Genomic DNA, 72089 nt, shown 5'->3' on the forward strand with positions numbered 1-72089 from the left:
AGATGAAGGTGATAGGTCAAGGAGGAGAGGGTGGAGTGGATAGGTGGAAAACGAGATAGGCAGGTCAGACAAGTCCGGACAAGTCAAGGAGACAGTGCTGAGCTGGAAGTTTGAAACTAGGATGAGGTGGGGGAAGGGGAAATGAGAAAGCTGTTGAAGTCCACATTGATGCCCTGGGGTTGAAGTGTTCCGAGGCGGAAGATGAGGCGTTCTTCCTCCAGGTGTCTGGTGGTGAGGGAGCGGCGGTGAAGGAGGCCCAGGACCTCCATGTCCTCGGCAGAGTGGGAGGGGGAGTTGAAATGTTGGGCCACGGGGCGGTTTGGTTGATTGGGGCGGGTGTCTCGGAGATGTTCCCTAAAGCGCTCTGCTAGGAGGCGCCCAGTCTCCCGAGACCACATCGGGAGCAACGGATACAATAAATGATATTAGTGGATGTGTAGGTAAAACTTTGATGGATGTGGAAGGCTCCTTTAGGGCCTTGGATAGAGGTGAGGGAGGAGGTGTGGGCACAGGTTTTACAGTTCCTGCGGTGGCAGGGGAAAGTGCCAGAATGGGAGGGTGGGTCGTAGGGGGGGTGTGGACCTGACCAGGTAGTCACGGAGGGAACGGTCTTTGTGGAAGGCGGAAAAGGGTGGGGAGGGAAATATATCCCTGGTGGTGGGGTCTGTTTGGAGGTGGCGGAAATGTCGGTGGATGAGTTGGTTGATGCGAAGGTTAGTAGAGTGGAAGGTGAGCACCAGGGGCGTTCTGTTCTTGTTACAGTTGGAGGGGTGGGGTCTGAGGGCGGAGGTGCAGGATGTGGACGAGATGCATTGGAGGGCATCTTTAACCACGTGGGAAGGGAAATTGCGGTCTCTAAAGAAGGAGGCCATCTGGTGTGTTCTATGGTGGAACTGGTCCTCCTGGGAGCAGATACGGTGGAGGCGGAGAAATTGGGAATACGGGATGGCATTTTTGCAAGAGATAGGGTGGGAAGCGGTGTAATCCAGGTAGCTGTGGGAGTCGGTGGGTTTGTAAAAAATGTCAGTGTCAAGTCAGTCGTCACTAATGGAGATGGAGAGGTCCAGGAAGGGGAGCGAGGTGTCAGAGATAGTCCAGGTAAATTTAAGGTCAGGGTGGAATGTGTTGTTGAAGTTGATGAATTGCTCAACCTCCTCGCGGGAGCACGAGGTGGCGCCAATGCAGTCATCGGTGTAGCGGAGGAAGAGGTGGGGAGTGGTGCCGGTGTAATTACGGAAGGTCAACTGTTCTACATAGCCAACAAAGAGACAGGCATAGCTGGGGCCCATACGTGTGCCCATGGCTATGCCTTTGGTCTGGAGGAAGTTAGAGGATTCAAAGGAGAAATTGGTAAGGGTGAGGACCAGTTCGGCCAAACGAATGAGAGTGTCGGTGGAAGGGTACTGTTGGGGATGTCTGGAGGGGAAAAAACGGAGGGCTTGGAGGCACTGGTCATGGCGGATGGAGGTGTAGAGGGATTGGATATCCATGGTGAAGATGAGGTGTTGGGAGCCGGGGAAACGGAAGTCTTGGAGGAGGTGGAGGGCATGGGTGGTGTCTCGAACGTATGTGGGGAGTTTCTGGACTAGGGGGGATAGGACAGTGTCGAGGTAGGTAGAGATGAGTTCAGTGGGGCAGGAGCATGCTGAGACAGTGGGTCGGCCAGGGTGGTGGATCTTGGGAAGGAGGTAGAACTGGGCAGTGCGGGGTTCCCGGACTATGAGATTGGAAGCTGTGGGTGGGAGATCTCCTGAGGTGATCACTGCTCGTTGGATGCTGCCTGAACTGCTGTGCTCTTCCAGCACCATTAATCCAGTATTTGCTTTCCAGCATCTGCAGTCATTGTTTTTACCTTATTGGAAATGGTCAACATTCTCTAAGGCCTCCCCGTAGACCTTAATGAACAGGGTTCACTTCACAATGCCAGGCCAGATTGGTGGAGGACCTTTGTCTTGTGGATGTTCAGGGTGAGACCCATGCTCTCACATGCCTCAGTAAAGGCACTGAGGATGGTCTGGAGTACATCCACAGAGATTGCACACAAACAAGCATCATCCATTTACTGCAGCTTGATGACTCTCTGTTGGCTGGAAGGACAGCGGAGGGTGAATAATTTCCCATGAGTCCTGTAAGGTAGCTCCACTCCAGTGTGAAGCTTGCTACTGGGGAGCCCCTGCTTAACACAGATCCGAACGGGCAATGGGGTTGATGGTGTCACCATTTATCATTACCACAACCTCCATATCGTCATGGAGCGGCAAAGGATGGTACAACCAAAGCGAAAAAGGGCACTCCATAATGCTTCCAGATTGATGGTGTCAAAGGTATTTGTTGGCCTGTTAAGGGGCGTGCAGACCACTACAGATGGTAGGAAGGATACAAGATCAAAACAGAGTAAGAAGGTACTTTTTAATCAAGACTGGGGGGGGGGGGTGGGGGGGCTTGAAACCACATCTAACTAGTCCAGAGGGAAGAACACTACCAATGACCCATAAAGACCTTCCACAACATTGAGACATGAACCTGAAATGTACAGCATCTGAGGGACTTTTGAGGCAACGTCATGACGCAGGGATGAGCCTGTTACGTCCTGACGTGTTGACATTCAGACGCTGGGCCGGTGACGTGATGACGCAACACGTTGAGGTAGGAGGGCGGGGGGGAAGGAGAGGACGCCGCTGCCGCCATATTGAGAGCGAGCTCGGGACACACCGGCTCCTGCCCCCCCCCACCCCAAAGCAACATGTCCGAGACTTACGGTGAGTCAGTCAGGGAGGGCGACAAGGTCTGTCCGGGCCCGCCGGTTACCGGCCTCTGGCTAAGAACGAGCGAGGGTCCCCTCGCTGTCGGGTCGGGTCGGGTCGGGTGGTCTCACAGCCGGGGCGGAGGGCCCGCGGTGTCAGGGTCTGAGTGAGCCCCGGGTCCCGGGCCCCAGGCCCCAGGCGGAGGGGGTGGCGCACTGGGCCCGCGATCAGGGCCGGGTATTGGAGCCTGCGGCCCGGGGAAGCTACTCATTGACAATCCACAGGAGCCTGGGGCCCTACCTCTTCACATCTCCACCCCCTCCCCCACTCTCCACCCCCCCCCCTCCCCCACTCTCCACCCCCCCCCCCTCCCCCACTCTCCACCCCCCCCCTCCCCCACTCTCCACCCCCCCCCCCCCACTCTCCACCCCCCCCTCCCCCACTCTCCACCCCCCCCTCCCCCACTCTCCACCCCCCCCCTCCCCCACTCTCCACCCCCCCCCTCCCCCACTCTCCACCCCCCCCCCCCACTCTCCACCCCCCCCCTCCCCCACTCTCCACCCCCCCCCTCCCCACTCTCCACCCCCCCCCTCCCCCACTCTCCACCCCCCCCCTCCCCCACTCTCCACCCCCCCCCCTCCCCCACTCTCCACCCCCCCCCTCCCCCACTCTCCACCCCCCCCCCTCCCCCACTCTCCACCCCCCCCCTCCCCCACTCTCCACCCCCCCCCTCCCCCACTCTCCACCCCCCCCCCCTCCCCCACTCTCCACCCCCCCCCTCCCCCACTCTCCACCCCCCCCCTCCCCCACTCTCCACCCCCCCCCTCCCCCACTCTCCACCCCCCCCCTCCCCCACTCTCCACCCTCCCCCCCTCCCCCACTCTCCACCCCCCCCTCCCCCACTCTCCCCCCCCCCCACTCTCCACCCCCCCCTCCCCCACTCTCCACCCCCCCCCTCCCCCACTCTCCACCCCCCCCCCACTCTCCACCCCCCCCTCCCCCACTCTCCACCACCCCCCCCTCCCCCACTCTCCACCACCCCCCCCTCCCCCACTCTCCACCACCCCCCCCTCCCCCACTCTCCACCACCCCCCCCTCCCCCACTCTCCACCACCCCCCCCTCCCCCACTCTCCACCACCCCCCCCTCCCCCACTCTCCACCACCCCCCCCTCCCCCACTCTCCACCACCCCCCCCTCCCCCACTCTCCACCACCCCCCCCTCCCCCACTCTCCACCACCCCCCCCTCCCCCACTCTCCACCACCCCCCCCTCCCCCACTCTCCTCCACCCCCCCCCTCCCCCACTCTCCACCCACCCCCCTCCCCCACTCTCCACCCCCCCTCCCCCACTCTCCATCTTCCCCCCCCCCACTCTCCCCCCCCCCCCCACTCTCCCCCCCCCCCCCACTCTCCCCCCCCCTCCCTCTCCCCCCCCCCCCCCCCACTCCCCCCCCCCCCCCCCACTCTCTCACCCCCACCCACTCTCCACCCCCACCCACACTCCACCCCTCCCACCCCCACCCACACTCCACCCCACCCCCCACCCCTGTGCACTGTTTGGTCCCTCTTGTCATTTATCATTTGCATTCCAACTCCCCCCTCCATTCCTCCACCTTCATTAGCCTTTAAATTTGGCTCTTTGGCCACATTTTTGCTTCTAAACTTGTCACATTTGGCACTATGGTACTCCTGGCGAATTTTATAAGCTGAAAGGTGCTGTAGAAATAGGTGTATATGATGTTAAATCAAAAATGTATCTCCAAGTAACTCCATAGTGGATGAGTTTGAATGTTTGTTTGTCTCTGTAGATCAGTGAAATATCAAGTCCACTTTAGATTTTGCCTCTGCTTTAGTTTATTTTTCTTGTGTAAATCTTTTCACTCAAGCTCCTGACACTACTTTCAGAGGATATATTGGAGTTGCTAACCTGATGCTGATGATCAAGGGTGAGATGGTGCTGTTTCACTGGTTTGATGCCAAGGAATTTATCAAAGAGCTGTGGAGATTTCTCCTGGCTGAAATCCATCCCACTGCCAATTCCAAGCTGGTGTTTAATTCATTTGTTACTTGGGCCCCAATCTAGAGCAAACTATCTGTTTTGTTTTCCAATGTAACAGTAACTCCACTCTGAAAGGATATGGTCATGAAGAGTATTCAGACATGCTGATGTAATATATTCAGCTGCCTTGCTTCATCAGACTTGGTGATGCCTTCTGACCTGTTCACTTGATGGATTGATGAACACTTCGGATGGACATATGAAAGGGGTGGAAAATATAAGGGCAGAAGTTGATGAGCATTTTAATTCCTGCAAAGGGACTCACGTTGCCAAACCTTCTCATCTTGTATTCATCAGAACACATGTAAGAATGCCAAAACACTGATAACAATTTTATAATACAGAGGAAAAGCAGTACTGACTGGTTGGCAATTCAACTCTGGTTAGCTGAGTGTTACCATGGAGAAAGTAACAGGGAACTACAAACTCCCAGGGAGTTCTCTGCAAACAAATTAATTATGTCCAAGCTGTATGTGTTTTTATCAATTGCCCAGGATCTTAGGGAACTTAGTTTTCCAATTGTTTTCTCCCTAGCAATGCCTGAACCAATCCAACACAACTTGCCAACCAATCAGCACCCAGGAATATTAGTTATTGTGATCTTTTGAAAATTGGTATTGTGTTTGTCCTGATGAGCAGAAGATTTAAAGATTCAACAATATGTCTCTCATCAAGATTTATGTACTCCAATACCAAGCGACATATTGACTTCCAATGCCTGTTACCTTGTTGCATGTCATATCCTACTCAAATATCTGCACCCTTTCTGCAAAGCCTGGTTTGAGGGAAAGTTCATGAGTTCTGGAAAAACAGTTCATGAAATGTCTGTTTTTGACTTACTGACGCAATAGTGAAGTTTGTAATCATTACTGTCAATGTCTAGTAAATGTCAGTTGTGAAATTAAACTGCTGTGCTAATCTTAGGACTGTGAGCTATGCTGGAGGCTGCGTTATATACTAATTCTGTGACTCTCATTTGTGGCAGCCTTCAGCCATTTGTACTATGGGCTTGATTGAGACATCAAGATCCAGCGAATGGCAAAAGTGAATGTTGGCAGCCTGTTTGTCCCTGCCATTTGTCACAGTTTGGCTTGACACCCCCATCCTAACCACTCCAAGTGGGAGCACAGTCAGGTTTCTGTGATATAAAACAATTGTTACTGCCCACGTGATCACCTCATCAAACCCGGAAAGCTCTCTACAGTTGCCTTAAATTGGGCAAAGCTAGCTTTTTAAAAACCCCAATTTGCTAGGAGGAAAGAAGTCAAAGCTATCCCTTCCACCAGAAACAGTTGAGGAAGGTTTCTTAGTGGAATTTCTGCACTTTTTCCAGGTCAAACCGAATACAATGTACAGGTGTTCGAAGTGGAAAGTTTCTGATTTTCCTGAAGTCCAAATCTTGCGATGAAGAGGATTTCCTGTGAGGAGAGATGTAGTTGCCAAAGCTTGTGTACCCTCAAATTCAGATGAATGAAAGAACCACCTATTGGGACAAACTAAATGATTTCAGGGGGCTTTGATTGAATAAGGACTGAAATGAGTATTTTTTTAAATGTCAGGGTGCATTGGCTGTTCAGTTGTGTATTCAAATTAGGTTTGGGAGGATTTTTAGATATCAAAGTATATATGAATTGAGCAGCAAACTGAGGGAGTGTTTGTTCTCGTTTTCTAAGTCAGCTGTCAGGTTGTAGTAGTGGTTGTCTTGAGTTCGTTAAAGGCTGGGCCATGTATATATATCTATTTCAACATTCCTCCTTTATCACCACTTCTGCTTTCTTACTGCACTTTACAGGATATCTTTTCATGTGATCTGGCAAGTATTCCCTTCCCCAGTGTGACTAGCTTTCAACCTGCTGAGCACAAGGAAGTAAATATAGGTGTGCTAGGTCGGTGGAATTCAAGGTTAGCAGTTCGACTGAAGGACAAGATGCAAAGTTAGCTTCCAACAGAGAACTTTATTCTCTGTTTTAAAAATTATAAATTTGCAGTTGTTTAATTAACTACAAAACATACTTTGATTCCTTGCAATGAATATAGAGCTCTTAATTCATTTAAATCTTAGAAGTATTTGCTGAAACTACTGTATTTTGTAGAGAAGGAGCAGAAAGCTTGTCTTTATGTATTAACTTTCCCAACCTTTGAGCTTTATAGTCAATGCAGTACTTGTGTTACAACAGCAACTATTAAACATATTCTTTAGTGTGTGCACTGTAGGCTGCCATGATCAGCAATCAGCAACCGAAATAAAATTAAAACATGTTGAAGAAGCTCAGCATGTCTAGAAGCATCTGGAGAGAGAAAAGCAGATAACATTTTCAGTCCAATATGGTACTACTTTGAAACAAATGTATTTCTGTGCTTCCTCAGTACTTCCCACTATGTGTCACTGTTCCAGCACTTTCTGTTCTCATTTCAGGTTTCCAATGTCTGCAGTAGTTTGCTTTCATGGTGTTTTTTTTTGTGCTGATGGTTGATGGGTAGGAATTAATATGGGGCTCTGTTGAGCACTACCCTGTTCTTCAAATAGTGCTGTGGGTTTTTAAGAATTTTGAGTGGAAAGGTGCCTCACTTTAACCTCTGTTCCAAAGGAAAGCACTGATAACACCACCATAATGCAGTCTGTGCCAGTCTGGTTCATGCACACTGGTCCTTACAACCAGAATCAAGCCCCCAAAACATTTTGATTCAGAAGTGGGAGTGCTCCCTAATGAGTAATGTTTTGTTCTACTGTTTTCCAGTATTCAGTAACAGTCATCCTGTTTGTGCTGGTGTTGGGAAGGTATTGTCCAATTGTTTACATTCTGATTTGTGCATCAGTTGCAAAATCGAGGCAGGTGCTTGTGATATTGGACTTTCATCACTCACTGTAAACCTGTTGGACTATGATCCATTGTCGTGTGATTTTTGACTTTCCCATCATTGACAGGGTGTTGACTAGGAAGTTCATTCCCTGTCCCAGTTTTTAGGGTTTGCTGATTTTGATTGGCCTGCTGTTGGGAATGTTACAATGGGAAAGTGTCAGTTGGGGCTCTTTTATCCAGTGAATTGGGTGGAGGTGTGGGTTTATAGCCGGGGTAGATGAACTTGAGGGGCTGATGGATGGTGAGTGAGACTGGATATAAAATGCCCTTGTGGACAAGTCAGCTGCCAACCCGTTTGTGCTTTTGTGACCCTGTGTTATATCCCCATGTCTGGATAGCTCGGCAGCCCTTGCTATAAGTTCACACTGTGAGGTTTCTGCTGTACTTGCTGGGTGTTGGACTACTCCATTGTGATTCATAACCTTCACGTGGAAAGTGAAATTGTCCTGTAATGGAAACTTCTCTTGATTTGAGCAGCACAAGTTTTGCTCAAAACCATTTGGTCTGCAGCCAACCACTGGCTAGGAACAAATGGCAATAAAATATCAATTGCCTTCTGGAGTACAGTGTGTCCCTGTGGACATTGCGTGCTTTGTACTGACTGTGGTCATTGAGGAGAGTGAGGCTGGTACACGGCAGCACTTGCTGGTTCAAACAGCTGAGTGTTAGGGATGGGTAGTAAGCACTGAGTCTCTGCTTTCAGGCTTGGTTTGCGTCATGATCCTGCAGTGCATGTGCCATCTGTGAGCTGCACTGTACCTGGGTGCATATTGGGTGATAGCAGCCTGCAGCTCTTATTTACTGAACGGATCTCAAGAAATAAAAGGCTAACTTTTACAATGTTGACTCTGTAATACTTTTCCTGATACATTTGTTTAATTTTCTTCCCTACCTAGACCTTCAAACTGCTCCCAGTAGAGCTATTTGATGAAGATTTTGACCCAGTAGTATCTTGTGAAGCTCAGTGTCAAATTTTTGAAAATGCTTCTATGAATGCATTGAGATGCTTTTTAAGGTGCTACAAGGATGCAAGTTGTTATGTAGGAGTTTTGGAACGTGTGGTGTACACTGTTCCTGATTTGCGAATCGAGTTACTGTTTCTCGACCATCTGGCTCTGAAAGAGAGGAGGTGGAATCATCACCACACTTCGTTCTCTACCTCCCACATGGATCCATTCTGGTCGGATTAATTCAACAGGGTCTAGACACAACTGGCTTCTCTTTCTCTAGAGCTGAGGCACTGAGTTCAGCAGTCTCGCCCAAATCTTCAACTTGAGATTCAAAACTTAATCATTAGTTTCCAGATGTGAATTATCCGCATAATGTGGTGAGAATTCCCAATGAGTGAGGTAACCCCAAAGTGTCTGGGATTTACAGGCACCTTGTTACATAACAGTAAAGTTCTACTCTCTCTGCAGGCTGTAGATAGGAATGTAAACATTGCAGAGGCAAAATAGAAATTGCTGGAAAGGCTCAGCAGGTCTCTTAACTCTGATTTCACTCCATAGATGCTAATATTTCAGGTCGAATGACCCTGCCTCCTACCTGAGGTAGGGTCATTTGATCCAAAAAGTTAACTCTGATTTCTCTCCACGGATGCTGCAAAACCTGCTGAGCTTTTGCAGCAATTTCTGTTTTTGTCTCTGATTTGCAGCATCCACGGTTCTTTTGTTTTTTATGTAAATGATGCAGGTTACGTTGTTCAGGAACTGATGCAGGTGATTTTCTTTTTCTTTGAGCGGCGGAGCAAGATGAGACCCAGTCAACTGGAGGGAAGGGTAGAGATAGCAGGTTGCCATTTACTCACCACCGGGTCTCTAAAGCTGTTATTGGCTGATCCTCAATTTGCAAATGATGTTTACTCTCTTTCTACCTTGGACTGTCCTGTCACTGCACGGGCCAGTTCTTAACCCACAGATTTTGGGTGCACTCGTTGGGTATTGGGATCCAGGGTGCAGGACCTCGCTTCCTTTTCTTGCCTTCTGAGCTGTCCCTCTGCCTTATGAAGGCTTTGGGCCTCAAAGTGTGATGGAGTGTAATGGGCAAGTTGACACTGTTTTGAGCAACCACACTTCAAGGAGAATATATTTGAAGCAGTTGCTCGAGAACCCTGATAGAAGCTTCTGTGTGATTTTATTTTGACACCACCATTGTTGACATGATTGTGACTGGTCAGCAGTTGATGAAATTCTGTGATGACTTGGACCACCTTTGCATTGTAGCTTTCTACTGTCATAGCCAGTGAGGTGCCTTACCTTTGTTTGCCTTTTTGACTGTTGATGAATTTTGGGCCTTATTTGGACTGTTAATTTGACTATTCTGTCTCTGTGTCTGTCCCACCACATCCCTTCACTCTGCCCAAGTGCAAGTGCACATACCCATCCCTAACCACCATTGATGGCCTTATCAGGCGCAAGGAGCTCCCAGAGGCATCTTGTAAGGGACCATCGGGAATATCAAAGGCTTCCCAACCACAGTGTGCCTTGTGCTAATGCTAACTGCTGGTGCTGTGACCTGATTTGAGCAAGATCTGTCGTTGGTTTAAGGATATTGCCTTCTGTCCGCAATGGGAAACGTATTGCTTATTTGAAAATGAGGTAGCATTGCCGGCAAGATTTAAATGCTTTGAGCTGCCGAATGAATGAATTTTCAATCTGTTTAACTTTTTAAACTGCTCCCATGGTGCCGTCAGAACATTTGCTGCCCATTCCCTGGCCAATCTGATGTGTGCAACTGAGTGGGTTGCTAGGTAAAAGCAATTTAATCAACCTTGTAGTGTTAAGTAGAGTCATAGACTGAGAATTGTCAGCTCATTTATCCCAACATTTCTGTGCCAGTGTTCAAGCTACATGCAAAGTTCTTTCCATTTTACATTGGCAGATTTGCTACTTTAGCAATCAACCCAACAGTTAATTGTTAAATTCCATTTCATAACATGCCAGGATGGGATCAGAGCTGAAAATGTTTTGCTGGAAAAGCGCAGCTGCGCTTTTCCAGCAAAACATTTTCAGCTCTGATCTCCAGCATCTGCAGTCCTCACTTTCTCCTTGAAGATGGGATCTGAGCTCACCACATTTCTGTGGTGGTCCAATACTATTAACCTGTCCCAACAAGAGTTAGGTAATTTGACATGCTGCTGTTTGGTCTTTGTAGCTCAGCCAAATGATGATGGGCACCAGGCTTCCAGCCTGTGTTTTCATTAATCTTAGCTGTAGCATTGTGTGCTAGTGACTTGCATTTTGGACTAGCTCAGAGACCATTGTGCAAGACCCTTGCAGGTTGCCAGTGGATGTGTTGGCATTGTTCCCCAGCAAGATTAGGATAAATGTCCTGGTAATAAACAGAAAACCAAGACGCGACAGTTGAAGGGAGTCCAAAGTTAGAGATCCTGTAAAAATCCCTTTTAAATCCATGAGTGAAATGAGATTTAAACTTTATTGCTAACTCTGTGACCAAAGTTCTGACTGCTGCTTGTTAAAATGTATGCATCTTCAGTTTGCATTTTTTGTTTATATTGAATCAGCAAGCCCTACTATGTCGATATCACTTAAGGAAGTTAACTTGAGATCGCGTTTGGCTCTGAAGTGCTGTCATCATTTCCCAGCAAACTGGCCCATTCATTAAAATTGGCCATGTGATCACCAGTTGTTCATTCATTTACGGGAGATATGTCCCTGGAGTCATTGCTGTACACGTTGCCATCTTTTAAGGATCATGTGGGACAGGATAGAAAGTTTTAAAGTTGGCAAAAAGTGAAAAATAAGTTATGTTCGACTATTTGCCCCTTGTGACTCTCATGATTGGCATGTTTTGGACAAAACAATATTGCAATTTCATTGGTGAGTTGATAGTACAAAAACTGTCCTTTCCCTCATAGATGAAATGAATTGCCACGCTGCAGACAAGAGCAGCATCTTAACTAAGCCATGAAGACCAATCTACCAGTTTTCTAAGCTTGCTTCTCATATTTGTTTTTAGATCTTTTTGTATTCACACTCAAGTGGGTGTCATTGGCACTTATTGACCATCCTTAGTTGCCCTGGAAATGGTGGTAGTCTGCCAACTTCTTGAACCGTTTCAGTCTGTGTGGTTAGCAACCTGTCCATATGACCGAGAAAGAGTACAGTTGAATGTTCTTCACTTGATAATTCAGAAATTCCTTTGATTCATCAACTGGCCCCTGAATGCAAAGCATCCAGCAATTTTTTGAATGATTTTCATTGCTGTTGTGAGACTAAGATAGGAAGAGTCTTGGATTGATGCAGATAGTTTCCCGGTGTCATTGCCTACATTAAAAATGCTGCTTTACAGGAAGAATCTGCAAGTTAATAGCATCAAAGGTTAATCGCTTTGAAAGGTAGATAGGGTTGTGAAAACTGTGTTCCATGCACTGCTGCAGGCCTTATGCCATTAAGTTAACTACACGTCTCCTCAATGACTCAGTCTGCCTCGAGCCATCCAGGGTTACTGGGCGAACACTGCTCGATTCCTGCTCCTGATGCCAGTCCACTAAAGGGTGTGAACAGATCTCCACAGGATGGTTTGAGCATGACAACAAAGTGCATTTCTACAGTGTATTAAGCTAATTGCGATGATTAAAGTCCGCAGGATCGTTGTTTATATAGTCGTATAGCACAGAGATAGACCTTTTGGTCCAACTCGTCAATGCCGACTAGGTTTTCCAATTTAAACTAGTCCCATTTACCTATGTTTGATCCATATCCCTCTGAACTTTTCCAATTTGTGTACCTATCCAAATGTCTTTTAAATGTTGTAACTGTACTTGCATCTGCCATGTCCTCTTGCAGTTCATACCAGAAATGAAGCAGCCTATATGAAAAAGTTGCCCCTAAGGTCCCTTCCAAATCTTTCACCTCTCACTTTGAACCTGTGCCCTCCAACTTTGGACTCCTCTATCCTGTAAAGAAACCTTTGCTGTTCATCTTGCCTATACACCTCATAATTTTGTAAACCTCTATAAGGCCACTCTGAAACTTCCTACACTCCAGAGAAAGATGTCCCATCCTATACACTCTTCATATAACTCAAGCCCTCCAGTCCCGGTAATATCTTGGTAAATCTTTTCTGTACCCTTCCAATTTAATTCCCTTCAACCAGCACTCTACATAAAATTGGCCTCACCAACATCCTGTGAAGCTGCAGTGTGACATCCCAACTCCTATACTTACTTGCTTTCATTGGTCAAAGCACTATGGAGTTTCTGACCTGGAGGTGCCACAAGGCCTCCAGGACTACACTCCCGATATTACAGGAAGACGGAGAAACTTCTGGGGGAAATCTTGATTAATTAGATTATTATATAGAGACAAATCCCCTGGTTACCACAGCAGTTGGACCTTTTGTTTTGATCATTCACATGATGTGGGTGTTTCTGGCTGGGCCAGCATTTGTTGCTGGACCTTGTTTATCTTTTGAGATGGTGATGGTAAGCTATCTCCTTGCACTGCTGAAATCCATTTGGTGTAGGGTATACCTGCAATGCCTATAAGGAAGGAGTTCTATGACTTTCACCCAGTGACAGTGAAGGAATAACAATGCATTTCCAAGTAAAGAATATGAGTGACTTCGAGGAGAACTTGCAGGTGAATTTGCTGCCTTGTCCATTCTAGAAGGTCGTGATCATGGTTGTGGGTTACTGTAGTACCTTTTGTAAATGGAACATGTAGTTACTATTGAGTGGCGGTGGTTGAATGAGTGAATGTCAACACATCCACAGATATTTGAATGATCTGTTTTGGATTTGTCCTGCATTTTCTGTAGAGATCACACCTGACCTAATCTCCACATTCAGGTAAACGTCAATGTTGTAACTGTGGTGGAGCAGTTTGGCAAGTTGTGTGGAACGTTCAGAAGTATAAGTGTTCAGTACAATTGCTAGAATGTTGTCAGGGCCCATAGCCTGTGCAGTATCTAGTGCTTTCATCCATTTCTTGATGTCACATAGAGCGAGTCAAATTGCCTGAAGATTTACATGTGTGATACTGGGTGTGTCTGGAGGAGGCTGATTTGATTATGCACCAGGTGCTTTTTGCTAAAGACTGTTGCAACTGCTTCAGCCTTACCTTTTGCATTAATGTGCTGAACTCATTGTTTATATGAATGTACTTGTGCAGCCATCTCCACCAGAGAGTGGTTTAATTGCGTGCTGCTATTCATGACTGGACGTGGCACGGCTGCAGAGTTTAGATCTGATCTGTTGTTTGTGGAGTCACTTAACTCTATCTGTCACTTGCTGCTTATGTTGTTAGACGGAAGTAATTCTGATTGTAGCTTCGCCGTGTTGGTATCTTATCTTTTGTTTGGTGCTGCTCCTGGAGTCCCCTTTTGCACTCTTCACTAACTAGGGTTGACACCTCCGTCTTGGTGAAAGTGGTAGATTTGGGTGATATACCAATCCAGGATGTTGCATTGGCTTGGAGTACAATTCTGTTGTCACTGGCCTACAGCTCTCATGGATGCCCAGTCTCGAGTTGTTCGATCTGTTTGATGCCTATTCCATTTAGCACAGTGATAGTGTCACAGAACATGGATGGTATTTTCAATGTGAAAGCACATCTTCGTCTCCACAAGGTCTGTGTAGCAGTCACTCTCATCAATATAGTCATGGACCACTCTGGGCATTGAAGTCTGCCAGCCAGATTCTTTTCTGCATGCTTGTCGTCCTCTGTGTTTTCTTCAAGTCATGTTCAACATGGAGGCTAATTCGTCAGTCAAGGCTGGGCGGAACAAAGCAACTAGCTGGAGGTTTCCTTTCCCATGTTTGACTTGATGCCATGAGACCTCCTGGGGCCTGGAACCCATGTTGATGACTCCCAGGGCAGCCTCTTTTTGACTGTCTCCCACTGTACCTCAACCTCTGCTTGATCTGTCCTGCCAGGGACAGGATGTACCCAGAGATGGTGATAGTGTGTCTGAGGAATTGTCAGTAAAGTATGATTCCATGAGTATGATTGCCAGGTTGTTGCTCAACTAGTCTGAAACAGCTGTTCTAATTTTGGCACTAGCTCCTAGACTTTAGTGAGCAGGACTTTGCAAGATAAACAGGGCTGTAATCTCCATAGTTGCTTCTGGTGACTCAGATGGTCCATCTAGTTTCATTCCTTTGTTTTGAGATTATCTTGTGGTTTATACAAATAAATGGCTTGTTAGGTCATGGCGGAGAGCAGTTAACAGTATACCACGTGTGGGCCAGACCAGATGAGGATGTCCGTTTTCTTCCATAAAGGGTTCTAGTGAACCAGATGGGTTTTTATGAAAATTGATGTGTTTCAGGCATCATAAGACTTGCAATTTTTATTTTCCAGATTTTTTATTAATTTCAAATTCTACCATGTGACATGGGTCTTTACCTTGGTCTCTAGATTACTAATCCAGTGACAATCTCACTAGGTCATCGTCCACCCCTTCGACTCCTTAGTTATATGTACACTTCCTGATTGAGAGCACTCTGGTTTCCCTCCTCACTGCAGCTGATGCCAGTGGATGAAGAAATTGGCATGGTTGTGGATTTTGCTTGGCTACCCAGTGACCTCCAGTTATGTTTGATGCAGAACTCTCTTATTGTAAAGACCTAAATGATTTGCTGGTACAAAGGTGTCACTGCCACAAAGAAACCTTTCCCATCACAGCCAGGCAGGCTGTTCGCCTGTAAATCCTTCCATTGCTTGACACTGTCCTCCAGGGAGGAGCATGAAGCAATGTAAATAACCACTGTGGGGCTTTTGGGGAGGAGGCAGCAGGTCACCGGTCTGGCACACCAGGCAGGTGTGATCAAAAGCGAGGGACAACCATTCAACAAATAAATGTGATAATATTGTAATCAAATAAGGGTGGGGGTAGACTGCAGGTGGTATCACTGACCTCAGGAGTGACTGTGTGACTTGGCTAAATAGGAGTGATTAGTGGTTATTTTGGGATGCATAAGGCAGGACGCATGACAACACGTTTTTCTTTCTCAGCTCCAAAGTACGTGCATAGATTTGTTTGTCTTTGCCTTGAACAAGTGTTTGCAAATGCCCAAAAAATGTGGCACTGACACTTATGGTAAGTGTTATGTGCTGCTGTTGGATTTGACAGGGTCTGTTATTTGGCAGTCTCAGTATTCAATAGCGTAACTTTATGTATGCTATATCACTTATAGGTACATACTTTAGTGTCCAGACCGCTTGCCAATTTTAATCTAACTTTTAACGTGTTGATTGTTTTCCCTCTTCAGATTTCCTATTCAAGTTTCTGGTAATCGGCAGTGCGGGAACAGGGAAGTCATGTCTCCTCCATCAGTTTATTGAAAACAAATGTAAGTTTGGGGACTTCCTTTTTTGCCGGTTTGATGACAATTGAAGAAGTATGAATGCAAATGCTGTGTGGGGCTTTCCCTGGTAGATTTAAATTAGGTCATAGGGCTAGTAATTTAGAGTGTATCTGGGAGGAAAGGGAATCCACTCCCCTCTCCATGCACTGTGCAATACAGCCATTTGATGTGATTGAGATTTCCTGGTCAACAGTTTTCTCTCCTCTCCTTGGAGTTGTACCCTCTTGCTTGATCACAGCGGTTCACAGTCCTATCTCACTACGTACTTACATGTCACATGCGCCTAGGGACTGACCGAGGTCGAATGGGCTGCATTGGCAGGAGTGGTGTCTTCATAACCACAGTCTACTTTTCTATGAATTGCTCATTTTCTTGAGGTTCCAGATTTGATAGAAACTCAATATGAGTGAATAACAGATGTAAACCTGCAGCTGCCAACCCAAACTCAATACATTTGGTTATGATTCAGCATTTCAAAGGCACAATCCTGCATTTTAAGACAACTGTAACTAGGTGATCTAGTGTTTGAGCAATGCAACACAGGGGAACAGTGCTGTCAGATTCCAAGATGCACTCACCTCGTGCAGTTAATAATTTTTGGCTCAGTTTCAGAATGAAATGTCATGCTTGTGTCAGCAGACCTGTTTGAGGGAAAGCAATCTTGCTACCTTGCCCAGGTCTGCTAATCAATGCAGGCTGATAGCCAGGTTAAATTTATTCTTTGACTAAAGTGTATTCATTGTTAACTTGTTAAAAGGTTAGCAAAATGTCATGTTTATGTTTCTTAGCCTTTGTGAGCCTTTGGTTACCATGTCAATACTCTGTCTCCAGTCAAACAGGATTCAAACCATACGATTGGTGTGGAGTTTGGGTCGAAGGTAGTTAATGTAGGGGGCAAGACAGTTAAACTACAGATCTGGGACACAGCGGGACAGGAACGTTTCAGGTGAGTTGATCAGTTCTCTTTGTTTTTGTCTGTGTTTGCCATGGTAAAGAATTATGTCACTTGTAAGTTAGGTAAAGCAGCTGAATGTAAAAACTCCGCCTACTTCTTTTGTTCTTGATTCTTGATAGAAGCACAAACTCTTTGATAGGTTCTTCACAGTCAAGGGGATCAAGGCTTATGGGGAAAAAGAGGGGGACTGTGATTGAGAAACTTATCAAGCATGATTGAGTCTACTCGGTCATTCAGTGGGCTGTGGTCTAATTTCTGCTCCTATGTCTGTTTCCATTCTTTCTGCCTGATGCTGATTTTGTTTGGAAGTGGTGTCCACAACAGGGTGAAGAAGAGTGTGGTGAGCGTGACTGCTCTTGACCTGAAGTCTTCATTTGGCTGAGTGTGTATCAAGGAGCCCTCTCTATACTAGAGTCAGTAGGAATCGGAGAAAACTCTCCATTGGCTGGATTCATAGAGGAAGACGGTTGTAGTTGTTGGTGGTCAATCACCTTGGCTTCAGGCTATCTGCACAGGAATTCTTCAGGATGTATATTTTCTAATCAGCCCATTCAGAGATGACATTGCATACCTCCAGAACCTGAGTAAGACCTGAGCCCTGACCTTCCAACCTAGAGAGTGAGTTGGCTGTGGGGCAGTCTTCAGCTGCTTCATCAATTAAAAACCTCCTCATTAAGTTAGAGGTATGGAAATTCACTGAAGAATTGTGCAATGTTCAGCATCATCCACAACCACCGCTTTCAGTGCTTTGTCCAAGCGCTGTTCAACAGGGAGGAGGTACTGATTTGTCAGATGAGGGGAGAAGATAAGTGCAAGGTTATCAGCAGGGGGCTTCTTTGTCCATACTTGACCTTGACATTTTATGGAGTCTATGGTTAATGTTTAGGATTCCTAGGACAAATCCTTTCCAACATTATACCACTGTGTCACTATTTCTGCTGGGTTTGTCCTTCCATTTGAGAAGACATGAACCGGGATGGTGATACTGTTGTGTGGACATTCTGTGAAAGGTATGATTCCTTGACTATGAATGTCATGCTGTTGCTTGACTAGTGTGAGACAGCTATCCCAATTTTGGCACTGGATCCCAGATTTTATTAAGGAGGACTTTATAGGGTCGACATGGCTGTTTTTGCCATTGTTGTTAAGATACTTTCAACAGTGCCAGGTAGCCTGTTCGATTTCATCCCTTTTTTCCTTTCTAGTGGTTGATACACAACTGGATGGCTTGCTAGGCCATTTAAAAGGGCAGTTAGAAGTCAACCACATAGCTGTGTGTCTGGAGTCACATGTAGGTCAGACCAGGTAAGGACAGCAGATTTCCTTCCCTGCAGGACATTAGTGAACCAGATGGGTTTCTAATAACAGTCAACAAAAGTTTCATGGTAAACATTAGACTTTTAATTCTAGATTTTTGTTGAATCCAAATTCCACCATTTGCTATGGTAGGATTTGAACCCAATCCCAAAGATATCACCTGGCTCTTTGGATTATTAGACCAGTGACAATACTACAAGGTCTCCCTAAATTAACATATGTTAGGAGTTGTTTTTAAAATTGTTTGGATCTGCCCGTTGCTATTTGAGTGTTATGTAGTGTTTGATTCCCTACTAGCCATTTTTGCCCCATGTTAATTCTGGATGTTAGGAATAAGCTGTACGTGTATTGTAAATTGTGTTACTAACATTGGTTTAGCATTGTATAGTAAAACATTGTTGTTCGTTCAGAACAGTGGAATCTTGTGGTTTTACTCTCTGTTCACTGGATCTCACCTTTCGTTTGCCTTAAAAATAAAAATTATTGGTCCCTAACCAGATCACAACATGAAGTTGGCAATCTGATCATACCATTGGTGCATGATGGAAAATCAGATCAGATCGCCCTTTTTGGAAACTCTACACATATGGGTTTCTGATGAGAGAGAGAGGTTGAGTTTGGTTGCGATGCTTCTGATAGATAAAAACACCTGCTCTTAATGAAAAATTCCATTGAAAGGTACTCACATTCAGAATAGGCCCTTTAAGGAGTTCAGTGTCAGTGTTGGTGTTTTGAGAATTTGAGGAAATAGTGAGATCTAGTTAACTTCACCTCTAGGATTATCCTGGTTCTGTTTCTTGACCAGTATAAACCGTTTTCCTACGCACACTGCACTTGCTTCTGTGAATGTAGTTGATGGGCTTTGTGACTGACAGGGCAGCTGATTTGTCACAATGTTCCAGAGGTGCACTGGGTTGCTGAAATAAGATGAATTTATTTCCCCTAGGGAGTAGTACCAGCCTTCAGAGTTGTCATCCTCAATATTGTTTAATATTTGGCAGTGAAAAAGTGTGAGACAACAGGCACACTGCATGGAGCCATGTCCTGTTCAGTACGAAGTAAATAACTTAAGTTCATACCTAGTGCTAGAGGCCACTGTGAGCCCTGATTAGACAGTTCTGCATAAATCCCCCTCATTCGTTCCCTCCCCACCTGACCAGAGATTGGAATCACTTATACTCATATACCTGCTATTTATTCTAACATCTAAAGGCAGTACCTGTTTACTGGTTTATGGGTCCTATCAATGCAATAATTCTTTGGTTTGCTGAAATGACTGTTTTGCAGTTATAAACCTGCACAGAGTAGGCTATGATCACAACCGCTGGGTCATTATCCTCACTAACTGAGGCCAATTATGATGCCCTTCTTGCTGTTGCTGCTGCTAAGATAACTCTGCATTGACCCAGTTCGGCTCTGCTATCATTCTGCTGAGCCATACGCAGAGTTCTGTGTGTTCCTTCGGAGGGCACTGCCTCATCTTTGTCTGGTCTCTTTCAGATCGGTAACACGGAGTTATTACAGGGGAGCTGCAGGTGCACTTTTGGTTTACGACATTACAAGGTGTGTACCTTTGTACTTTTCTGTTCAAAATGCATATTCAGATGTAGTTCAATTTTCAGGCTTTTTGTTTGAACATGGGAGTGAAAACGTGTGCCAGATTTTATGATCTCCAGGTAAACATGATCAGATTTTTTTCCAATTTCTGTGTTTCTATTGCTTCCATTGTTATGCATTTGGGTAGTGGCCTTGCTCAATTGGTCATTCAATAAGAGTGAGCATCATTGGAGTGTTTGCTAGTGGATGACATGACACCAACATGTTAGCGAGAGTCAATAAATAGTGATGCAGGGTGGGAGTTCTGGTGTTGTGGTGAAGTAAGTGCTGGCTATAAAATTAGATTGTCTTTGACTGAGAATGGTTGCAGCATAGAACATGGAGTGAAACTGGAATACCTTAATATTAGGGATGAGTGGGTTGTCTTGAGGAAAGGTGGCTCAGTGGTTAGCACTGCCTCACTGTGTCAGGACCCAGGTTCAATTCCAACCACTGGCAACAGTGTGGAGTTTGCACATTCTCCCCATGGGCAGGTTAGGTGGATTGGCCATGCTGAGTTGCCTGTAGTGTTCAGGGATATGTAGGTTGGGTGGATTAGCCATTGGAAATGTAGGGTTACAGGGGTAAGGTAGGCAGGTGAGTCTGGCTGGGATGCTCTTCGCAGAATTGATGTAGACTTCTTAGGCCAAACGGCCTGTTTCCACGCTGCAGGGATTCTGATTCTATGAAAGATTGGACAGGCTGAGCTTGTTTGCACTAGAGTTCAGAAGATTGAGAAGTGATTTGATTGAAGTATATACCATCCTGAACAGTCTTGTCTAGGTGGACGTGGGAATGACGTTTACTTTTTTGGGTGGCCCTCATAAATAAGGAACACTTATTTTTTACTGTCAGGGTGCCCCCACAGACAGAGGATTGAGAGACTTTGGAACTCTCTGCCTCTGAAGGTGGAGGAGATGTGGTCATACATTTTTTTAAGGCAGCGATAAATAAATTCTGAGAGGAGTCAAAAGTTATTGGGGGTAGGCAAGAATGTGGAATTTAAAATGCAAACAGATTAGTCACAATCTTCTTGAATGGCAGAACTAAGTTTGAGCAACATGACCGTAAGATGTAGGCCATTAAGTCTGTTCTGCCATTCAGTAAAGATTGTGACTGATCTTCACCTTTACTTTTCTCTTCCTTCCCCATAAACCTTGATTAAAAATCTTTTTAATTCAGTCTTGTATATACTTAATAATGTAGCCTCTGCAGACCCTTCTGATAAAGTAGTCAACAGATTAATTACTCTCGGAAGAAATTCTCCTCATCTGTCTTAAGTGGTGACCCCTTAGTCTAAGATTATGCCCTCTGATCCTAGAGCATCTATCCTATCAAGCCCTCGCAGAATATTTTATTTCAATAAATTCAATTCTCATTCTTCTGAACCCCAATGAGTACGTGCCCAACCTCCCCATCATCTCATAAGAAAATTCCTTCATCTCTGAGATGGACTTAGTGAACCTTATCTGGACTACCTCCAATGCCACTATAGCCTCCTTTTAAATAAGGGGACCAAAACTGTTTGCAGTATTCTAAGTTTGGCTGACAGAAACAGACCCTTCGGTCCAACTCTTCTGCTCTGACAAGACATCCCAATCTGACCTAGTCCCATGTGCCAACATTATTTGGCCCATAAACGCTTCCTATTCATATATACATCCAAATGTCTTTTAAATATTTCAATTGTCCTCACCTCTACCACTTCCACTGGTAGCTCGTTCCAAACATGCACCACCCTCTGTGTGAAAAAGTTACCCTTGGGTCATTTTTAAGTCTTTCTCCTCTCGCCTTAAACCAGCACTCTTCCAGCCTAGGCTATTCACTCCAACCATGCTCCTCCTGATTTTCCAAACTTCACGTCACCCCCTCACCTTCCAACGGGGGGGGGGGGAGGGAGAGAGAGAGGAGAATGCCCCAGCCTATTCAACATTTCCCTTTAACTCCACCCCAAGATTTCTCTCTTTAAATAACCCATTCCTGGTGAAATAAAGACCGATATTCTATTTGCTTTCCCTATTACTTGCTGAATTTGTATTCTAGTTTTTTCATAATTTGTGCAGTAGGACTCCAGATCCCTCTGTGCTGCACTTGTCTGCAGTTATTTTCCATTTAAATAGTATTCAACTCCTCTGCTCTTCCTGCCAAAATGAATTAAATAATAGTGGCCCAGTACTGATCCTTGTGGCACCCCTACTAGTTACAGATTGACTCCTGACAATGCTTCCCCATTCTAACTCTGTCTTCTGTGAGTTAGCCAATTCTCTATCCTTGTTTATTTACTACCCCTAACATCTTATTAAGCAGCCGTACCCTAGTACATTATCCTTTCGGGAAATCCAAATATATTACATGTATTTGTTCCCCTTTATCTATCTTGTTAACTCTTCAAAGAACTATAATCCCCTTTTCAGGTACATTTTTCCCTTCTTGAAGCCATGTCGATAAGTATGGCACTGGAAAAGCTCAGCAGGTCAGGCAGAATCCGAGGAGCAGGAGAATCAACATTTCGGGCATAAGCCCTTAATCAGGAATGTGCCTTCGTGAAGCTATGCTGACGTTTATTATGCATTTCTAAAAACTCTGATATTCCATCTTTTGTAATCTAGCATTTTCCCAAATTAGACTGTCCTATAGTTTTTTTTTGAATAAAGGTGTTATGTTGGCAGTTTTCCACTCCCCTGAGACTTTCCCAGAATATAAGAATTCTTGGAAGATTATTAGCAGTGCAGCAACTATCCTTGACATTCCTTTAATATGGAGTGCAACTCACCTGTGACCTATTGGCCTTTCGCCACACTTTCTCTAGTACCTTTTATCTAGTAATGGTCATTGTTTTAACTTTGTTCCTTGATTATTTAGTCTTTTTTGAATGCTGTTTGGGTCTTCTACCTTGAAGACTAATGTCGAGTATTCATTCAACTCCTGTCTCATTTCTTGGTTGTTCATTATTTCCCCAGCCTCATTCCATAAAGATGCTGTGTTCACTTGCACCTCTCATCCATGTTGTATCTTTAGAGAAGTTGTTGCTGTTTAGTTTTATATTACTTGCTACTTTGCCCTCAAGTTTTGTTTTCTGACTATTATTTTGATAATATATTAGCTTTTAAAACTTCCCAATCCTTGGACTAATATTTACCATATTGTATGTTTTCTTTTTAACAGTTTGATGCTGTCCTTAGTTTTGTTTGTTAACTATGATTGGTTGATCCCCTACCTAGAATCCTCCTCTCTCATTGGGGTATATCTTTGTCATTACCTATGAACTATTTTAAGCACCTGCCATTATTCATCACCCATCTTTTCTGATGAACACTTCTGTGCCAATCTATTTCAGCTTAGTGTACAAGAGCAAAGAGGTGATGGTCACCTGTTTTAAGGCACTTGTTAGACTTCAGTTGGAGTATTATGTACAGTTGTGGGTACCACATTATTGGGAAAGATGCAAATGCATTGAAGAGAGTGCAGAAGTGATTTACATGACTGGTTCCTGAAATGAGAAACTTCAGTTACGAGGATAGATTGAAGAAGCTGGGACTCTTCTTCATGAAGAGAAGGCTGAGAGGAGTTTTGGTAGAGGTTTTTGGTTAGAAATAATGTATAAGCGTTGGGGAGAAGACAGGAGATTGGCAATAGGTAATTCTAATTTGAAGAGCTGGTGCAGAAATGCTAGACTGATTAACAATCCTGTGATTTTGTGAACCCTGGCATTGGGCAGCCTTTCAGACTCACCTGAGAGAACAGTATCTGTCCCACTAATTATACAATCCCCTACCACTTTTACATGCCCATCTCCCACATGCTTAAATGACTCACTGTACCCATGGTGCAATGGTCAGTTTTCCCATCCTCCCTGCGATCCTGGTCTTGATAACCCAGTGCAGAATGGTCTACAACTGCTTTGAACTCATAAATATGTATGCACAAACTCTTCCTATTCAATTGGTATTATGTTATTCTGGTCAGAGTAGTTCATTATTGAACTACCAGAAAAGGGCGTGTGTCTCTTCTCTGGAAAAGAAGATCTGAGAAGTAGCCTAATAAAGGTTTTTGAAATAATGAAGCAGTTCAGTAGGGTAGACTTAGGTTGGTGTCTGTCTGCTTGCACACTCCTGAGCTTTGCTGTACCACTGGTGGCCATGCCTTAACTGTCTGCGTCTCAATTCTGGAATCCCGTACTAAGCATCTTTTCTATTCACTCCTTTTAAGACTCCTTAAAACAACTTAAATATAGTCCTTTTAATGCAATGAAACATACCAAGGCTCTTCACAGATCTTATGTGATGCTTAGTTTTCTGACACTCATTATAAAACAATCTTTTAACAAAACCTCTCCGTCAGGTGTCCCAAAATCTCTCCTCAAATTGTAGTTGTTACAGCGCAAATGATGCACCTTGAAATTGTTCACTACGTTAAAATTACATTTTAAATATTGTGAAGTTATCCAAAGCCAGAGGGTTATGGATGTAAAATAAAAATAATCTGTTGGAAATACTCAAGACAACCTGGGAGCATCTGTCAGTGTGATCCACCATCAAAACAGTTCTCCCCTGAATAGGGTCCAACCAGCCTCCATCTAACATGATTTCCCTAGAATCTTTTCCAGCTGAATTTGCCCCCACATTTGAGTAGCTTCTTCACCTTTTCCCCTTTTAGAATCATAGAATCCCTACAGTGTGGAAGCAGGCCATTTGGCCCATCTAGTCCACACTGCCCCTCCAAGAGCATCCCACCCAGACCCACACCCTTACCCTGTCCCCATAACCCCACGTCTCCCCTGGCTAACCCACTTAACCTGCACATCTATGGACTGTGGAGGGGGAAACTTACGCATGCCTGCACAGGGAGAATGGGAAAACTCCATTCAGACGGTCGCCCGAGGGTGGAATCAAACCTAGGTCCCTGTTGCTGTGAGGCAGCAGTGCTAACCACTGAGCCGCTACACTGCCCAAATAAAAGGTGTTGCTCTGAGAACTGACATGGGTCCAAGCCGTGCATGGCTTTTTTGTGGGATATCTGGAAAATTCCTTGTTCCAGTCCTCCTCGCGCTCTTTCTCATCTCTCTTTCCAGTATGTTAACAACTGCAATCATGTAATTTCTGTCCTTGACCTGAACTGAAGCATTCTGTGAAATTTGAGAAATCGGCTCTGATAAGAGGCATCGATCTGTAATAATAACTTTCTTTCTGCATTGATGCAGCCAGGCCAACTGAATATTTCTAATGCTTTGATTTGATTTCAGATTTCTACTACATACAGCACTTAGCTCTGATTACAAATGTAAGGAAGTCATTAATAAATCCAAAAAGAAGTTCTAGAAAGTTCTCGGCCAGAGTGATGACAGTGTGGAACTTGCTATCACTTGGAACGGTTGAGGCGAGTAGCATGTGTCCCTTTAAGGAGAGGCTGCTTAAACATACAATCTTGAGAGGAATGCCAGAATATGCTAATTGGGTGATATAAAGTAAAGGTGGGAGGAGGGTTACGAAGCACAAACACTGACATGAACAAGTCAGGTCTGTTTCTGTGCTGTGATTTCTATGTAGTAAAGGTTCATTTAGGGAGGTTGCATGCAATAGTAATACCACATGAAGGACAGCTTGGGCCTGTGAGCTGCAATGTTTTGACACTCTTTCCTGCTGTTACTTGCTGTCCATTCTGCTGCATGTCTGTGTCATCAAACCAGATTGCACCTGAATATGATGATTTCCTAAAACTCAATCATTTTGGCATTGAGCTACACAGCTCAATATATTCTTTCCAAATACTGCCCAGAATTTCTACTTGTATGAGTCATGTGGCAGCAGTTGGCACATTGGGTTGTTCCTGCTTTGCAGCATTTCATATTTGAGTCCCCTGGTTCAAATATCAGATACGGCCTCATTTACTGTCTGTTTTTGTACTAGTTGGTTGTGTTTAAAGGACTTGTGTGGTGCAGTGGTAGTGTCCATACCTCTGAGTCAGAAAACTCATGTTGAAGCCTTGGCTGCAGAAGTGATGCAACTTGTTTGAACAGTTGGTTAAAAATAAATCTCCTTCAATCGGGCACAGATCGGGAAGTAATACACTCCCACCATTGTACTGCACTGGCAATGTACTTCATACCTTGTATCAATAGTAATAAACCCAGTGACTGCAGCACAATCTTAATTGTTAATCTGGAAAAAGGAACTCCTTCACTTGTAATGCACAAACCAATTTTAAAACCACATTAGCAAATGAGTAGCTTAAAAACTCTTCAGCAAATGAGTAGCTGAACACATGGAAATCTATGACTGCTGAACTAAATGAACTGCCGCACCCAGCATCTTGAGTAGAGAAATATGGTTGTCCTCGTGAGGGGAAATTTACAGTCTGAAATGTCAATCAAAGACCCTCGGGGGTGGGGGTTGGGGTCAGAATACTGATCTTCTTGCTGCTTGTATTAGTACCTCTATGCAGCTGTAATAACTGTACTACATCAGTTTGCTGTCAGCATGAATAATGCCTTCTGTGTGATAGCTTTATCCACCACATCTAATGATTCCCTTGACCGATACTGGCCACTTTGCAGTTGTGTTATCCAGTTCAGAATGACAGTGTTTTAAAATTTTCTTCCCAAAACAAAACTACCCTTTCCATAAGCAGCTGAATCTCCCAGTAATTGAAACTTCAAGTCATGTGTGTAAAGTCAATGGAGTAACAGTGCCACTAATTGCTCTCCCATCCTTCTGCTCACTGTTAAAGGCAGTAAAACTATGTTGTTAGATTATATCATTCAAGCTAAAACTAGTAGCTGAATTTATTTACAGGCACACATAATGTCATTAAGTAGCAATGCATAAATAGTGCTTGTGGTATAATTCTCCTTAAGTAAACCTTTCCAAATAGTAAATGGTTCTTTTAAGTCTTTTCAATAATGCTTACTCAAATTAATCTTTGAATTACAGAGAAACCTCGATTATCTGAAGGACAGGGACAAGGAGTGTTTCATTCGGTTAATTGATGTTGGATAACCGAGTTAGCCGCGCATGGGGACCTTGCAATCTCATTAGGCTAATCCAAAATTCGGTTAATCAAATGCCGGGTAATCGAGGTTCCCCTGTATATTGTAGGAAAGACTGCACAGGACCTTCCATCTTGTTTGGCTAGCATGCATAAGGAAGTAAAGATTATAAGCAAACCTGAGCAGCTTTACTCTGTAGATTAAATTCTTTATAATCAAGCACTTTGGTATTTTCGACTCCTAATGTATTTTAAGGGTATACAAATGAACTGTGCCCTTTCAATCACTTGGTAGATTTGTTGTCCTTCGCAATTATTCTTGGTGCCTTTGCCTTTGGGGCCATTTTCACTGAAATGTCCATTGTTCTTTCAAGAATCAATGGGTAATGGCACAGTGGCACAGTGGTTAGCATTGCTGCCTCGCAGCACCAGAGACCTGGCTTCAATTCCCGCCTCCGGCAACTGTCTGTGTGGAGTTTGCACATTCTGCCCGTGTCTGTGTGGGTCCAAAAATGTGCAGATTAGGTGAATTGGCCGTGCTAAAATTCCCCATAGTTGCCAGTCCCAATATCGTGATCATTCTCTGCGGGAACAAGAAGGACTTGGATGCAGATCGAGAGGTCACGTTCTTGGAGTAAATGTAGGGGAATGGCTCTGGGTGGATTGCTCTTCGGAGGGTCAGTGTGGACTTGTTGGGCCGAAGGGCCTGTTTCCACACTGTAAGTAATCTAAAGTAAGTAATCTAAAGAATTATTCCTGCTCTCTTAGTGCAAAACTGTACCCTGACCCATATCAAACAGCCTCGTCTTCTCTTTGAGACTGGAGAGTATCTGAGTAGTATTTTGCTGCTAGACACCAATTTTAAATCATCTGTTATAATGACTGAGCTCTGTGGCACCACTTTATGCGGTGTTTGTAAAATATGATTTTAGTCTGTCTAAAGTTTCTTCAGATACCTAGTTGAATTCTGTTTCTGACATAGTACATCTAGGTGCTTTACATATTTTTATTTTATTTTAAGAAAAAGCACTGTTCACTCAAACCTGCCAAATACACTGCAGTCCTGCTGTCAGCTATACAATAGTAACATCTCTCGTTCCCTGGACTTGTTCCCATTCTTGACAAAGCTTCATTGTGTATAAAAGGATCGTTTAAATCATTATATACTGAAGCATAATTTGAATAACCAAAACTATGGTAAACATAAAATACTACCATTGCAGTAAAAATGAAATAACTTTTGTCAGGCAGCATCTGTGGAGAGAGGGTTGCAATTTTGATGACTGTTGGCATGAAATGTTCACTGTTTCTTTCTATACATGCTATCTGACCTGAGTGTTTTCAACTTTGTCTATTTCATGATAACTCTTGGAAAATACTTTGTTTCCAATCAAATTAACAAACGTGACCACTCTCAGCTAATATTTATCTTCCTTGCCCATCATTCCCTTTTCTCCCAAATCACCTCCAGACTGTCATATTACTGATTGAACTAGTTTGTTTTCGATTCCATCAGTCAAGTTGTACTAGCTCACTTGTATGACATCTTGAAGGGAATAAAACATTCTAAGATACTTTGAGCTGTAGGTCTGAGGAGCTCCTATTGAGTCTATGCAGACTCCAGTTATGACTTATCTGAAGTCCTGTACATGGTCGTGCTCACCAAGGCATTCTAGGAATATCCTGGCAATAGATGCAGCAAAGAGAGGTTCAGAAGACTTGACTTATTGTGTTCATATAATGAAGGATGAAATGCAGGCTAGGAAACCTCAGACTCATAAACTTTGAGGACTTTCTAGAAATTGTGATGCTAATCAGAGCTGAGAAATGGAGTTGTAGTGTTATGGCTAAATTGAGCCTCAGGTGTAGGGTAAATGGTTGAGAAACTGATTAAAAGCAAAACCCCTCAAACTGTTAGCTTGAGGCATTTCACAGTGAACTGTTTATGGAGCGGCCTTCCAGCTACAGTATTGATGCAACATTGGAAATATTGAAGTTAAGTGCTGTGATGGCAAGACTGTTGGTTTTAGTAGAAAGGTGAACAAAATAGACCAGTTGTTCTGGCATCTGCACTGACCTTTTCTGAACTGGTGAAATTAAACAGTGATTCCACACTTGTAAAGTAGAGGGGGATAAAGACGAGGCTGTTCAGGCACTCGTGTTCTGCTATTCATTGAAAGTAAATGTAACTGGCCTTTGTTTCCTCCTTCTGTGAAGCCGTGAGACCTACAACGCACTCACAAACTGGCTGACAGACGCCCGGACGCTTGCCAGTCCCAATATCGTGATCATTCTCTGCGGGAACAAGAAGGACTTGGATGCAGATCGAGAGGTCACGTTCTTGGAGGCGTCTCGCTTTGCACAAGAAAATGGTAACTATCTACCCGGTCAAGCTGAACACTTTGTTTTTGGTTTTACCCTGCATCAGTCAGGATGGCTTTAATCTGGCTAAGCCAAGACCTGCCATTTGGAGGAACCTGTGACAGAGCTGAAAAGCTTTTGTAAGGATCAAATTTTGTTCTATCCCAGCCCCTGATTTTCATCCTTTCTCACGCAAGAACTCTTTACCCAAAGGACATTCTTCAATGGTTGCAAGCATCACAGTTGAGCTTTATCCTGGCTTCATTCAGTGTCCACAAAGTCACCGTTCCAGCATCAGTCATTAACTACTGATCTGTTGGGGGTTTGTAATCATGATGGGTATTTTATGGCATCTGTTCAAAGCATTTGTTTTTGTCCTGGCTCAGATCAGGAGTAGAACATGGGAGCACTGGAAAATTCCTGATCAGGTGGGGGAGGAAAAATAAATACATGACCAAAGCTGCCATCCCAATAAAGGAACAAAATCTGCACCTTGTCTTTGAGTTTTAAGTTTTGCTAATCTAGGGATATGGATGTTGGTTATGGTAGCTGGGTTAAGAACGGAGATCTAAATATGATGTTGGGTCCATGATCTCCAAATCCTTGGCCATACCAGTCTGGATGCTAGCCACCAATCCCTTTTCTTTTCCTCTGGCCCAGGGACTATTCCCCAACGCACTGCCTGAAAGGGTGATGGAAATAGTGTCTATCAAAAGAGAATTGGGTACGTAAGTGAAGAGTATTGATCCTTGTGAAACCAAAGAGAGAGAGGAGATGTATGTTTCTATGAATTTGATAGTCCAGAACTTGTACCGCGGGCTGAATGGATGACAGTGGAGTCTGCCATTCCAGGCATTCATCTCCTCAGCCCTGTGCAAGCCTGCCACCAGGAGGCACACAGATGAGTAAAAACTAAATCTTTATTGCCCTATGAAGATGCACCTTTCAGTCCCAGAAGTCAAACCGCTATATTCGGTGGAACATTAGCCAGTTTGCATCTGTGTGTGAATTGTTTCTTTGGGAATTTGTTTTAATAGGATGTGAGGATTGCATCCGTTTCCTATCCCTGATTGCCCCTTGTGAACTGTATGACTAACTGGGCAGTTTCTGGATTCCCATGTAGACCAAATGAGTCTGAACAGCTGATGTCCTTCCCCTAATAAACCAGATGGATTTTTATAACAATCGACAGTTTTTATGGTTACCATTACCAAGGCTAATTTTCAATTTCAAATTTATTAACGAAATTTAAAATTCTCCAGCTGCTATGTAAAGATTTAAGACCATGCCCCCCCAGAACATTATTCAAAACTCTGTAGACTTGTTGGAGCGATGCCAGCAGCTTTGAAGGTGACAACCATGTGGAAGCAGGGAAGTGCAGACCCCATTAGTCTGACATCAGTTGTCAGGAAAATGATAGAACCACAACAAAAAGATAAAAATGGTAAGGTTGGCAAGAGTCAGCATGGGATTATGAAACAGAAATCAAGTTTAACAAACTTCTTGGAGTTTTTGGAGGAGAGGTGGCATGGTGGCACAGTGGTTAGCACTGCTGCCTCACAGCACCAGGGTCCCGGGTTCGATTCCAGCCTCGGGCGACTGTCTGTGTGGAGCTTGCACATTCTCCCCGTGTCTGCATGGGTTTCCTCCGGGGGCTCTGGTTTCCTCCCACAGTCCAAAGATGTGTGGATTGGCCATGGGAAATTGCCCATAGTGTTAGGTGCATTAGTCAGAGGGAAATGAGTCTGGGTGGGTTACTCTTCGGAGGGTTGGGCTGAAGGGCCTGTTTCCACACTGTAGGGAACCTAATCTAGCTAGCAAAGTAAATAAACACCTCGAAACAGAGGAATCATAGATCATAGAATCCCCACAGTATGGAAGCAGGCCCTTTGGCCCAACACGTCCACACCCGACCCTCAGAGTATCTCAACTGGACCCATTCACCTATCCTATTACTCTACATTTACCCTGACGAATGACCCTAACCCATAATTTAGCATGGCCAATTTCCTAACCTGTACATCTTTGGATTGTGGGAGGAAACCGGAACACCCGGAGGAAACCCACGCAGACACTGGGAGAATGTGCAAACTCCACACAGTCACTTGAAGGTGGAATTAAACCCAGGTTCCTGGTGCTGTGAGGCAGTAGTGCTAACCACTGAGCCATTGGGTCATCCTGTAACTCTGCAGATTGATTTCTGTTTACCTCTGCGATGAAAGATGTTGATAGTCCATTATTGAATTACTACTGTAAAATGGCTACATTCAGCCTTCTATTGTCTGCACTGGCTTTCTGCATCTTTGAGATGGATACTTTGAATGAGCAGGTGATTTAGGAGGATAGATTAGACAGTCTCTGCTCGTTTCTGCTGTAATTGGGAGAGCTTGATTGGAATGTATAAGATCCAAGGTGGGTCTGGTAAGGATATTTTTTGTTCTTTGACATCTGGAAGAGTGAGGTGGCCTCATTCAAACACCGTTCTAATGTACAAATATCTTACAGGATTTAGCAATGTTGATTTGGGAAGGATCCTTCTCCTGCCTGGGGATGTCTCAAATCAGGGGCACAATCTCGGAATAAGGGACATGTCGTTTGAGAATGGATGAGATTTCTTCACTGGTTGTGCATTTTTGGAATTCTGTGCTGTACAAGGTCTATTATTGAGAATATTCAAGACTGAAATCAATAGATTTCGTCATCTTAAAAACATTAAGGGAAATGGAGATAGAGCGGGAGAATGGTGCTGGGAGATCAGCCATGATCTCTGTGAATGATGAAGTAGACTTGATGGGTTGAATGGCCTCCTCCTGCTCCTGTTTGTGTTCTGATTAGCCTGGGTCTCTGGATTGCTAATCCAATTACATTGTAACCATCACCTCCCCGAATTGAAGGAGTTTTCAGATACATTGGTACCAGCTGCGTGCGCAGAATCTTTGGAGAAAGTGTCAGGGCTGGGTGGAGCGTGGTGTCTGTTTCCTTGCTGTATGACTCTGACTCTCAAGGGTGTTTGTTTTTCCTGATACAGAGCTAATGTTTCTGGAAACCAGTGCGCTGACTGGAGAAAACGTGGAAGAAGCATTTCTGAAGTGTGCTCGGACCATTTTAAATAAAATCGAATCAGGTAAAATAACTTAATGACATTTTTTCTCTTTATTTTAACCTGCTGATAAATCAGTTATCTCTGATTCCACCACCACCCACTCTCTCCTCTTTTGGCTTTGCTGAAGAGCCGTGATGGACCACACTTACTCAAAAGTGGTCGTTCTTTTCTTGTTAGATCAGATGCCAGATGTTGGTATGTTCAATCATGGCAAGCATTGCAGTCAAATGTCACCTGATATCCAGGTATAAATAATCTGGCTGTGGTTCCTGACTAGTAACAATTTATAGTGTGTATAATGTATCTGACTACTGACATTGTCAGTCCTGCTCCCATTAAGTCTGATCCAGATCTTGCATGGTAAAAGATTTCACTTGCTTTTCTCCAGCTGAACCCTTAATAAAAAGAGAGAGGTTCTTAATTTTTGGGGAGACTTCAGACTAGGTCTTCCAGCTGTTAGTGACTTGTTAAAGGTGCAGTTGTACTATCTTGAAACAGTGGTGCAATCCCAGCACATCCTTGCTCTCTAAACACAGTGGCAAAATGGCTCCATGGCACTGTGATTCAGGGTAATTCATGTGAAACGGAGGTTCCACTGATTTCCTGTCTGGCTTACCATCTTCTATCCTCTAAACTTGAGCTCAGCCAAAAATCTGCCCACATCCTAACTTTACTTTGTCCTCTGTGCTTGCTATCCTCCATTGGCAAGCTTAATTTTAAAATTCTCATCCTTGTGATAGTGGATTGAGGCCATTGAGGAATTCTGTGTCTGGGTTTTCTTGCATTCTTGATTCACTTCACTTCCAACCTTTGGTTTCTCTCTTATCCTTCCAGTCTTGAAATAGTTCATAAGATCTATCTTTGTTCAAACCTTTTTTCACCTGTCATAATATTTCCTTCAGTGGCTGAATGTCAGGCATTGTTTGAAAGGCACGATTATGAATTTAAAATAAATAGGCGGTTAGATCTTTCAAAGTTGGGGGGATGAGGATGCGGTATAAACACAAATGCCCTTTAATTGTATTTAATAAACCAGCAAGGTGATGGGACTGTCTTGTTTCTGATGCACCATATTGTTAGGTTATTAAAGGGGTGATGTTTTGGTGAGGTTCAGAGCCTTGGGGGTCTCCTCTCTATTCTTGGTATATTGATGTCATCAGGATTAGTTTACCTGGACGATTACTCCTCCAGATCTGCTGTCCAGCCATTCTGGTTTGCCAACTGTCAGGAAGCATTGGAAATGAGTCAATTATCGTGCTGCTATGCAGTCGTCTTCAGTTCCATAAACCCCTCCTGTCACTGAAAATTGACTGAACCCAACAAGTGACCATTCCTTCGCATGTCACTAAGTAAGAGAACTAACATAGAGGATCACATGTGCATGTAACGTTTGGTCGCATAATCCAGTTCTGCGACCAGTTGGTTTGGAGGAGTCTCTTCTGCCTCAACATTAACTCTGCTTTCTTTCTCCAGGTGCTGCCAGTCCTGCTGAGTTTCTCCAACTTCTATTTCTGTTTGAGGAATGAGAGCACTGCCCCTTTCTAGCCCAGCAACACTGTGACCAGATGCCCAACTACTACATAGTCTGAAAATAACTAACTGCACAGCTAGTGGACCTATTCTATTGCGTGATACATTTAACCCACATGTGTCCAAGTTGAGCTTGTAGTTGTCTATTTCTCTGTTAAAGGCCAGTTACCCCATTCATTTATGCTGGAGTTGATCAGGTTTTTTACACATGTTCTGTGTGGTGAGCACAACAACTCTCTAAAAGAGGAGGAAGAGAAAACCAATCTTTTCTGTTTTTGCAAACCTCCAGGTGAGCTTGACCCTGAGCGCATGGGCTCAGGAATCCAGTATGGTGATGCCTCGTTACGTCAACTGCGGCAGCCTAGAGGTATGCAGACACAAAACAAACAACAGTGCAACTGCTAGGCACAGTGGCAGGGACCTGATCTGCAGAGCTCACAAGAAAGGAGGTGAGTTTACTAAGCACTCAGTAAAGACTTCTCTCAGCATGGGGGATCACAAGAGTGGGACTGGCTACTAGTGAGGTTAAATTGTTAAACAGATTACACACACTAATCTTGAGTACTGAGAGTATAGAAGCCTACGAACTTAAACTGAATTAGCTAAAATGATGTAATGGGACTAGATTAGATTAGATTCCCTACAGTGTGGAAACAGATCCTTCGGCCCAATAAATCCACACTGACCCTCCGAAGAGCAACCGTCCCAGAACTATTCCCCCTACATTTACCCCTAACACTATGGGCAATTTAGCATGGCCAATTCACCTGACCTGCACATCTTTAGACTGTGGGAGGAAACAGGAGCACCCAGAGGAAACCAAAGCAGACACGAGAAGAATGTGCAAACTCCACACAGACAGTTGCTCGAGACAGGAATTGAATCCGGGTCTTGGCGCTGTGAGGCAGGAGTGCTAACCACTGAGCCACCGGGGATGATACAAAGAAACCCACTTCTTTTCAGCAAAAGGCCGTAACCTTAGACTTAAACCATTCGGTGCAGGGGTAATGTAAGAAAGCAAGTCTTCACATTAAAGGATAATGAAAATCTGAACACTGCTTCCCACCACGGTCCCAAATAAAGAAACTGGAGGAGTGGGTCATTTTACAATTGCAAACTGAGATTGATGGGCTTTTGTTACAGAATGATATTAAGGTAGGTGGAAATAACCAATTGCCTAAAGGCAGATCAACCTCTGGCCTTGAATGGTCATCTCTTGTACTTTGGCACTTTGTCAGAAAACTGGATTTAAATCCTGAAATGGTTCATGGGGTGCCATCTTCCAACCCAATCATAGGGGTCATGTGTGAAGTTCCTGTGCCTGCGTCCCCCAACAGCACAAAGTCACTATTGTGGAGCGAATTGTCATTTTTGAGAGCCAGAAGGGAAGGTGGTGTAATTTTGTTATTGAATATGGTGGAGAAATAGTCTATTGCACTGAGCCCACCAACGCAAGTCAGATTGAAATAACAACTGACAGAAATGAAGATTAAATAACAGGTGGCTTGTTCTGAAGTTGAAGCTGAGACACATTTGTGAACATTGTAAAGCGGTTTATTCTGTGTATCCAACCCCACATTGCTACTGACCTGCAAGTGTTTGGGGATAGTGTAGACAGAGCTCTATTCTGTATCTATCCTCATGCTGTTGGGTTTCCTCTGAGTGCCCCAGTTTCCTCCCACAGTCCAAATATATACAGGTTACGTGGATTGGCCATGTTAAATTGCCCCTAGTGTCCAGGTTAGGTGAATTAGCCATAGGAAATGCATGGTTACAGGGATAGGGTAGGGGAGTGTGTCTGAATGGGATACTCTTCAGATGGCCAGTGCAGACTTGATGGGTCAAATTCTCTACTTCCACACTGTAAGGTTCTGTGACTCTATGCTCCTGCCTCTGTCCTGGGAGAGTTTGACGGAGTCAGTATTGCGGGAGATTTATTTACACTTTAATTTTAAAAGAATAGAGGGTACTTTACTCTGAGTATCTAGCCCAGTGCTGTACCTGTCATGGAGTAATGGGGACAGTATAGAGGGAACAGTATTGATGTTGCTAACACCACTCTGGATGTACCTGTACCAAATGGACTGCAGCGGTTCAAGAAGGCAACTCTCCACCTTCTCAAGGCGGATGAGCAGTAAATGCTGGCCCAACCATGTTCTAGGATGTTGTAGTCATATATTAATACATGTTGCCTGTTACATAGTTATGCAAATACATTAATACAGCATGATTAATTATTAAATATGTTAATGAATGTGTGTACATTATTATTTATTTACTACATTTTAGAAGTGTTTCAGAAGCTTGAGAGTTTGAGAAAGGAAGCTTTTCCAGTTTACATGTCAATGCCTCTGACTTCATTTTCTTCTCTTCAATAGTGCTACAACTCGATCAGTTTGATGGAAACTTTAGAACCAGAGGATGAAGCACTGGCCTTGGCTTATTTTTCTGGGGGTTGGTGCCTTGCCTTGAGGTCTAATGATCCAGAGCTCCTACCTGTACAATATAATGTGTGTCATCTGCCTGTTTAGTGAGCTATCCTTACAATTCCAATGTTTTATATAACTGTATTCCTTTCAGTTGACCTTCCTAGCCACGTAACTACACAGGGTGCAAAGAGGAACATATAATTTCTGCTTTATAAAACAAAGTTGAAAGTGCACATGAGATGATGTGAAACAGTGGATCTCTCTTGTTGGGCTTTTTGTTTGTGAAGTGATAGTCAATTCATAGCATATTGGCCGACTCTGTGCAATAGACTGTATTCATCACTGCCACTGAGTACGTTGATTATTCAAAAGTGGCTTTTGTATATAGAATCCATAATTTCCCATATAACATAACCATAATGCTACTGGCTCAATGTAACTTTTAATTTAACTTTCTTAACCAGGTACATGTTCATTTGGTCCCAGTCTGTGTCCAGTGTTGGTCAATACATCCTTTTTGCACTGGACGACTGGTCCATTTGCTCTTATTTGAATCACCAAAGCCTGTTCTGGTTTGTGTTTTAGTTGTCTGCCTCCTAATCTACAATACTCCTTCCCTCACGTCAAGCTATCTTGATTGACTCCTGACATCTCACTTGACTTATATGTAGGAGTAACAGTGTATTTTCTCTGGAGAGTTTTGCAGCCGGTCTCTCGGTATTCCCTTTATTTCTGCCTCACTCCATTACCCTCTCCATGCCTCGTGAGGGAGCTTAGGAGAATACAGAGCTGGAGATACTCCACTCTTCCCCTCAAGCCTGCTTCACAATGCCATTAGATTACAGCTAGCCCATACTGTAGATCTATTTAGTTGCCTTTGCTCCATGTCCCTCCAAACTTCTACGCAACAAAAATCTGATAGTCACTCTTTGGTTTTGATTGACCCAGCATCCACAGCCTTGTGAGGATAGTGTTCCAAATTCCCACCGTTTTTGTTTGGGGATGGGAAAAAGAGTGTTTCCAACTTGGAGGCAGGTGTTCGTGGAGAGGGTTGCAGTTTGAGCAGAGAACTCAGGTGAGGGGCGTGCCCATCTTCACCCCCTCCTGTTGTATTGTCTTCCTTTCCTGACTTTGGTTACAAACGGAAGTTAGAAGTTCAGATCCTGTTGCTGTTCTGGTATCCGGGTGTTAAACCCTACCACCACTCATTTCCTGTCTGGGTCATTGGAGGTGAATCCCTTTCCTATGCCGCCTCATTCCCCCTCATAAAATGCCAGCTGCTCAAATGCTTTGGTAACCCAGTCTGAATATTTAATGCATTTAAAAGGAAGTTACCTTGATACCCTACAGCTAATGCAATGTTTGTAACTCCTTTTACTGTGTTGTTAAACCTTGGAGCGTTAACCAAATGCTCTTAGCCAAGAAAGCAACTGACTGAGTAAATCTTGTTTCATCAAGTTATTGAGTCCAAAGCTGATAGGAAGATTCTGTCCACTGGGACCAAAGCAGCTTCAGGCTGTGCAAAGAGGCAGATTTGGGTCTAGCTTTTGCTTTAAGAGCTGTTGCACCACGTATCATATATCTCTCTCTGTCTGCCCCTCCCCACCCACCCATCCATCCCAACCGGGCAAAGAAATGGCATTGCTGTAAGTTCCTTTCCGACTTCAACGAGAGCCTGATTGTTCCTTGAATAATATTCCTGCTTCCGGATTGAGTAACAGGCTCGTGCTTCAAAGGAAGTTTTGTAATGGTTGTTACTTTGATGCAATGGTCATGTTGCATTAGCCTGTGATGTATCAATCCAAATAGTCTCCCAAATACCCCCGCCCAGGAAAACAACACCCTCCATCATTGAGATTTCATTTATCAGACCATTTCTCTCAAGACTCTACCACAGTAACAACATAGCCTGCATGAGACAGCAGTGAACAGCAGGCTGGAGCTACAAATACATCTGCACTCCCAATTAGTAGATTCATGAGCTATTCATCAGGCAGAACCAAGGACCTATCAACTCTTGTCTGAACAGTTGGTCTGTACTGTGAGTTGGCGTTCCTGCACCTGATCACTATGCGCTGTGTCCTCAGTTTGCAAACAGCAGGATTGAACTTGACTGTGGTAGTAATTCCCTCCGCCTCAACCCAAGGTCACCTTTGAGATTGGGGATATAGGTACTGACTACTTTCTGCCTGTATTGTTTGCACATTCACTGATTGATGTTTTGCAAATGTCCTTCCCGTTCTTTCCAAGGTCACCTTTAACTTAATGTCCTCGTTTGTTTCTGACCCTTGGTCATAGAGCAGTTATACTCCTTCCCAGGTAGGGAACATCTACAATTGAACTATTGTGTGATGCTTCTTTATTATGGTCTTGCCCTATCATTTATCTGTCCCTAATGCTTTCCCCAGTAGAGTAATACATCAAGTGCTGGACCTTGGTCAGGATATCAGGTTTGAGCTAATGAGTTGAAATTCGAGAGGTTTGTCAATAAGTATACCAAAGTTCTACAGAACTGTGCTGCTCCCCGATGTGTAACATCCTGTATGACTTTATTCCATACAGTACTGTTTTACAACTTTACAAAAAAATTCCCATCTAATCCCACCATGTGGAGCTGCCCTCGGCTCGACTTGATCTGACTTGAGTTCTCACTAGCTGCAGCACGCTCCACTCGTAACCCGATGCAGTTGAGATTAGTTTCCTAGATTACAACAGGCTCGGCCTGAGCCAGATTCGAACCAAAGTCAACTCATTGAAAAGGAACTTGAGCTTGACTCTGAACTCACCTCGTCGTGTTTGCTATGCTCAAACGTTCTGATGATTAAAACCCAGCTATGTTTCCTACAGTGATGGAGGTGAATAAAGAAGGTTTTATAAATATATACAGGAGAGAAACATTGCCTGTTGTAAAACTCTGGGCTTGTGTTTGTTGCGTTATTGTAATTGCCCTTCGTGAAGAACATGTTGGTTTGCCATACTCGTGTGTGTGTAAAGAAAAGTTGATACTTGGAGTTGAAGCCAGTTGCAGCATACTGGAGGAGTAATGTGTGAATGACTGGTGAGGACATTATTGTACAATGAACCTGTTTCTCCACACACACGTGCGCACTTTAATATGTAGTGGTTTATTCGAAGTACGATTGCTGTAAAACAGAATACTGTTTCCTCAGTTAAACTGCCCAACTTAAACTTAATTCAGTTGGTCTTGGCCTACAGTGTGGATCCGTTCCAAGCAAATCTCTGCAACTGGCATTGGCAGTTATTGTGGTCAAATAAGGAAACCCTTGTGTTAATGTTGGATCGAGATATTCCAGAGTTAAACCCCCTATTGGCAAAGTACAAATGAGGCAAATGTGAGATGATTTCAGAATGCTAAAAACACACCAGGGGTTAGGATAATGATTAAACCGCAGTTCCATGCTTCTGGTTTATGAAATCGCTTGACCCTCTAGTATGTTACAGAATTGGTTCACACAGGCCATATTTGATGGCGCGACCCTACGAGGTGCCCAGCTCTGTCGAGGCATGGCAAGCCAGCTGGCGCTGCTGAGGTTCATCAGATGACCTTCCTCTGTGCCCTTTGGCCTGCTTCTCCATCTGAACTTTGACCTTCAGTGATGGAGGCACCAGCTGGTGATGGTTGAGCAAGATTCCCTGTCACTCCACCTGCTTCCCCTTTACAAAGAGCGCAGGAATTCTGTGCCAGCTTCCCTTGGAGAAAGGGCCCTTATTTGTGTGAATGGCATTGCCATTGCCTTGTTTTCTGTAATTGTGCAAACATATTTTGCTCTGAAGTAACAGGTTTCCAGTAAGAACAATTGAAAGCATGTGTTTGCCAAGTAGGAATAGCAAGCGTGACCCTCACTGGATATTGCGCTCTGCCCAGAATTGGGTATTGGGCTATGCTCTGGGTTGCTGGCCATCACCAGAAAGCTGGCACCACTACTGTAGAAGCTGGTACAACTGGATGCTTGGCATTTCTTTCAGCTCTGTAGGCTTTCAGTTTTCTGGGGTATGATCCCAAAGCTGTGGAATAGCTGCACTTGTTCTGTTGCAATAATTTGAGGAGGCTTTCTCAAACATCTGAGTCTGTTGGCCTTCCTGCAGCAGCCAGCAGTAATGTTTTGTCATTCCACCACTTTGATGTGCAGAACCAAGTTAGCAACTCTCTCTCCTGGACTCTATTCCCTGTCACAGCTGTGTGTGCAGGCAGGTCTTAGCCTGCTGGTCAGTGGATAAATGGCTCACTGCCCTATTTTAAACCCACGGGTGGAACTTAACACACAATGTTTTCCTTGTGTTTTCATGAGCCCATTTAAATTTAATGCTGGCTCCCTTTTACCATTAACCATGAGCCTTCCCCCAACCCTTTATAAGTGGCATTTTTTAAAATCCACCATAACCAAAGAGAAGCTGCCAGTTCTTTACCTTTCCCCTGTTACCTGACGTTTCTGTGCACTTGCTTCTCTTGAATAAAAATGCAGCCGATCACTCCTCCTATGTCCCTCACTCATGGGGTTGGATGATGCACAGGAATGGGATCAAAATGGAATCTTTGGATAACTAGTAGCAACAACAGTTTCCTTTAACGTAAAAAAAATCTTGCTTGTGTTTACCCCTCCCTCTCTCTTCAGTCATCAGACTGTGATGCTCAGCTTTGAAACAGACCTTTTAGGTTTTCTTACACTTGGAATTGTATCTAACAAATGTATAACATGAGTGGCCCTTCATTTTTAAAATCTATTGCGTTTTATTTCCCTTTTTCCGAATACCAGGTACTGTTCTCCCCCAGTTTTGCCTGATTTAGTCAGTAATGTTCGAATATCATTGATATACTCCTGTTACACGGCCTTGCCAGGATCCCCCATGTCGTTTCTTCATGCGCCTTCTGGTTGCATCCACTGTCCAGTCATTTTAACACTTATCAGAAGTCATTTTCTCCCACCCTCACTCCAACCACCAAACCGATTAATGCTGGTTCAAAGCCTGTGTACTGGCCCATCCACTGGACTGACTGATCTTTGCACTGCGTCTGTAGCGTGTCACTGGAATACTCATCTTGTTGAGGGTCAGAGCCCCTAGCAAACTATCAGGAAACTTTTAAAGCTTTGCACTTAGGACTAAACATTTGAACCAGCGAGAATGTCTTGCAGTGGGTGTGTTTGGGTGAAGGCCTGCTAAATCCAACCCTCCACTCCAGATGTGTGGGTCATGTGGTCAGCTGGAAGGCTGTGTCTCAGTTTTGTGGTGTGCCCTGGGGAGAGAGGATTTGTTGCTGGGGTGGAAAGATGGGGGGAGTGAGGCTCTATGCTGGAGAGCTGCAAAGTGCTATATTTCTTACAATAGTCTCTATAACTGGGAAAGGGAGAGTGCAGGAGAGAAATGTACCCATTTGCGTGGTGAGCAGTCTTGCCCCAGGCCACACCACTAACTTTCTTCCTAAAGTTGCACAGTATTGTCTGTAAGCTGTCATTATTTTGTTTTGTTGGTGAGTTTGGGTGCGTGCTGATTTCCCCATTGCCCTGCAGGTGTTAGAGTAGTTGTGTCAAACCATTGCACAATGCAGAAACCTAGGTTACACCGGGAAGTGCAGTTGGCCTGACCAACATAACTGTCAGTTCTCCTAACCTAAGTTCTGCATGTGCTTCTTTCTGAAGTCTTTGTGCCCCTTTAATTGTAGTTATGTTCCACTTATTAGTCACATGGTTTGTTTGATGGCTGAGACTGAGTGAGCGTGTTTCCCCTATAATTTTGTTGATAAGACAGTGTAGATGTGATCTCCCATCGAAGTTATCGACAGTCACTCAGGGCAGGGGTGTTGACTCTGGCACTAAGCGTGGTGATGCTGGTTTGCTTTATTCCCAATCCTTTTTTCAAAAACAAAGTAACTGTATGGCGCCGCAGTGAGAGAGCAGCCAGCTCTCCGTGGTCACACACGAGTGATAGCGTTGCTGTGACAGCCAAACACCTTTCAGCCTTTGGTCCAGAATTACGGTGAGTATGGGGCAGAGGATATTGCTGGGGTATCTCAAAACTGTGTTCATTTCCTGTTTGAGCATTGGAAGGAAATCTATCACAGCCACACCCAGAGGAGAGCTGCCACTGATTGCTCAGATGATTTGCCACCCCAGTGCCCCCTCCTGTGTTATATCGGTCTTTACTTACATGAAAGCCTAAAACTGGATCCTTAAATCCATTATGAAGCATAAATCTCTCGAGTAGCAAACAGCACCTACTCTCTTTAGTTGTACTCGTGCTGCATTCCCCATGAATTATTTTATTTTTTAAAATGATATGAATGAGGCAATTTTTGCAGTTGTCTTAATGGCCAGTATGTATATTTGAAGCCCAATTTTGCTCTGTAAATAGGTCAGGTTTTTGACTCTGCCTCCTGTGTTTTATGCTGCTTTTTTTTGGTCAATGTTATTTATTTCTGTGTATGTTTTTGGTTGTTCTGTGATTTATAAACAGCTCCTCGAGTGCGTGTGTGTTCATTTTGAAGGAAGAGGTGTTAAATCCAGGCTACCTGAGCTCCAAGTCGAGCTGGGTATCAGAGCACTTAAGGCTTTCATTTTGCTGACCTCACTGCTGCCACTCCAATTAATTCACGGGTGGGTGCTGTAAATCCGCTGCGTTGTGCAGTTCTCGTCGGCTGTTTCTCGTTGCACCGTCCTTCCGGTAGACCCACTCCTCCTCCTCCTTGTCGAGGTCGGAGGTCTTGGTGACAGTAGCTTACCCTTTCTGTCCAACCCTGCAGCCTACGTAATTCATTCCTGACACAGCTGCTCAAATGAATGAGCATCAGTGAAAGACCCTGACACTTCCTTTAACCCAGGACCACTCAAAGTAAATGGGGAGGGGGAGCAGTTTATGGTGGAGGGGATGGGGTCACGAGTTCTCAAAGCCAACCATGACCACCCAAACAGGCCCATGTGGTCACACTCATGCCTTGGGCATTCACTTCTCTATTCTTTGTGAATTTTGCGGAGTCCTGAGCTATCATTGCATCCTAACTCCCATAGCAACAACCCTTTGCCTGTATCCCTCTATTACGTGTTCCCTGATGCTGAGCTCGCTCACCCGTTGCCTCCTTGGTAGCGCAAGTTTGGTTTGGTGGGGTGGCTGGTTGTGATATTAGAGTGCAATGTGTGATGGGAGAGGAGAGAGATTAGTCACAAAGCAGCAAGTGAAAGGACTTTGTTTAGCCCAACAAGGCTAGCTTCTCGTGTATGCCCAAATAGAGGAGCTTTTAATGTCAGTCACTCACCGAGACCAGATCTTCCATATTTCCAGCTGCTGTGGCACAGTGCAGCTGAGAGAGATGGAGGAAAGGTAAGTTGCTTCTCTTTCTCCCCCAGTCACCATTGATCGGTGAGCAACGGATTGTGTAAATAGAGCTTTTTGTGTGTCCCATTCTCCCCAGTGCCACCTTTTGATCACTGTCTTCACTGGAGAGGGTGGAGAAATGACTGTGTAATCTTGTGGGATGTCATCGGGAGTCTGGCCCTGGATGGAACAGGAGCAACGTTGCTCATTGACCACGCTAGAGTATGCAGTTTGGATAAGGGTACTTCCTGAGAATGCTGTAGTCGAGTTATCCAAAGGCACATGTTGCATCTGTATCTGCAATTCGTGCCTCCCCACCCCTAACCAACTCCTCGGAGAGCTGGATTTCTGTTCACCATCCCCAACCCCTCAGGACAACTCCATGTCCTGGGTTTCACTTCCTCTTCAATTTAAAGACCTCGTGATGTACCTCTGCATCCTGGGCTTTGATTCTTGTGGCACAGGACTGACCGATGGGTCCCATGGCTCCAGTATTCTCAGCTGTCCTAAATTGCCTGTGTTTGAAGTTTTTGGCTTTCTCTTTAAAGCGCCCATTTGCAGTTTGCCAGTGTGGAGTGCGACATGGGGAACACAAAAGGCTTGAGTGTCAGTATCTCCTCCCTATATAACATCCAGAGCATCAGTGTTCCACTGCTCCTCTTGCTCTGTTTGTGTTAAACTCCGTCAAGGAGAGGACCCAACTGTCCTGCGCTGTTGAGGTATGCCAGGGAGGGCATACGCTGGGATGTTGTTTTCCCCGGTGCCCATCAAACCATATCCAAGGACCGTGTTCCAGTACTGTTCAGGGAATGCAGAATAGAAACCTGTGTCTGTTTGTTTCACCACTCCCCTTTCTGTCGTGGGAGCTGCATGACTTGAGGATGTTTTCTGTGCCCTTTGCATTCCTGTTGAGGTGTAGGCCTGTTTTTATTTGGTATTTGGCCTTGCATGTGTGTCCAAGTAGGTGAGATTAGACTTCGTGTTGGGAAAGGTTCCTCTGGTGACACATGAGACTCAGCATCTTCCCTTCTCCCCCCACCCCCCACCCCCTCCCCAGAGGGCAGTGTTTGTTAAAATCAATCTAGCAATTCGTGCAGGTCTCCGTTCTGGGTATCCAAAGGCAGCTGCTGAGCTCAGAAAGATGCCTCATGCAGTCAGTTACTCCTGGAGACTGGAGTCATGCTCTTCCCTTCTGTTTGTGTTCATCACCGTCACTGGCTGAGGGATAAAGACCTGATGCTGACACATGCCTCAGCCCCCCACCAATGATGCTCCTCGAATATGTGTACCTGCATCTTAAAACTCCCTCTCCCCTCTCCCCAAGCAAACTGTCTCATATCCCACCCCTGTGTGTGCAAACCTTCCTATAGTCTAAAACTAGCTGTACAGGAAATACTGAAACTGATTCATTCATTGGCCAGAGGATGATCTGCACTCCTGGGGGTTAGTTGGGAACTTGGGGTGGGGGGGGGTTCCCAACTCTGGTTGAGTGATCAATCGCCAGTTCAATCCTGGGTGAATAAGACAAACTATCTGGTGTCTGTGGCCCCGGCCTGTGGTGGGGGTGTCAGGGAAACTAATCGCCACCAAGTTACACACATTGGCCAGCAGCCTCCCAACATCCCTCTGAAATTCAGCCACGCCAGTTACTTTGAAGATGCTTTGATTATTTGAGCACATGTACTTAAAAGAGACATCCCTTACTTAGTTTACACCAAATCTTTTCCTTGCCATCATTGTAATAAAATGTGGGGGTGGCGGCGTTCTGGAAACTTCCACTGCAATCACAGGTGGCTCAACTGTGCATCTCAATATGAGTCTGGATGACTAACAGTGGAAGCAAAATGCAGTAACCTCTTGGGGGTACCATGGCCTTCAGCATAAATAACCTGATGTGTACAGAGACTGCGCTGTAAAATCTAATGAATAGCACTACTGTGATTCGGGGAAAAGAGTGAATCTGCAATAATTCCTTGTGTTAAATTGTTTTTGGATTTATTTTTGCTTATACATACATTCATACATAAATTGCAAATTGTTTTTTTTAACAGCACGTTGCCTCAGATGTACCAGATTCCTGTAACAAAGTCATTGATTTAATTAAAACATATCAACGAATACCTTGTGCTGTGTCCTCGCTCTGGTCTTTTTGAGCATGCAGGCAGATAACAAACTGGGTAGAATCTTAGAATCTCTACGGTGTGAACGAGACACAACTTGGCCCACATATAGCACTTGTGCATGTTCTGGTTCCCAGATTGGTTTTCATGACCAACTTGTAGCTACTTCCTACCAGGCTACCTGCTGTTTTCACAGCTTGTTGCTCTGTCTTGCAACATTCCTCGCTCTTTCGCTCACACACACAGTTGCTCTCTCACACTGAGGTCCACCCATAGGGTAGGGCAGATGGGCAACTGACCCTTTTGTGGGATGTGGGAAAGGAACCTTTCAGTACATTTGAGGAGCACTGAATGACCTTGCATTCCTGGCTTGGGTTGAGGTGACAAAAGTGCCATCCTGGCAAAGGAATCTTGTGGGATTCTAGCCCACCAATCCCTGAGGATTGCTTTGGGATTGTGGACATACTAAACAAATCTGGAACATGGAATCCCTACCCTGGAGAAAGAGTTTGGGTTTGTTTTATCCCCCCTCGGGTGACCGGCCGTCAGGAGTTTGAATATTCTCCCCGCGGTCTGTGTGGATTTCCTCCGGCTGCTCCAGTTTCCTCCCACAATCCAAAGATGAGCAGGTTGGGGTGGATTGGCCGTGTGGTGTCCAGGGGTGTGTCGGTGAGCCATGGGAAGTGTAAGATTATAGGGTGGGGGAGTCTGGATGGGATACTCCTCAGGAGCTCGATGCAGACTCGATGGGTCGAATGGCCTGCTTCCACACTCAGGATTTCATGATTCATGCTCACCTCAGTCTCACCAAACTGTTGGCATTTCTCTGCGTCGTAAACCTGCTAGCCAATCAACTGAGTCAACAACTTGGCAGGAAGAACTAGCGTAGGCCATTTGCACACAAGCACACTATTCTACAGGGTGCAGGGAAAGGCAGACAGAGGGGTACGGAAATCACTGAAGGTGTCAGGGCCCATGGAGAGAATGGCATCTGAGAGCCTGGGTTTTATAAACTGAGAAAGGAAGTAATAATGAGCAGCTACAAGACGTTGGTTGGGCCTTAAATGGAGTGCTGTGCCCAATTCTGGCGCGCTCTTTTTGGAAGAGGTGAACATTTAAGAAGCGCAGGAAAAGATTGAATGATTCAATGGATTTGTAACTTCAGTTGTGCAGAAACTGAGAAAGCAGGGACTGTAAACTGGAGAAGAGGATAAAGATATTGAGTCACGAGGCTTCTGAACAAGACTCGCCATATTTTGAAGAATGTGGAGGCATTGGAAAAGGTGCAGAGGAGATTTACCAGAATGTTGCCTGGTCTGGAGGGAAGGTCTTATAAGGAAAGGCTGAGGGACTTGGGTCTGTTCTTATTGGTGAGAAGGCGGCAAAGGGGGGATTTAATAGAGACATACAAGATGATCAGAGGATTAGGTAGGGGAGACAGTGAAAGTCTTTTTCCTAGGATGATGACATCAGCTTGTATGAAGGGGCGTAACTACAAATTGAGGAGTGATAGATTTAAGACAGCTGTCAGAGGCAGGTTCTTTACTCAGAGTGGTAAGGGCGTGGAGTGCCCTACCTGCCAATGTAGTTAACTCAGCCACTTTTTGGAGATTTAAACAATCCTTGGATAAGCACATGGATAATGATGGGGTAGTGTAGGGGGACGAGCTGAGAATAGTTCACAGGTTGGGGAAATAGCAAGGCCTGAAGGGCCTGTTCTGCACTGTATTGTTCTATGAAACAGAAATGGTGGAAGGGTCAAGAAACAGGATGAGGATTTAAACTGATGGCAAAAGAACCAGAGGCCATCTGAAAAACATTTTAACACTTTTCAATCTAGAATGTGCAGCCTCTGAGTGAAGGCAGATCAGATGGTGACTTATACAAGGAAATTGGATGAGGGCAAAACAAACCATAGAGAATAAGAGGAAATAGTTTATAATTTGTATTAAGCTGGTACAGGCTCAATGGGTCAAATAGTCTTTGTGCAGTAACTATCCAAGATCTGGTCATTATTGTTTTGCTGTGTGCAAATTGCTGCTTTTCTGACATCATTACATTAAATATTCCTGACGTGTAGTCAATGAGCTGCAGAGCGATACAGGCCTTTCTGCAGTGGTGAAGGGTGCTATGGAAATGTAAATTGAGTTGCCCCCTTGATCATGACCCCACCTCCCATCATCAAATGATCATCTCCTAGCCCAAGAACAACCTCATCACCTCATGGGATATCCCACCCACAGCTTCCAACCTATAGTCCAGGAACCCTGCACAGCCTGGTTCTACCTCCTACCCAATATTCACAAACCTGACCGACCCATTGTCTCAGCCTGCTCCTGCTCCACCAAACTCCTCTCCATATACCTTGATGCTCTCCTATCCCCCGGTCCAGGAGCTTCCCCACCCATGTTCAGGACATTACTCACTCCCTCCACCTCCTCCATGACTTTCGTTTCCCTGCCCCCAAAGTCTCATCTTCACCATGGACATCCAGTCCCTGTACACATCTATCTGCCATGACAATGGCCTCCAAGACATCCGTTTCTTCCTCTCCCTTCGACCTCACCATTCCACTGATACACTCATTCAATTGGTTGAACTGGTCCTCACCCTCAATAATCTCTCCTTGAAATCCTCCCACTTCCTCCAGCCCAAAGAGGTAGCCATGGGCCCCAGCTATGCCTGCCTCTTCGTCGGGTATGTGCAACAGATCATCTTCTGCAGCTACACTGGCACCACTCCCCATCTTTTCCCCTCCACTACATCCATGACTGTATCAGCTCCAACTCGTGCTCCCACGAGGAGGTTGAGCAGTTCATCAACTTCACTAACATGTTCTGCCCTGAACTTAAGTTCACCTGGACCATCTCGGACACCTCCCTCCCCTTCCTGGACCTCTCCATATCCATTAAGGGTGACTGACTCAATACGGACATCTACTACAAGTCCACCAACTCCCACAGCTACCTGGACTACATCTCTGCCTCCTGTAAAAACACTATCTCGTATTCCCAATTCCTCTGCCTCTGCCACATCTGTTCCCAAGAGGACCAATTCCACCACAGCACACACCAGATGGTGGCCTCCCTCAAAGCTTGGAATTTCCCCTCCCACATGGTCGATGATGCCCTCCACTTCCCGCACTCCTGCCCTCGAGCCCCACACTTCCAACCGCAGCAAGGACAGAATCCCCCAGTCCTCACCTTGCACCCCACAACCTCTGAAGACATCGCATCATCCTCCGCCATTTCCACCACCTACAAATAGACCCCACCACCACAGATATATCTCTCTCCCCACCCCTATTTGGGTTCCATAAAGACCATTCCCTCTGCGACTCCCTTGTTAGCCCCCCACCAACCTACCCTCCCCTACTGGCACTTCCCCTACCAGCGCAAGAATTGCAAAACCTGCGCCCACACGTCCCCCTCACCTCCATCCAAGGCCCCAAAGGGGCCTTCCACATCTGTCAGAGATTTACGTGCAGACCGATATCCTTGCTAAATGGAGATTTTAAAATCCTTTCTAAAACGTTAGCATTGAGACTCGAAAGGGTACTGCCATATATCATAAAGGAGGATCAGACAGGGTTTATTAAGGGCCGTAGATCATCCAATAATATTAGAAGGGTTTTGAATATGATTCAAGCCTGTCATCAGGGAAAGATACCAGGAGTAGTAGTTTCATTAGACGCGGAAAAGGCATTTGATAGGGTTGAATGGTTATATTTGTTTTACACATTGGAAAGGTTTGGTGTTGGAAAGGTGTTTACCAAATGGGTCTCAACATTGTATAGTGATCCCAAAGCAGTTGTGGTTACCAATGGATTAGGCTCGGATAGCTTCAGTTGTGGGTAGGGGCTGCCGTCAGGGATGTCCTCTCTCGCCATTGTTATTTACGCTAATAATTGAGCCACTAGCAGAAGCTATACCAGCTGATCCTAATATAACGGCCCCGAGGATTGGTACAGGTAAACATAAAATTACCCTTTATGCAGATGATGTTCTTCTATTCCTCAGTAATCCTCTGATGTCCGTACCTCGCCTAATCCAAGTTATTAATACATTTAGTGCATTCTCAGGCTATAAAATTAATTTCTCAAAATCGGAGGCTATGCCAATAGGTGGCCTTGCTATGACACCCCACTTAGTGGATGGATGCTATTTTCCCTTTCGTTGGTCCCTGGAGGGTTTCTTATATTTAGGCATTTTTATTACCCCAGTATTTGGTCAGTGATACAAGGCTAACTTTGTGCATTTACTGGAAAGGATAAGGCAGGACCTCCAGCGATGGGGAGACCTTCCAATTTCCTGGCTGGGTAGAATAGCACTAATTAAAATGAATGTCCTGCCCCGTCTCCTATACCCTATGAGAATGTTTCCGGTGATGCTGCCGAGGCTGGCACTACGTAAATTATATGGCTGGTTGGGTTCCTTTATCTGGAATCATAGACGGCCCCTCATTAAGCTGAAGAAGCTACAGCTTCCACAGGCAAGGGGAGGATTGGACTTCCCAGATTTTAGAAAATATCAGTTAAGTTCCTTATTAAGTTACATAGCTGATTGGGTCTTGTTTGATCCACAATCAATCTGGCTGGACATCGAGGCTTCTCAAGTAAAATGCCCACTTATTAACCTTTTATTTTCAGACAAGAGGAAAATCATTGCTGTAAAAACCCTATAATACTAAACACAATTAAGGCTTGGAATATAATGCGGCAAAATAAGGGCAACTCACATAAAACATCCCCCTATGCGCCAATAGTGGGAGAATGGGGATTCCAACCGGGGTTTACAGACACCACTTTTAAACTCTGGAGATCCAGGGGTATCTCATGTCTAGGGGACCTATTTAAAGATGGGGTCTTGATGTCTTTTGAACAGCTGCGTCAGAAATTCGGATTACCTAATAGAGACCTCGAACGATACTTCCAAATTCGAGACTATATACAGAAGAAGACTACGTTATTAGATAGTCTTTATAAATCAGATAGAGAATGTAGAGTACTATGACCAACGGGGGTATCCTGCGTCAGTACCATTTATCATTTACTACATGATGAAGTATCGGGAGATATGGACAATCTGCTTAAAGCATGGGATCAGGAATTGGAACTAGAAATCTCTATAGAAACGTGGAATGACATTTGGGGAAACGCCAGAAGAATCACCATCTGTAACAGAACTCAGGCTATCCAGCTGAAGATACTTTTCTATTCTCTCTTTCTGTGCAAGGAAAAATATTTTGGTGAACTGGGTGGCTGAGGGCCCCCCCCGGACTTTCAAATTGGCACAGATTAATTATGGAATGTATTCCCCTTGACTTCCTTACAAATATGGTGCACCGAAAGACCGAATTATTTTATAAAATATGGCTGCCCTTCTTGAATTATATGAATACAGATATTTCGGCTATCCTAACAAGGGCTTTTATTTAATTGAGATTACAAACCTGGCTGGTCCGGGGCCCCTTGGAAGAGGAATCCCGCACGAATACGGGTTTTGTTACATTTGATGTTAACACATTCCGAGCATGTATCTCACTACCCAATTTTTATGTTATCCACTTTTTTTTTCTTTCTCTTATTTGAATAATGTAAGAGACTTAAATATACGCTCTGGTTAGTTGTAGGTTAGATTAGTAGTTAGTTGAGTTTTGTTTATTTTTCTCGGTATTTTTCTTTTGTTAAATTTTGGTTATTATATATTTAAGATTTAATTGTATATCAATGTTTGTACTTGAGAGTTTTGTTTATTTTTGTAAACTTGTAAAAATGTCAAATTTCTAATAAAAATATCTATTAAAAATAAAGAGATTTACCTGCATTTCCACACACTTCATCTCCTGTATCTGTTGCTCCCAGTGTGGTCTCCTTTACATTGCAGAACCCTTCAGAAGACATCTCTGGGACACACGCATGAAACAACCTCACCACTCCGTGGCCGAACACTTTAACTCCCCCTTCCACTCCGCCAAGGACATGCAGGTCCTGGGCCTCCTCCATCACCACTCCCTAACCACTCGACGCCTCGAGGAAGAATGCCTCATCTTCTGCCTTCAGACCCTCCAACCACATGGGATCACTGTGGATTGCATCAGTTTCCTCATTTCCCCTCCCCCCACGTTATCCCAGATCCAACTTGGCACTGCCCTTATGGCATGTCCATGTTCCATCCCACCTATCCAGTCCTCCCTCTGACCTATCACCTTCCCCCACCTTCATTCACCTATCATATTCCCAGCTACCTTCCCCCGAGCCCCATCCCCCCACCCCCACCCATTTATTTCTCAGGCCCCCTTCTTCCTGATGAGGATCTTATGCTCGAAACATTGACACCCCTGCTCCTCGGATGCTGCCTGACCGGCTGTGCTTTTCCAGCACCATATTCTTTGACTTCCGACCTATTTGACCGAGTACACTTGGGTAGTATACAAGAAAAAAAAACTATGGATGCTGGGAATCGGAAACAAACACAGAAACCACTGGGAAAACTCAGCAGATCTGGCTGCATACATGGAGAGAAAGTAGAGTTAGGGAGGATAATAAATGTTGCATTTTCGTTCTGTCATTTTGTATTTCTTACTGGCTCCTTGGGGTGGCATGGTGGCTCAGTGGTTAGCACTGCTGCCTCATAGTGCCAGGGCCTTGGGTTCGATTCCTGCCTTGGGTGATTGTCTGTGTGGAGTTTACACATTTTCCCTGTGTCTGGGTGGGTTTCATCCAGGTGTTCCGGTTTCCTCCCAAAGATGTGCAGTTCAAGTGAACTGGCCGTGCTAAGTTGTCCGTAGTGATAGGTACATTAGTCAGGATAAATATAGGTTAGGGGAATGGGTCTGGGTGGTTGCTCTTCAGAGGGTTGGTGTGGATTTGTTGGGCCGAAGGGCCTGTTTCCATACTGTAGAGAATATAGTCTAATCAATGGTTGCTAATTTTGGTTTTGGAAATCACCTCACTTGATCGAATCCTCCCCTGAATTTCTCCCCTCTGTCACTGATAAGCTGCACTGGGACATAGCCCTGTGCCCAATGCAAATAGACTCAGCAGCAAGGCGTGCCTGGTCAATTAGCTTCTTGACACTCTGCTCAAGTACAAGGAATGGCCAGAGAGAGGTGGGCGCCGCAGGGAGTGGAGTATATTATTCACCCCTCCAACTCTATTTTGATTTAACCCCTGCCCTCCCCTTCACCGTTTGATCACGCAGCATTGCCCTTTGATGTGAAGGGCTCTGCTTGTCACTGGCCACTCGGGTGTTTCCTCTCTTCCTGGTGGTGGAATATAAATAAAGATTTACACACGTGTTGTCTTTCACTGTGTCCAACACCTGCACACACATGACATGGCTGCTGGGGAAAAATAAGCCCTACTGCTGTCAGGCGGTAGTGTGGGGGAGAATTGGAAAAAAAAAGTGTCAAACATCCTGTTAAAAAAAAACAAGGAATGGCCACTCATTACGGATGGTTGCTACATCTTGTCCCAAGGCTGCCTGCAGGACAAGCGAAGGAATGGGAGTTTGGAATAGGGATGGGGGTTAACTTAGTAACAGCTGATAACTTGATTTAAGAGAGCTATTCAAGGGACTGGTTTGAATCCCCTTAGTGGAATTTTCCTGGAAATTTTCTTTTTTTCTAAATTTCTTCTCTGCGTGCAACTTTCCAGGAGGTTGCACACACAACTACAGCATGGAAGCAGGCCATTCGGCCCAACTCGTCCTTGCCAACATTAATACTCCACACCAGCCTTCTATCCTGTTCCACCTCACCCTATCCTCTTGCCCTCAATTCCTTGTGGAGCTTGCCATATGTGGCTGAGATCTATATAAAGGGCTGAATTTAGGAGAGGTGATGGCCTAGTGGTATTGTTGCTAGAGTTTTATTCCAAAAACTAATGTTCTGGGGTGCCAGGTTCGAATCCCACCACGGCATTTAAATTCAATAAAAAATATCTGGAATTATTAATCATTAATCCATTGTCAATTGTTGGAAAAACCCATCTGGATCACCTCTATCTTCAGGGAAGGAAATCTGCTGTCCTCACCTGGTCTGACCTGCAAGTGACTCCAGACCCATAGCAATGGGGTTGACCCTCAATCATCCTCTGAAAAGGCCTAACATGCCATTCAATTGCTACAAAGTCTCTCCAAGGGCAACAGGGGATAGAAATTAAAATCACAATGGCCCAGCCTTCCTGGGGTGCAAGGTAGGTTTGATGGGTTACTGGTCTTTTGCTGTGGGTGAATTTTGAGCACTGGTAACGCTACATGAGTATTAACCTTGCAGACATCTGACTTGATTGTGTACCAGCTGTAATGTCATACATTTCCTACAGAGGGCGATAAAATGCCATATATCCAAAGGAAACTGAGATGCAGGACAGATAGTACTTTTGTAATTAAAACACTTGGTGGGTGAACCTCATGAGCATCATAGAGAGTCATAGAGATATACAGCACAGAAACAGACCCTTCGGTCCAACTCGTCCATGCCGACCAGATATCCCAACCCAATCTAGCCCCATTTGCCAGAGCTTGGCGTATATCCCTCCAAACCCTTCCTATTCATATACCCATCCAGATGCCTTTTAAATGCTGTAATTGTACCAGCTTTCACCACTTCCTCTGGCAGCTCATTCCATACACGTACCACCCTCTGTGTGAAAATGTTGCCCCTTAGGTCTCTTTTAAATCTTCCCCCTCTCATCCTAAACCTATGCCCTCTAGTTCTGGACTCCCCCCACCGCAGGGAAAAGACCTTGTCTATTTATTCTATCTGTGCCCCTCATGACTTTATAAACCTTTATAAGGTCACTCCTCAGCCTCCGACACTCCAGGGAAAACAGCCCCAGTCTGTTCAGCCTCTCCCTATCACTCAAATCCTCCAACCCTGGCAACATCCATATAAATCTTTTCTGAACCCTTTCAAGTTCCACACTGTGGGGAATCTAATCTAAAACATCCTTTCACTAGGAAGGAGACCAGAACTGCACACAATATTCCAAAAGTGACCTAACCAATGTCCTGTACAGCTGCAACATGACCTCCCAACTCCTGTACGCAATACTCTGACCAATAAAGGGAAGCATACAAAATGCCTTCTTCACTATCCTATCTACCTGCGACTCTACTTCCAAGGAATGATTCCTGACTGACTTTTCTTTCTGAAATCTCCTTGGATGTTGTTCCCTCCTGCATGTAAGAATCTGCATTTCAACTTACCTTTTTGGCAAGATAGCTGAGATCTCCTTATAAGTTTGTTTCTCAGTTTCCCTCTGACTATTAGGGGGTCTATAATACAATCCCAATAAGGTGATCATCCCTTTCTTATATCTCAGTTCCACCCAAATAACTTCCCTGGATGTATTTCTGGGAATATTCTCCCTCAGCACAGCTTATCAAAAACGCCAATCCCCCTCCTCTCCTGTCTCCCTTTCTATCCTTCCTGTAGCATTTGTATACTGGAACATTAAGCTGCCAGTTCTGTCCATCCCTGAGCCATGTTTCTGTAATTGCTATGATATCCCAGTCCCATGTTCCTAACCATGTCCTGAGTTCCTTTGCCTTCCCTGTTAGGCTTCTTGCATTGAAATAAATGCAGTTTAATTTATCAGTTCTATCTTGTTCTCTACTTTGTCCCTGCCAGCCCTGACTGTTTGACTCACTTCTGTTCTCAGCTGTACCAGTCTTAGATTGATCTCTTTCCTCACTATCTCCCTTGGTCGCACCCCCTCCCCCCTCCCCCCTCCCCCCATCCCCCCACCCCACACCCCCCACCTTATTAGTTTAAATCCTCCCGAGCAGCTCTAGCAAATCTCCCTGCCAGTATATTAGTCCCCTTCCAATTTAGTTGCAATCTGTCCTTCTTGAACAGGTCACATCTACCCCAAAACAGCTTCCAATGATCCAAAAATGTGAATCCTTCTCCCATACACCAGCTCCTCAGCCATGCATTCATCTGCTCTATCCTCCTATTCCTGCCCTCACTAACTCATAGCACTGGGAGTAATCCAGATATTACTACTCTCGAGGACCTACTTTTTAAATTCCTGCCTAACTCTATAATCTCCCCTCAGAATCTCAACCTTTTTCCTTTCTGTGTCGTTGGTTCCAATGTGGACAATGACCTCTTGCTGGCCCCTCTCCCCCTTGAGAATATTCTGCTCCCTCTCTGAGACATTCTTGATCCTGGCACCAGGGAAACAACACACCATTCTGATTTTTCGCTGCTGGGTACAGCAACGTCTGTCTGTACCTCGGGATAGAGAGTCCCCTAACACAATTGATCACTTGGAACCCGACATACCCCTCGTTGCATTAGAGCCAGCCTCAATACCAGAAACTTGGCTTTTGGTGCTAGGTACTCCTGAGTGTCTGTCACCCCCCCCCCAACATTTTCCAAAACAGCATACTTCTTTGAAATGGGGATAGCCACAGAAGACTCCTGCTCTAGCTGCTTACCTCTCTTACCTTTCCTGGAGTTAACCCATCTATGTGACTGTATCTGAGACTTTCCCTCCCTTCCTATAACTGCCATCCATCACATACTGTTGCTCTTGTAAATTCCTCATTGCCTCTAACTGCCTGTCCAACTGATCCATTCAACCTGACAGGATTCGCAACCAATGACATTTATTGTAGATATAACCCATAACTGAGTTATTGTAGATATAACTCAGTAACCCGTAAACTCCCCCTAAACTCCCACATCCGACAAGAAGAGCATATCACTCTACTAAGGGCCATTTTTGCTTCTTTCAATCTACAGACCCAGAAAATAGCACTGTCTTATTCCTGTACAAAACACTGCTCCAGGTTAAATTAATACTTATGGCTTATATTTTAAGTTTAATCAAGAGACATAACTCAATAAAACATATAATTAGGAAAGAACCCACTCTACTCACTACTGCAGACTTATTTTAAGGCTGCACTTCAAATCCACCTATCTGCTTCTGTGCTGTGACCACTCCCAAACAGGTTCCTCCATGATCACTCATGAAGTTCACTGCTTTTTAATTTTCCCAGGCACTGCGATGTCCAGCGATACATGAGGCATAATGTGATTAAGTTTGATGTTGGATGTTTTGTTTTGATTATGCTGTGTTAAAGGTCACCTTGTGTGGTATTGAACAACTCAGCAGCAATCCGAATGGTTACCGCACAGAGAAGGCCATTGGTCCCATTATCTGTGATAGCTCGTTGAGAGATCCTGCCCCTTTTCCCAATGATTTACTGGTTCTACTTTCTCCGCTTTCAACCCCCCCCCCCCCCCCCCCCCCGGAAGGCCTCAAATGATTCGGGTACAGGAGCAGGGATGACGAGAACAGAAATTGCTGAAGAGCCTGTTCCAAGGAAGGGTTACCGGACCCGAAACGTTAACTCTGATTTCTCTCCACAGATGCTGCCAGACCTGCTGAGCTTTTCCAGCAATTTCTGGTGTTTTGTTTCTGACTTCCAGCATCTGCAGTTTTTTTTGGTTTCTTGACAGGAGCAGGGATGTCTTGTTGCAACTGTAGAGGGCCTCGGTGAGACCACATCTGGAGTATTGTGTGCAGTTGTGGTCTCCTCAACTAAGGGGAGGCATTTGGGCCCAGTGCTATTATTGCTGCACTGTTACTCCAGAAACTTAGCTGAAGTTCTGGGGACCCCGATTTGAATCCCACCATGGCAGCTGCTCTTACTTAAATACAAAAATCTGAACTTGAGAATCCACTGATGACTGTGAAACCATTGCCAATTGTCAGAAAAACAATCCAACTGGTTCGCTATTCTCCTTTCGGGAAGGAAATCTGCCCTTCCTACTTGGTCTGGCCTATAACATTCTCCCCGTGTCTGCGTGGGTTTCCTCTGGGTGCTCCGGTTTCCTCCCACAATCCAAAAGTGTGCAGGTTAGGTGAACTGGCCAGGCTAAATTGCCCCTAGTATTAGGTGAAGGGGTAAATGTAGGGGAATGGGTCTTGGTGGGTTGCGGGTCGGTGTGGACTTGTTGAGCCGAAGGGTCTGTTTCCACACTGTAAGTAATCTAATCTAATCTAATCTAATATGTGATTCCAAACCCACAGCAATGTGAGTGACTCTGAACTGCCCTCTGAAATGGCTGAGCAAGCCACTCAGTTGTACCACTCGCTACAAAGTGAAAAAAGAAATGAAACCGGACCGACTACCCATCTCCGACCTAGGCACCAGAAAAGACAACGGCAGAACCAGCCCTGTCCACCCGGCAAAATCCTCCTCACTGGGGGCTAGTGTAAAGATTAGGAGAGCTGTCTCACACAGACTAGACAAGGAACAGCCTGACATCGTCTCTTTGGTATGATATGGTGAGTATGACTGTTCCAGACACCACTATACCATTCCTAGATATGTCCTGTCCCATTGGTAGGACAGACCCAGCAGAGGTGGCAGCACAGTGGGATACAGTCAGAGGGGAGTTGCGGTGGGAGTGCTCAATATTGACTCCAGACCCCATGGTGTTTCATGGCTTCAGGTTAAACATGGACAAGGAAACCTCCTGGTGAATGGCATGGACCTGCTCCTCATTTGATGAATTCGAGCTCCTCCATGTCGGAAGACATGTTGAGGAAGCAGGAGGGTGGCAAGGGTGCAGAGCTCAGCAGCAGCATTACTGATCGAGCTGGTCGGCTCCTAAAGGACATCACTGCTAGACTGGGTCTGTGACAGGGACAAGCATACTTGATCCCACCTTCACCAATCTGCCGGCTGCAGATGCATCTGTCCGTGAGAGTATGAGTGACCACTGCACAGTCCTTGTGGTGATGGGCAAAGCTGACTGCTTAATTGGCACCACGTCCACAAATGTTCGCGTGCTCAGTAGCAGCAGCGTGTACCATCTTTAAGAAATTCACTAAAGATCCTCAGGCAACACCTTCCAAACCCACGACCACTTCCATCTAGAAGGACAAGGGCAGCAGATACATGGGAACACCACCTCCTTTGCAAGTTCCCCTCTACCCACCGTCCTGACTCAGAAACCTATCGTCATTCCTTCAGTCTCTGGGTCAAAACCCTGGAATTCCCTCCCCAGCACCATTGTGGGTGTTGCTATGCTACACAAACTGCAGCATTTCGGGAAGGGGGGCTCAGCACCACCTTCTCGGGGGCAACTAGGGACGGGCGAGAAATGCTGGGCCCAGCAGTTCCATCCACATCCACCAAGTGAATAAAACAAAATCAAAGCTGATCTTATACCTCAAAGCCATTTTCCTGCGTTATTCCAATATCCTTTAATAACTTTGATATCTAAATGTGGGCGGCACGGTGGCACAGTGGTTAGCACTGCTGCCTCACAGCGCCTGAGACCCGGGTTCAATTCCCGCCTCAGGCGACTGACTGTGTGGAGTTTGCACGTTCTCCCCGTGTCTGCGTGGATTTCCTCCGGGTGCTCCGGTTTCCTCCCACAGTCCAAAGATGTGCAGGCCAGGTGAATTGGCCATGCTAAATTGCCCATAGTGTTAGGTAAGGGGTAAATGTAGATGTAGGGGTATGGGTGGGTTACGATTCGGCGGGGCGGTGTGGACTTGTTGGGCCGAAGGGCCTGTTTCCACACTGTAAGTAATCTAATCTAATCTAAATGTTGGAGTGTTTAGTACCTTTGAAATGCAGTCACTGTAGATAATGTGTACACAGCATTCAAGTAACAATGATCAGATAGCCCCAGAGATATTGTTTGAAGAATAAATATTAGCTGTGTCAGCTGAGGAGAAATGTCCCTTCTTCACTTCAAAATGCCACGTCTACCTCAGAGGAGGATAAGCCCTCAGTCTAACATCTGGAAGATCTGAGTCTTTTTGCCATTTACATAAATGATTTGGATGCGAGAATAAGAGGTACAGTTAGTAAGTTTGCAGATGACACCAAAATTGGAGGTGTAGTTGACAGTGAAGAGGGTTACCTCAGATTACAACAGGATCTTGACCAGATGGGCCAATGGGCTGAGAAATGGCAGATGGAGTTTAATTCAGATAAATGCAAGGTGTTACATTTTGGGAAAGCAAATCTTAGCAGGACTTATACACTTAATGGTAAGGTCCTAGGGAGTGTTGTTGAACAAAGAGACCTTGGAGTGCAGGTTCATAGCTCCTTGAAAGTGGAGTTGCAGGTAGATAGGATAGTGAAGGAGGTGTTTGGTATGCTTTCCTTTATTGGTCAGTGTATTGAGTACAGGAGTTGGGAGGTCATGTTGTGGCTGTACAGGACATTGGTTAGGCCACTATTGAAATATTGCATGCAATTCTGGTTGGCATGGACAGATTGGACCAAAGGGTCTGTTTCCATGCTGTATATCTCTTTGACTCTATGAAAGGCTGCATAAGGTAGGGCTGTCTTCCCTTGGAGCGTCAGAGGCTGAGGGGTGATCTTACAGAGGTTTATAAAGGGGCATGGACAGGGTGAATAGTCAAGGTCTTTTTCCCAGGATGGGGGGTCCAGGACTAGAGGGCATAGGTTTAAGGTGAGAGGGAAAAGGTTTAAAAGGGACCTGAGGGGCAACCTTTTTCATCTCGGAGAAAGTGAGGACTGCAGATGCTGGAGATCCAAGTCAAAAAGTGTGGTGCTGGAAAAGCACAGCAGGTCAGGCAGCATCCGAGGAGCAGGAGAGTCGACGTTTCGAATATAGGCTCTTCATCAGGAATCAGCTCTTCACATTCCTGATGAAGAGCTTATGCTCGAAACATTGACGTCCCTGCTCCTCGGATACTGCCTGGCCGGCTGTGCTTTTCCAGCACCACATGTTTCGACACGGGCAACATTTTCACGCAGAGGGTGGTGCGTGTATGGAACAAGCTGCCAGGGGAATTGGTAGAGGAACTTACAGTTACGATATTTAAAAGACATTTGGACAGGTACATGGACAGGAGGGATATAGGCCAAATGCAGTCAACCAAGACAAGCTTTGGAAACTTGGTCAGGTTGGGCTGAAGGGTCTGTTTCCATGCTGTATGACTGTGACTCTATCTGACCTGAAAGGCAGCCCCTCCAACTGTGCAGCACTCCCTCGCTAAGGAGCGGCTGTTTCCGCCTGTATCTCTGAGGCGGAGGGTCGAACCCATGACCATCAGGGGCGTGAGTGTGACCCACTGAGGCAAGACAGACAGACAGAGCTGAATAAAGCACCAAATTAAGGTGAGTTTCAATTCCATGCCGGAATTTAATTGGGGTGGGAGGGAGGACGAAAGCCAAGCCATTTTTCTTAAAACTACACAATGTTGTTTCCCTCGAGGACATTTCTTTATTAGTTTGAAACGAACAGAACAGTGTGTTCTTTGCTCGCAGGCCGGGGCAGCCTCATCACGTACATTTCGAACTCCTGTGAGGTCAGAACTCTGTCACTGTGTTCTGAAATAAGAAGCAGACTCAGGCTAGGATGGCTAGGCTGTAATCAGGAGCAGCAGCCCTTCCTGCTGGGGACCCTGGAGAAACTTTCATGACCAGCTGAAGTGATATCTACTCCAATTCTGTTTGCCTCAGAGTTAGAGTGTTTAAGACCCACTCCAGAGAACTTGCAAAGCTGTCACTCCTAATACAGTACTTAGGGAATGCCATACTGTCACGGGGTCAGTACTGAGATGGTGCTGCATTATCAGGAGGTCAGCACTTGGGGAATGTCACACTGTCGGGGGGTCAGCAGTGAGAGAGTGTTGCACTGTCAGGGGTCAGCACTGAGAGAGCGTTGCACTGTCAGGGGTCAGCACTGAGGGAGTGACACACTGTCAGGCGTCAGCACTGAGGGAGTGTCACACTGTCAGGGGGTCAGCACTGAGGGAGTGTCACACTGTCAGGGGTCAACACTGAGGGAGTGTCACACTGTCAGGGGGTCAGCACTGAGGGAGTGTCACACTGTCATGGGTCAGCACTGAGGGAGTGTCACACTGTCAGGCGTCAGCACTGAGGGAGTGTCACACTGTCAGGGGTCAGCACTGAGGAAGTGTCACACTGTCAGGCGTCAGCACTGAGGGAGTGTCACACTGTCATGGGTCAGCACTGAGGGAGTGTCACACTGTCAGGGGTCAGCACTGAGGGAGCACTGCACTGTTAGGGGTCAGCACTGAGGGAGTGTCACACTGTCAGGCGTCAGCACTGAGGGAGTGTCACACTGTCAGGGGTCAGCACTGAGGGAGTGTCACACTGTCATGGGTCAGCACTGAGGGAGTGTCACACTGTCAGGGGTCAGCACTGAGGGAGTGTCACACTGTCAGGGGTCAGCACTGAGGGAGTGTCACACTGTCAGGGGTCAGTACTGAGGGAGTATCGCTCTGTCAGGGGTCAGTACTGAGGAAGTGTCACACTGTCATGGGTCAGTACTGAGGGAGTGTCACACTGTCAGGGGTCAGCACTGAGGGAGTGTCACACTGTCAGGGGACAGCACTGAGGGAGTGTCACACTGTCAGGGGTCAGCACTGAGGGAGTGTCACACTGTCAGGGGACAGCACTGAGGGAGTGTCACACTGTCAGGCGTCAGCACTGAGGGAGTGTCACACTGTCAGGTGTCAGCACTGAGGGAGTGTCACACTGTCAGGGGTCAGCACTGAGCGAGTGTCACACTGTTAGGGGTCAGCACTGAGGAAGTGTCACACTATCAGGCGTCAGCACTGAGGGAGTGTCACACTGTCATGGGTCAGCACTGAGGGAGTGTCACTCTGTCAGGGGTCAGCACTGAGGGAGTGTCACACTGTCAGGGGTCAGCACTGAGGGAGTGTCACACTGTCAGGGGTCAGCACTGAGGGAGCACTGCACTGTCAGGGGTCAGCACTGAGGGAATGTCACACTGTCAGGGGTCAGCACTGAGGGAGTGTCACACTGTCAGGCGTCAGCACTGAGGGAGTGTCACACTGTCATGGGTCAGCACTGAGGGAGTGTCACACTGTCATGGGTCAGCACTGAGGGAGTGTCACACTGTCAGGGGTCAGCACTGAGGGAGCACTGCACTGTTAGGGGTCAGCACTGAGGGAGTGTCACACTGTCAGGGGTCAGCACTGAGGGAGTGTCACACTGTCATGGGTCAGCACTGAGGGAGCACTGCACTGTTAGGGGTCAGCACTGAGGGAGTGTCACACTGTCATGGGTCAGCACTGAGGGAGTGTCACACTGTCAGGGGACAGCACTGAGGGAGTGTCACACTGTCATGGGTCAGCACTGAGGGAGTGTCACACTGTCAGGGGTCAGCACTGAGGGAGTGTCACACTGTCAGGCGTCAGCACTGAGGAAGTGTCACACTGTCAGGCGTCAGCACTGAGGAAGTGTCACACTGTCAGGGGGTCAGCACTGAGGGAGTGTCACACTGTCAGGGGTCAGCACTGAGGGAGTGTCACACTGTCAGGGGTCAGCACTGAGGGAGCACTGCTCTGTCGGGGTTCAGTGCTGAGGGAGTGTCATACTGTCAGAGGGTCAGCGCTGAGGGAGTGCTGGACTGTCAGGGGTCAGCACTGAGGGAGTGCTGGACTGTTAGGGGTCAGCACTGAGGTAGCACCGCACTGTTAGGGGTCAGTACTGAGGGCGTGCTGGACTGTTAGGGGTCAGCACTGAGAGAGCGTTGCACTGTCAGGGGGTCAGCACTGAAGGAGTGTCACACTGTCATGGGTCAGCACTGAGGGAGTGTCACACTGTCAGGGGTCAGCACTGAGGGAGTATCACACTGTCAGGGGTCAGCACTGAGAGAGCGTCGCTCTGTCAGGGGTCAGCACTGAGGGAGTGTCACACTGTCAAGGGTCAGCACTGAGGGAGTGTCACACTGTCAAGGGTCAGCACTGAGGGAGCGTCACACTGTCAGGGGTCAGCACTGAGGGAGTGTCGCTCTGTCAGGGGTCAGCACTGAGGGAGCACTGCTCTCTCGAGGTTCAGTGCTGAGGGAGTGTCACACTGTCAGGGGTCAGCACTGAGGGAGCGCCGCACTGTTAGGGGTCAGCACTGAGGGAGTGTCACACTGTCAGGCGTCAGCACTGAGGGAGTGTCACACTGTCAGGGGTCAGCACTGAGGGAGCGTCGCTCTGTCGGGTGTCAGCACTGAGGGAGGGTCATACTGTCAGGGGTCAGCACTGAGGGAGCGTTGCACTGTCGGGGGGTCAGCACTGAGGGAGCACTGCTCTCTCGAGGATCAGTGCTGAGGGAGCGCCGCACTGTTAGGGGTCAGTGCTGAGGGAGTGTCGCACTGTTAGGGGTCAGCGCTGAGGGAGTGCTGGACTGTTAGGGGTCAGCACTGAGGGAGCGCCACACAGTCAGGGGGTCAGCACAGAGGGAGCACTGCACTGTCAGGGGGTCAGCACTGAGGGAGTGCTGCACTGTCAGAGAGACGAGTGCTGAGGAAGCGCCACACTGTGAGAGGGATGAGTGCTGAGGGAGCGCCACACTGTCTTAAATCTACACAATGTTGTTTCCCTTGAGGACATTGCTTTGTTAGTTTGAAACGAACAGAACAGTGTGTTCTTTGCTCGCAGGCCGGGGCAGCCTCATCACGTACAGTTCGAACTCCTGTGAGGTCAGAACTCTGTCACTGTGTTCTGAAATAAGAAGCAGACTCAGGCTAGGATGGCTAGGCTGTAATCAGGAGCAGCAGCCCTTCCTGCTGGGGACCCTGGAGAAACTTTCATGACCAGCTGAAGTGATATCTACTCCAATTCTGTTTGCCTCAGAGTTAGAGTGTTCAAGACCCACTCCAGAGAACTTGCAAAGCTGTCACTCCTAATACAGTACTTAGGGAATGCCATACTGTCACGGGGTCAGTACTGAGCGAGCGCCGCAATGTCGGAGGGTCAGTGCTGAGGGAGTGTCACACTGTCAGAGGGTCAGTACCAAGGGAGTGTCATGCTGTTGAAATCTGGAAATGCAAGACCCAATTAGCACACAGCAAGTTCCCATAAACAGCCACGTGGGATCAAGCAGGTTTTAAAGATAATGGTCAAGGGATAAATATTGGTCAGGACATGTGGGATAATTCCACTGTTGTTCTTTGAAATAGTGTCATGGAATTGTTCATTTCCACCGGTAAATGCCCCCTCCATCTAGAAGGACCAGGGCAGCAGATACTTGGGAACACCACCCCCTGCAAGTTCCCCTCCAAGTCACTCACCATCCTGACTTGGAAATATATCACCGTTTCTTCACAGTCACTGGGTCAAAATCCTGTGATTCCCTCAGTAATGGCATTGTGGACCAACCCACAGCACACAGACTGCAATGGTTCAAGAAGACAGCTCACCCCCACCTTCTCAAGGGGCAATTAGGGACAGGGCTACAAATGCTGGCCCAGCCAATGACGCCCATGTCCTACAAGTGAATAAATAACAAAGTGCTCATTTTGTCTCAACTGAGGATTTCACTCCTCGCTGGTTAAACGGGCCATTAGCCGTGTTTGAGCCACCTCCCTTAATTCTGCCTTCACCCCTTCCCATTATCCCCAGAACATCGATAAAGTTCCTCTTATCCTCACTCTCCCACCCCTCCGGTATCCACATTCAAAGGATCATCCTACACTATTTCCACTACTTCCAGCAGGATGTCACCACCGAACACATCTACCCCTCCCCCCTCACTTGTCAGCCTTCCACAGGGACTGTTCCCTCTGGGATGCCCTGGTCCAATCCTCCATTGCTCCTCATGTTTCCTCGCCCCCTTCCCAGCGCGGGAGGTGGAACACTTGCTCGTTCACCTCGCTGTCCACACCTTCCAGGCGAAGCAGCTTCTTTTGTGCTTTTTGCAATCTACTCACAATGAGGTGGCCTCTCCATCAGGGAGGTCAAACACGGACTGGGTGACTGCTTTGTGGAACACCTCTGCTCTGCCCAGAGGAATAACTCCCACCGCCCAGTTCCTCCTCATTTCAGTAAACCATCTTGCTCTCATGTTAATATTTCTGTCCTGGGCTTGTTGTGGTCATCCAGAAAAATACAACACTAGCTGCAGGAACAGCACCTCATTCTCTCGTTAGGCCATGTACAGTCTTCAGTTCAACAGCTTTAGAACATAAACAGTCTCCTCAGTTTGAGCCCTTCTCCCCTGTGTCTTGTTTGTGAGGGTCTACTCTTTGCAAAGCCAACCTTTCATTGGCTTTCCACAGCTACCATTTACACCTATTTTACATCACAATCACTCCTTTACTACCATTATTAACACTCCTTTTTTCTTTTGCTCTGGGCACCCTCAGCACCTGTTCCACTTACTCCTCATTCCGCACTGTCCACAACACAAAAAGGTCAATACTTTCCAATCCTATTCAGTGCCTCTCCCCAAAGATGCAGCCAGACCTGCTGAGTTTCTCCAGCACTTTCTGTGTTTATAACCTGGAACATTAACTCTGTTTTCCTCTCTCTCTCTCCCTACAGATGCTGCCAGACCTGCTGAGTTTCTCCGGCACTCTCTGTGTTTCTAATTTGTAATGTTAATTGTTTTTCTCTCTCTCTCTCTCTCTCACCAGGGATGCTGCCAGACCTGCTGAGTTTCTCCAGCACTCTGTGAGTATAACATGTAATGTGAACTGTTTTTCTCTCTCTCACCAGAGATGCTGCCAGACGTGCTGAGTTTCTCCAGCACTCTCTGTGTTTCTAACTTATAATGTTAATAGTTTTTTCTCTCTCTCTCCCCTCCCCCCCCACACAGATGCTGCCAGACCTGCTGAGTTTCTCCAGCCCTTTCTGTTTCCATTTCAGCACTCTGACATCCAAAGTACTTTGCTTTAACACAATCGTGTTGAGTATAGGAGCTGGCTCGCCAGACCAAAAGATCCAATTCAGCTCCTATTTCTTGAGCCAGGGGAAGGTATACAGAGAACAGGAAGGGCAAGGCCAGGGAAGGGTTCGAAAAAAGGACGGGTTTTCCAGAATCAAAGTGCTTTCAGTGAGAAAGCAGATCGATGAGGAAGAGAGGAATAGTTGAATGGCATTTGGTATGAGTTGTCACACAGGTACCATTATCAGTAAGGCATTCAATTCCTGCTTTTAAGTCTAAATTAAACTGGTACAGTGCAATCATCACAGAAGGGAGGAATAGTTGTGCTGGGGCACATGGGGACATGCATGTTACACAGACAGGGAATAATCTCAGATTAATTATATCATCCCCTGAGTCTGATCCTCAGATTAAATAGTGTAAGCAGCAAATTGGCTGGCTGTGAGGGTCAAGTAAGGGACAGCAGAGACATGGATAAAACTCCCTGCCCCTCGGTTACACCGTGCTGCTTTCAAAACCGGCAGCGACAACCTGCATTTACATAGCGTCCTGGATGTAATAAAACACCCCAGAGGCGGGGGTTGTGTAATGCATTTGTCGCCGAGCTGTATCGGATGGTATTGGGGCAGATGATCAAACACTTGTTTGAAGAGGGTTTGAGCTGCAGGGAGAAGCTGAACAGGCTGGGGCTGTTTTCCCTGGAGCGTCGGAGGCTGAGGGGTGACCTTATAGAGGTTTATAAAATCATGAGGCGCATGGATAAGCAGAATAGACAAGATCTTTTCCCCAGGTTAGGGGAGTCCAAAACTAGAGGGCAAAGGTTTAGGGTGAGGGGGGAAAGATTTAAAAGGGATCTCAGGAGCAACATTTCATGCAGAGGGTGGTGCGTGTGTGGGATGAGCTGCCAGAGGAAGTGGTGGAGGCTGGTACAATCACAGCGTTTAAAAAGCATCTGGATGGGTTCGTGAATAGGAAGGACTTAGAAAGATATGGGCCAAATGGAACTAAATTAATTTAGGATATCTGGTTGGCAAGGAAGAGTTAAACCAAAGGGTCAGTTTTCATTCTACACAACTCTATGAGGTGGGTTTTAAAGAACATTTTGGGGAGATTATAGAATTCCTACAGTTTGGAAGAAGCCATTCGGCCCATTAAGTCCACATTGACCCTCTGAAGGGCATTCCAACCCCCCCCCCCCCGTACTCTATTGCTGTAACCCTGCACTCTCCATGTCTAATCCACCTAACCTACACATCCCTGGGCACTGTGGGGCAATTTAGCATTGCCAATCCACCCTAACTGGAAATCTTTGGATTATGGGAGGAAACCAGAGCAGCAAGAGGAAACCCACACAGACACGGGGAGAATATGCAAACTCAATCCAGTCACCCGGAATAAAATCTGGGTCTCCTGGTGTTGTGAGGCAGCAGTGCTAACCACTGAACCACTGTGCTGCTATGAGACTGGTGCACTGGTAATGTCAATGGACTGGAACTATAATTCATGAGGACAGCAGTTGGTTCAAATCCCATCAGGGCAGCTGGTATAATTTAAATTCAATTAATAAAATGGGGAATTATATAACGGTGACCAAAATGTTTTAATTATTGATTGTTGTAATTGTCTGGGTCCATTAATGTCCTTTAAGGATAAGAAATCTGCTGTCCTTGCCTGGTCCGGCCTACACATGACTCCAGACACAGCAATGTGCTTCATTTTTAACTGCCCTCTGGAAAGGCCCTCAGGGGCAATTAGAGAGAGGCAGCAAACACTGGCCTTGCTCAGTGATGGGAGACAGTGAAGTCTACAGGTACTGGTGATCAGAGTTGAGAGTGTGCTGCTGGAAAAGCACAGCAGGTCAGGCAGCATCCAAGGAGCAGAAAAATCGATATTTCTGAACCCTTTCAAGTTTCACATCTTTCCTAAAGCAGGGGACAAGAGTTGAACACAGTATTCCAGACTAATGTGTCCTAACTAATGTTCTGAACAGCCACATCATTATATCACAACTCCTGTACTCAATACACTGACCAATAAAGGAAAGCTACCAAACGCCTTCTTCACTATCCTATCTACCTGCGACTCCACTTTCAAGGAGCTATGAACCTGCACTCCAAGGTCTCTTTGTTCAGCAACACTCCCTAGGACCTTACCATTCAGTGTATAAGTCCTGCTAAGATTTGCTTTCCCAAAATGCAGCACCTCGCATTTATCTGAATTAAACTCCATCTGCCACTTCTCAGCTCACTGGCCCATCTGAGTGAGATCCCGTTGTAATCTGAGATAACCTTTTTCATTGTCCACTACACCTCCAATTCTGGTGTCTTCTGCAAACTTGCAGAAAGAGAAGGAAAGAGACAAAAAGAGATAAAGGAAGACAGAAAGAGGGAAAGAGAAAGATATACAGAGAGAAATGGAAACAGAGAGGAAGAGAGAGATGGAGAGAGAGACTGGGGGGGAATGGGGAAAAGTCAGAGATGCTTTTGGAGGAAATCCCAATGATTCGAGCCCAAGTGACTGAAGGCCATTCAGCCCCTTGAACCTGCTACGTCGTTCAGTTTCCCCAGCACCGATCTGAAGCTTATTGCAGTGTGCCCAGCTTGGTTTGGTCAGCCTTGAGACCCCTTAAAGGGGCGGCACTGTGGCTCAGTGGTTAGCACTGCTGCCTCACAGCGCCAGGGACCTGGGTTCGATTCCACACTCGGGTGACTGTCTGTGCGGAGTTTGCACATTCTCCCTGTGTCTGCGCGGGTTTCCTCGGGGTGCCCTGGTTTCCTCCCACAATCCAAAGATGTGCAGGTTAGGGTGGATTGCCATACTAAGTTGCCCGTAGGGTTCAGGGATGTGTAGGTTAGGTGCATTTGTCAGGGGTAAATGTGGAGTAATAGTGGAATGGGTGTGGGTGGGATACTCTTCAGAAGGTCAGTGTGGACTTGCTAGGTGGAAGGGCCTGTTTCCACACTGTAGGGATTCTATGATTAACCAGCAAACAATGATCAACTGCACTTTTTGAAATGTTTGAAATCCCTTTCTGATTTCTCAAAGCCTGAATCCTGAATCCGTGGTGGGTTGGAAAGGACATATTCCCTCAGTTGTCCCATCCAGGAGAGTTCCGAACTAATTGAGGTGTTTAAGGGAATGGGAAAGGGAGGATGGAGAATTGGATGTTCAGCTGAAGCTGCAGGTTGGGTGGTTATTGGAGAATAGCTGCACTATTCCTGAGGAGGGTTTGCAGGATCCCGAAGGAAGGAATGGCCTCTCTGTGCTGGAACCATTCTGAGGTGTCGTTGTGTGGTTCCTAATGTGAAGTTATTGAGTAAACGTGTAATGGAGATGGAGGATGTGTGTGGGGGAGCAGGTGGTTTGCGCGGAGAGGCGTGGGAGTGGGGTGGGGAGGCATGTAGGAGGGGGTGTGGGTGTGGTGGATGGGGTTGTGGGAGGCGGGAATGAGTGTATGGGGGAGAGGGGATGGGTGTGGGGAATGGGTGCATGTGGGGGGGAAATGAGTATGTGGGGGGGATGGCTGTAGGGGAGGGGATTGGTGTGGGGAATGGGTGCATGTGGGAGGGGAATGGTGTGGAGGCAGGTGGGTGTGTGGGAGGGGGGAATGGGTGTTGTGGGTGGGTGTGTGTGGGAGTAGGGAATGGGTGTGGGGGAGCAGGGAATTGGAGTGGGGGTGGGTGTGTGTATGGGAATAGGGAATGGGTGTAGGGGAGGTGGGATTAGTGTGGGGATGGGGTAGGCATGGGAGGGGCAAATGGGTGTGAGAGAGGGGTTGTGGGGGAGTAGGAATGGGTGTATGTGTAGGAGTGGGGAATAGGTGTTGTTGAGGGGATGTGTGTGGGAGAGAGGGTATGGGGGGGTAGGGGGGAATGGGTGTGGGGGATTGGGATATGGGTGTGGGGGCTGTCCCTCACTGCAGCGGATCTCTCAGTTGATACATTGCAAGCTCCTCATGTTCAAAGGTTACAATAGAATTGAGAGCTGAAATACACGGAGCCCTGGGTCATGGTATCCACAGTGTGAGCCAGACCTACCCACAATGCTGTGTGGCCAGTGTTTCACTGCACGTAGCAAATTGTTTATATAAATGGATGTGTGTGTGTGTGAGTGTAAATGTGTTACTGTGTGAGCGTATGTCTGTGTTAGTGTCTGTTAGTATGAGTATGTGTGTTAGTGTGAGTGAGTGTGTGTGCACACACTTCTGTACCACTGTATGTTTGTGTCTGTGTGTGTATATGTATATGTCTGTGTGTATGTCTGTGTAAATGTGCATTGTCTATATGTGTCTGTGTATATGTGTATGCTTTTGAGTCTGTATGTGTGTGTCTATATATACACGTGCATGTCTATCTGTGTGTGCGTGTCTGTATCTGTGTGTGTCTATATGTGAGCGTATGCATCTGTGTATGTGTTGGGGTGGAGGAGATGGGGGTGGGGCAGAATATAGGAGCAGCAGCGGGGGAAAGAGATCACAGCAGCACTGAGTGCTCATAACAATTAAGTCTCGTCATGCCTCTATAACCTCCGTCTCCAAAACCTACTTGCTGAAAGTTCACAGAAACCACAACCATTCCTCTCCTCAGTTTGCTAAATCTGTCCAGCAGAATGGATCTCTACCAGATAAATGGCACTGGGCGGGCCTTGCCGAATGGTGGAATTGCTTCCAGGTCAACATGACCTGGCTCCTTTAATAGTCCCTAACCTTTCCTGGAACACTTCCAGGTATTTAATTAGGACTCCACTGAGGCAGCCATTTTCGAATTGAAAATTATTGAGCCAATCTGGGTGAACCTTTCTCAATCAATTTCACCCCATCAAGCCCAGTCCAAGCCTTTTACTAAAACCAGTGGGAACTAGGAGACATGTGAGCACTGCAGAGGCTGGAGATCAGAGTCGAGAGTGTGGGGCTGGAAAGGCACAGCAGGTCAGGCAGCATCCGAGGAGCAGGAGATTCGACATTTCGGGCAGAATCCCTTTATCAGGAATGAGGTTTGTGGGTCGGGGAGCTGAGGGATAAATGGGAGGGGAATGGGCCTGGGGAGATGGGACTGGGAAAGTGATAGGTGGATGAAGGTGAGGGAGAAGGTTCAGGTCAGGGGGGGAGTGATGAACAGGTCTGGAGGGTGGTTCCGAGTTGGAGGCTTGGGACTGGGATAATGTGGGGGGTGGGGAATGAAGAAGCTGCTGAAATCTGCATTTATCAGTGATAACTGAACCAGTTCCTTCTCACCTGAGACCAGAACCAAAGTTGTCTTTAATCTGTAAAGGTTCCCAGGTAAACGTTCTCAGTCTAACGCAGAGCGTAAGTACACCCAGATAGAGAAGGAAGGTTTGGGAGTCATACTTGGAGTCAGGAAGTTCCACCAATACTTTTGCGGATGTAAATTTGTAATAATAACAAAATAAAAAGCCCTGCTGGGTCGACTTAAAGAGGACAAGCCAGTGTCACCCACAACTTTGGTGGTGGGCTCTAAAACTAATTACAAACAAAATCAGAAACTGCTGGAAAAGCTCAGCAGGTCTGGCAGCATCCATGGAGAGAAATCAGAGTAATGTTTCCAGTCCAGTGACCTTTCCTCAGTGTATAATTACAAGTTGGAACACTGACCAAGTAAATGCAGATGCATTGAGCAACCCCCCCCACTGGTAGAAACATCATCAGTGGGAACACCACTGGAAGGGTCCGTCCATGGTGTATAT

At 45.9% G+C, this 72089-nt stretch overlaps 1 protein-coding gene across 1 annotated transcript; it reads left to right on the forward strand.

Moving 5' to 3' along the window:
* The first annotated feature begins 2631 nt into the window (after positions 1–2631).
* rab4b (RAB4B, member RAS oncogene family) lies at positions 2632–45715 on the forward strand. Its single transcript, XM_072549360.1, has 8 exons — positions 2632–2759; positions 15901–15981; positions 16828–16942; positions 19769–19831; positions 29066–29220; positions 32238–32333; positions 34132–34291; positions 36221–45715. The coding sequence occupies exons 1-7, from the start codon at positions 2744–2746 to the stop codon at positions 34245–34247; spliced, it is 642 nt and encodes a 213-aa protein (XP_072405461.1). The 5' UTR covers positions 2632–2743; the 3' UTR covers positions 34248–34291; positions 36221–45715.
* Positions 45716–72089: the final 26374 nt, after the last annotated feature.

The sequence above is a fragment of the Chiloscyllium punctatum genome, chromosome 29 (genome assembly GCF_047496795.1).
Source record: "Chiloscyllium punctatum isolate Juve2018m chromosome 29, sChiPun1.3, whole genome shotgun sequence".
In the NCBI taxonomy this organism is placed as follows: domain Eukaryota; kingdom Metazoa; phylum Chordata; class Chondrichthyes; order Orectolobiformes; family Hemiscylliidae; genus Chiloscyllium; species Chiloscyllium punctatum.

Bases quoted from the DNA above. Each gene is read 5' to 3' on its own strand.
- rab4b (XM_072549360.1), top strand. The intron at 19,832-29,065 runs GTGTGTACCTTT...CCTTCTGTGAAG, and splicing joins TTGGTTTACGACATTACAAG to CCGTGAGACCTACAACGCAC. The intron at 32,334-34,131 runs GTAAAATAACTT...GCAAACCTCCAG, and splicing joins TTTAAATAAAATCGAATCAG to GTGAGCTTGACCCTGAGCGC.